Source organism: Polypterus senegalus, chromosome 15 (assembly GCF_016835505.1).
Source record: "Polypterus senegalus isolate Bchr_013 chromosome 15, ASM1683550v1, whole genome shotgun sequence".
NCBI classification, from domain to species: domain Eukaryota; kingdom Metazoa; phylum Chordata; class Cladistia; order Polypteriformes; family Polypteridae; genus Polypterus; species Polypterus senegalus.
This window is the reverse complement of record NC_053168.1, coordinates 94,552,862-94,624,950: the sequence shown is the minus strand read 5'-3', so window position 1 is coordinate 94,624,950 and position 72,089 is coordinate 94,552,862. Positions and strand designations below refer to the sequence as shown.

General features: G+C 40.9%; 1 protein-coding gene across 1 annotated transcript; it reads left to right on the top strand.

Annotated features, from left to right (window-relative positions):
• Window positions 1–28,053: 28,053 nt before the first annotated feature.
• LOC120515509 (G2/M phase-specific E3 ubiquitin-protein ligase-like) lies at window positions 28,054–47,041 on the top strand. Its single transcript, XM_039736570.1, has 6 exons — window positions 28,054–28,085; window positions 29,438–29,547; window positions 30,499–30,583; window positions 30,885–31,201; window positions 31,376–31,554; window positions 46,844–47,041. The coding sequence occupies exons 2-6, from the start codon at window positions 29,499–29,501 to the stop codon at window positions 47,039–47,041; spliced, it is 828 nt and encodes a 275-aa protein (XP_039592504.1). The 5' UTR covers window positions 28,054–28,085; window positions 29,438–29,498.
• The last annotated feature ends 25,048 nt before the right edge of the window (window positions 47,042–72,089 follow it).

Below are 72,089 nucleotides of genomic sequence, written 5' to 3'. Positions count from 1 at the left end.
GCACATCTCACCAGTTTCAGCATCATTACTCTGGCTGCCTGTGTCCTTTAGAATTGACTTTATAATACTACTAATGGAATATAAAGCCTTAAATAATCATTATTCTTCATATATCTTGGAGTGCCTGTCCCCCTACATTCCAAGTTGTAACCTTAGATCTTCTAATAGAGGCCTGCTTAAAATTAAAAGACACAAGCTTAAAAGAAGTGGTGAGGTGGTCTTTTGCTATTATGCTTCACACAATATCTGGACTCCTCCAGAGCCGCCACCTTATCGTGGTGGAGGGGTTTGCGTATCCTAATGATCCTAAGGAGCTCTGTTGTCTGGGGCTTTATGCCCCCGGTAGGGTCACCCAAGGGAAACTGGTCCTAGGTGTAGGACGAGACAAAGAGCAGTTCAGAAAATCTACCATTAAGAATATACTGTAAACTTTGGACAGCGTTTTCCCTCGCCTGGACGTGGGTCACAGGGGCCCCCCTCTGGAGCCAGGCCTGGAGGTGGGGCTCAATGGCGAGCGCCTGGTGGCCAGGCCTGCACCTATGATTCACCACCTGTAAGAGGGTCCAAGGAGGTTGGGTGCAGTGTGAGTTGGGTGGTGACCGAAGGCAGGGACCTTAGTGGTCCAATCCTCGGCTACAGAAGCTGGCTCTTGGGATGTGGAATTGTCACATCTCTAAAGGGGAAGGAGCCTGAGCTAGTGCGTGAGGTCAAGAGGTTCCGGCTAGACATAGTCGGGCTCACCTCGACGCACAGCGTGGACTCTGGAACCAATCTCCTTAAGAGGGGCTGGACTCTCTATCACTCTGGAGTTGCCCCTGGTGAGAGGCGCCGAGCACATATGTGCATACTTATTGCCCCCTGACTTGAAGCCTATTCATTGGGGTTCGTCTCAGTAGACGAGAGGGTAGCCTCCCTTCACCTTCGGGTGAGTGGACAGATCATATCAGTTGTTTGCGTGTATGCAGCGAACAGCAGTTTGGAGTACCCAGCCATTTTGGAGTCCCTGGAGGGGGTGCTCTTTGGCACACCTTCTGGGAACTCCCTCATTCTGCTGGGAGACTTCAATGCTCACGTGGGCAATGACAGTGAGACCTGGAAGGGCGTGATTGAGAGGAATGCCCTCCCCCCCGATCTGAACCTGAACGGTGTTTTGTTATTGGACCTTTGTGCTCGTCACGGATTGTCCATGACGAACACCATGTTCAAGCATAGGGGTTTTCATATGCACACCTGGCACCAGAACACCCTAGGCCTCAGTTCGATGATCGACTTCATGGTCGTGCCGTTGGACTTGCGGCCACATGTCTTGGACACTTGGGTGAAGAGAGGGGCAGAGCTGTAACTGATCACCACCTGGCGGTGAGTTGGCTTCAATGGTGGGGGAGGATGCCGTTCAGGTCTGATAAAACCAAACATATTTTGAGGGTCTGCTGGGAATATCTGGCAGAGTCCCATGTCAGAAGTAGCTTCAACTCCCACCTCCAGCAGAACTTTGACCATGTCCTGAGGGAGGTGGGGGACATTGAGTCCAAATGGGCCATGTTCCGTGCCTCTATTGTTGAGGCGGCTGACCGGAGCTGTGGCCATAAGGTGGTCGGTGCTTGTCTTGGCGGCAATCCCTGAACCCATTGGTGGACTACGACGGTGAGGGATGCTGTCAAGGTGAAGGAGTCCTATAGGACCTTTTTGTACTGTGGGGCTCCAGAGACAGCTAATAGGTACCAGCAGGCCAAGCAGAATGCGGCTTCGGTGGTTGCTGAGGCAAAAACTCGGGAGTGGGAGGAGTTTGGGGATGGCTTCGAGGAAATTCTGGTCCACCATCCAGCATGTCAGGAGAAGAAAGCGGTGCAGTGTCAACACCGTATATGGTGGGGATGGTGCGCTGCTGACCTCGACTTGGGACGTTGTGGGTCAGTGGGGGGAGTACTTCGAAGACCTCCTCAATCCCACTAACATGCCTTCCAATGAGGAAGCAGAGCCTGGAGACTTGTAGGTGGGCTTTCCCATCTCTGGGACTGAGGTCACTGAGGTGGTCAAAAAACTCCTTGGTGGCAGTGCCCCGGGAGTAGATGAGATACGCCCGGAGTTCCTCAAGGCTCTGGATGTTGTAGTACTGTCTTGGTTGACATGCCTCTGCAACATCACAATGGACATCAGAGAAAGTACCTCTACCTCAGGATTGGCAGACTGGGGTGGTGGTCCCCATCTTTAAGAAAGGGGACCAAAGGGTGTGTTCCAACTACAGAGGGATCACACTTCTCAGCTTCCCTAGAAAAGTCTATTCAGGGGTCCTGGAGAGGAGGGTCCATCAGATAGTCAAACCTCGGATTCAGGAGGAACAGTGTGGTTTTTGTCCTGGTCACAGAGCAGTGGACCAGCTCTACACTCTTAGCAGGGTCCTGGAGGGTGCATGGGAGTTTGCCCAACCAGTCTGCATGTGTTTTGTGGACTTGGAAAAGGCGTTCAACCATGTCCCTCAGAGAATCCTGTGGAGGGTGCTTCGAGAATATGGGGTACCGGACCCTTTGATAAGGGCTGTTCGGTCCCTGTACAACCGGTGTCAGAGCTTAGTCCGCATTTCTGGCAGTAAGTCAAACCCGTTTCCAGTGAGCGTTAGACTCTGCCAGGGCTGCCCTTTGTCACTGATTCTGTTCATAACTTTTATGGGCAGAATTTCTAGGCACAGCCTAGAAGGTTTGGTGGACTCAGGATTGGGTCACTGCTTTTTGCAGATGATGTTGTCCTGTTTGCTTCATCAGGCCGTGATCTTCAGCTCTCACTGGATCGGTTCGCAGCCGAGTGTGAAGCAGCTGGGATGGAAATCAGCACCTCCAAATCCGAGACCATGGTCCTCAGCCGGAAAAGGGTGGAGTGCCCTCTCAGGGTTGGGAACGAAATCCTGCCCCAAGTGGAGGAGTTCAAGTATCTTGGGGTCTTGTTCATAAGTGAGGGAAGAATGGAGTGGGAGATTGACAGATGGATCGGTGCGGCGTCCACAGTGATGCAGGCTCTGCATCGGTCTGTCGTGGCAAAAAAGGAGACTGAGCCGTAAGGTAAAGCTCTTAATTTACTGGTCGATCTACGCTTCCTCCAATCTCGCACAGTTTCTCAGACACATCCAATTTTGTTGCAGCAGTGCAGTTACCAATTTCTTTCACCACTGATCAAACGCTCCATAGTAGATAAGGAATGCTCTTACAATAAAGGTAAATGAGATACATAAAAACTCAAAACAGTGCTGATGTCGCTGCGGAATAGTTCAGGTATTACCGTGTGGTCACGTAGGCACGATGCATAGAAAAAAAGGCAGTGTGCTCCGTGGTTACTCTCTCAGGTGAGCGTTAGCATATCATAATCTCTTGGACCAATAGCATGTGTTTTCTGCATTCAACTTATACGACCGACATTATAAAACACTGGAAATTATACCGTAAAATCAATTCCTGACTTAATTGTGAGTATATTTGGTATATATTTGCTATATAGTTTTAGTTACATAAGCTGTGCTATTTTTTATTGTTTTGGGGCCTGGAATTTCCTGTTTTGATTCTGGCACCACAAAATGGCTAAACAGGTGAGGTCATGCAAAAAGACCTACTAAAACAGGCAAGAATCTTCACTGGCCTGCCCCAATATAGGTCTCATCCACATAAGCCTGATCATATTCAAAAGAGGCTTTTGGCCTAACCAGGATCCAAAAATACAAAACAGGCTTTCAAGGTTAAATAATACTTTAAAGTGTCAAAACACCAAAAATGCCACATGGCTTATTAAAGGTAATTCAAATGAACAATCTTTTATTATAAAAATATTTAATATTATTATTTAACTCTTTCCTGTAAATGCAAGAAGAAAAAAGAAAATGCAGGGTTTGCCAAAAGGGAATTTAGAGCAACCAAATTCCAAAATACTGTACATTCACAAGAATGACCAAAAATAATCAAAAGCCAGAATATCAAAATCAGAGGAAAAACAAAACACTCGCAACATACCACCAAGTAGATTCAATGAATTGCAAAAGGCCTTGCTTCTCAGACTGCTGGGGGTGGTTCCTACTCTTGGGGTTTTGCTCACAAAACACAAGAAACACAGGTGTACACACTTTAAGTATATAGATAAAAAGTTTTGATAAATTAAAAAAATGAAAGTAAAAAATACACATACAATACAAAATGAAAAGTAATACATGACAATAAACAAAGGATATGAGCAAGGGAATATCTGTGAGGAAATAACTATTTAAATAAACAAGTTCAGATCACAGTTACACATAGTCCCACCTGCTAAACATCCGTTCTTACGAAAGGCTTGAGGGAGCCAATAAGTTAGCGATATCAATAAGTCAAGTGCACTGCAGCAGTCCATTTATTTTTATTTTTTGTTGAGACTAACTACAAAAATGGAAGATTAAGACTTTTAAAGCTAAAGAAAAATAAGGAGCACTTTTACAAGAAAGTGACGGAGATTTTCGTGGAGAAGGATAGGAGCATAGCCGTCATTTACAAATAAAGGTAAGACCATAAACGGTTTTCAATTTTATAAAAAATAGGATTAGGCTAAGAAAACAATTCAATATTTAAAGACTACATTTTGACCTTAAATAAAATATTTGTTTGTTTTTCTTGTTATCCTTTTGTTGAACAGTCTGCATTAAAATTGATTAAAGCATCAGAATTAAAAGCTTTTAAAAACAACTAAATATTTCAATTAAGGTCAAAATTGAAAAATCGTTTTTTGCACACCACTCTATACTTTCATTTGTATTGAATGAGTATGAATTGTGAAATTGCAACAGCAAATTTAGAACACATGGAGGGTGCAGAGCAAATGTGCACTCTGCACTCTCTCTTGCCGCTATAAATGTAATGTTCTTTCTTAGCCAAATATATACCTTACCTACAGTATGTGTGAGTAAAGAATGCTAATGAGATATGAAACATAACCAACAGTCAATGTGCACGCTGCCAATTGAATAGTGAATAAGCTACTCTATTGGGTTGATATAATTGTATCTTTGACTCTGAAGGAGTCAGTGCCTCACCAGCCATGAACTTCACTGCACGTTACTGCTTCAGTACTGGCAGGACAAATCATCAACCTACAGTCTTGCTGGTGCCCCTCATAGTGCCGAGGACCTTGTCTGTGCACCTGCATTTCAGGTGTTTGTCAAGTGAATATTTTCACTCTGTGGCTATCTGTGCAATGGACATTGTTTCAACATGAACAAATCTCTTGAAATGCTTGCTTATTTAAAGCTTAACAGCAACGTGCTTGTACAGACTGGTTTCTTGGGTTAAAACATTTGATCTTGCTGACTATGCCTATTAGGCCACTTAATCTGTTTCATCATTGATAGTCAGGCTGTGCTTAACGGCATTATGAACTGTGAGTGTATTTTGTTGACTGAAACATAACTTGCATTGAAATATGTGTATGCCAGCATTCGTGGTCTTACAACAGAAAAAAAACTAAAATTGTACTAATATTATATAAAAAGGCCAGAACTAAATAAATTAAAAACAAAAATATTAAACAAAGAACTAAATAAAAATAAAAATAGTTGACTCCACTGAAAACTAGAATGAACTAAAAATTTAAATCAATTTTATAAAATAAAATAAAAACTAAAACTATAATTAATATCAGAACTGAAATATCACTGGACTCCCCCACCACCCTGTGGGCAAACCTAAATAAACATTTTGTCTACTTATTACTGTGTTTGACTATTTTCTGAACTATTTTACTTTGGCCCAAGAAGCCATAACTTTATTTATCTGTTCTGAATTGCCACCAACAGCTGTTATATTAAACTAATCTATATCTATACTCATGGAGTAAGACTCTAATACCAATATTCGATCATTTTCCTCAATAAATAAATGACCAAGTATAATATTTTTGTCTCATTTTTTTAACTGGTTTCTCTTTATCTACTTTTAGGACTTGAGTGAAAATCTGATGATGTTTTAGGTCATATATATGCAGAAATATAGAAAATTCTAAAGGGTTCACAAACTTTCAAGCACCACTGTACATAGGATTTATGTCACAATAAAATGACATCACACTTAAACTATCTGCAGATTATAATTATTTAATTTTCTTACACTATAAGTTACAATCACACTGTCTCAACAACCTTCTATACATCATGATCTCTTGCATCCAATTATTTTAGCTTAACATTTCAACATTTAACCATGTCCTAAGAATTTGAAACTACAGTAGACCATAAACCCTCTGTAACTAACAAGATAAAGATAACCTAGTACATTCACCACAAGCCTGTTTTATGTACTCTGAATAAATGCATTCTATTATTCTGTCATTTTCAATATGACTATTTGTTACAAAAATGTTTAATTAACAAAAGTATGATATCTGTCTGTTCGATGAAGTAAATAAAAATTTAAAAATGCTCCAACTTTCAAAACAGTTACGTTTTTGAATACATGTGAATGTTAATTTCTGTGTACATTTTCTAACTTATTAAAATATACATTTCAGACTAGTCAACTTTTAAATTAATAAATTAAATCACTAGAAATTAATTTATATAAAGTATTTTATGTACATAAATTAGAAAATGAATGTACCATGTGACATTGACCAGAATGGAAATGAATCGGTAAAAATATAAATTCTGCATCCGATTCCCTATTTTTACATCCTGCTAATTACATTTAAATGAAGTTGTAACGCTATCCGATCTGGCTGATTTGGTGGGTCAGGGTCAGTTTCATCATAGCGCATCTGTTCTGGTACATGCTTACACATTGCAACACACTTTTTGTGCACTATAGAGCAGCACGTTAATAAAGTGAAAATGCTTTCTATTTACATAAGTAAATCTGCTCCAATTGCATTTGGAAAACTGGAGGTTGCTGCAAATTGCGCTTTTATGTTTGCCAGTTCAATCACAGTGTGGGGAAACCTTATACATCTGGATGACAAGTGGATAATTCCATCCTATACAGCTGGCATGGTTAGACTCAGTGATGACAGAGAAATACCTGATCAGTCAACAAGTTCAAGTTGAAAAGCTCCTGTGGCTAAAAACCTGAGGGTGGACAGAACTTTCAATGGAGCAGGTAGAGCATGATTCCTGAAAATCTGCCTTTGTAAAGCCGGTGCCAGTTCAGCATAGGTTCAGAATAGGTCAGGTTAGGTCAGGTCAGGTCAGGTTAGGGAGCATGCACTGGTACAGCACATTGCCACACCCACCACATGATGAAACAGCTCAGGATTCTGTTTGGCAACCCCCCAGGCAGACACACAGTCAACAACAACAACAACATTTATTTATATAGCACATTTTCATACAAAAAAAATGTAGCTCAAAGTGCTTGATCCTCAACAATGAGAATCCTGCAAGCCAGGTTACCCTCTGGGAATCACGACACATAGATGTAGTGCTGTAACTGACGCTTCCACACAATGCAGGTAATGTGCTATATTCAGGACTTTATGAGCAACTGTTCATTCAACACAAAGTCAAACCAACAGTAATCAAGTATTCTCCGAAGAGACACAGTACCAAAGAAGTCCAGTCTTCATCTCAGGTCACCGGATAGCGTTCATGTCTCGCAACCATATAGCAAGACAGGAAGCACCAGGGGCCTCATGTATAAACGGTGCGTACGCACAGAAATGTTGCGTAAGAACTTTTCCACGTTCAAATCGCGATGTATAAAACCTACACTTGGCGTAAAGCCACGCACTTTTCCACGGTACCTCATGCCTTGTCGTACGCAAGTTCTCCGCTCGGTTTTGCAAACTGGCGGCACCCAGCGTCAAAGCAATGGTACTGTTCTTGTGTGATTACTCATTATTTTCATGGCGGCTTTATAAATACACAGAAACTAACCGCATATTGTTTATTAGTGTAATGCATCTGATTGTAATTAACTCGTAACAATATAATGGTTCAGGGAACAGCCATAGTATTCCAAATACCATAACTGCTTTAGCGTTGTTACTCTCACTTCTCCTTCTTCTTCTTCTTCTTCTTCTTCTTTCAGCTCCTCCCGTTAAGAGTTGCCACAGCGGATGATCTTTTTCCTTATTACTCTCACTGCACGACTCGGAGTATTGATATCACTGTATCTGAGTGTGAATCACAGCAGCATCTGATCGGAAAGAGAATTATCGGTATACAGCTTTAAGGACACGCTGTCTCAGCCACTGCAAAACGTTTTAAAGCCTTTCCTGTACAGACCTCGCGGTTCAGAAACAGTTTAATCCCAAGAATTTTAAATGCACTCAATCAATTGCTCCTTGTAGAACGGTTTGTACTTATAAGTGCAATCACCCCACTGTAAACTTGCACTACAGTTATAATATCTCACAACCTGGGCCACTTTATAAAGCGTGTATTTACATATGATGACGATATCATTTTAAGGTGAAATGCAGCAAAATATGTTTGTTAAATTATACACATAAAACTTTAACTTCATTTAAATAATCTATATTCTTCACTGGGAGTGTCGTGAAGGATAGAATAATTAAACATGTACTACGAAGATATTTCAATTTTCTTTAAACGTTTTGAAGAATCGGCGCTAAGCTTACAGATGGCTTAACGTCTATTACAGAGCTGATTGTATGGTGATCGGTTACTTGGGGAAAGAAAAGCAAGGACTCTTGGGGCGGCCACTCCAATATATATTGAATATAAAACAGAAAGAGAAAATAACAACACAGCTAAAAACGCAGCAACAAATTTCGACAAAAGATAAATGCTTGTCATCAGCACGAGGCTCATTAAACACATGTTTAATAATGTGCTTTAGCTCCTATCATCATGAAAATGACATCACGTATACATCTCAGTATTTTAGTTATTCAGAGAGCTGTAATATCACAAATGTAATGGACTCTGTGTCCAGTTGGAGGAAGAGAGCCAGTTTAAGAAGCAAGTAGTGATTCACACACATAGATCACGTATGAGTAGAAGATCAAATACAAAACAAAGCATTTAATGTGCTACTTTAATTACGATGTGATTTGAGAAACTGGTTGATTAAACGATTTTAAGATGAAGTTTATAATGTTCTACTAAATGACAAAATAAACTACGTGATTAAAGTGGAAATGTCGAGATTGAAGTTGACATTTCGTGCTTTTCCCCACCGTGTGCCTTTTTCTCTGTACCTAATAAACTTTCATATGACACTCAGACAGTGGGCATACAACTCTTCTTTTCACGGCAACTTTGATATGTGACTTCTTTTTTATTTCCGGCACTGTGCGATTTTGTGAATGTGAGCTTTCAGGTTTCTCCAACACGCTATGTCACTCGATCAACTTCCTTTTGTTGATTATACCACGGTTTATTTGAACAAATAGTATGTTTTTCCTTTGCCTCCACTTGGTATTCGCTGAAATTCTTATATTTCCCCCGTACTTTTCCCATTCTCTTTTCACAGAAGGCTGCGCTTAAGGGCGATTTATATTGATTTGCATATTCAAATAGGCGTAATTCTGGAAGGATTTGGGGCGTTACATAATGCTGGCGTGCCGGCGTTAGTTTTCACGCTGATCGGGATTTATGTAGCGGAAGAGCGTGGAAGTTGGAGATGCGCACAGATTCCTGCATCTGGATTTTTCTGTGCGTAAACACATTTCGGCTTTTGTGCTTACGCCATGTTATAGTGCGAGTTCTACGCATGGCGTTATACATGAGGCCCCAGAACTCTAAATACTTGGACCTTCGTCCTTTTGCATAGATATTGGGAGCACCACACACTCCTTTCCAATAACCTCATGACCCCCCATTGTCTCCCAATCCATCTACTGACTTCATAGGAAGAGTCACCAGAGACATGAATGTCACTGCCGAGGTAAGTAAACCTCTTGACATGGTCGACACTCTCTTCGCAGACAGACATACTGCTAATGGCTGTGCCTAAAAGGTCATTAAAGGCCTGGATCTTGTTTTTTATCCAAGACACTCGTAAGCCCAGACACTCAGACTCGTCACTCAGTCTCTCGGGAGTCCCAATCAGAGCCTCTATTGACTCTGTGCAGATCACAACATCATCAGCAATGACCAAATTAGTGAATCTTTCTTCACAAACAGATGCCTCACAGCTGCTGGACCTTACAACCTTGCCCAACTCCCAGTCCATGCAGACATTGAATAGAGTAGGAGCAAGAACACACCACTAATGGACCCCAGAATCAAATGGGAAAAACGCAGAGGTTCTGTCTCCACTCTGCACAGCAATCACAGTATCAGTGTACAGGCCGGCCATCATATCTAGCAACCTTGAGAGGATCCCACAGGGCAGTTCAATCAACTGAGTTGAAAGCTTTACAAAAATCGACAAAGGCTGCAAAGAAACTCTGCTGATATTCTCGTTTGCCTTTCATGAGAAATCTCAGTGCCAGGATGTGGTTGATGGTAGACTTCTTAGGCGTAAAATCAGACTGTTCCAGTCACTGTTATTTGAACTAGTGATCACGGATCCTAGTGAGGATGACCCTAGCAAGGACTTTACCCGGCACCGAGAGCAGTGTTATCCCCCTGTAGTTGTCACAATCCAGGCGATCACCCTTCCCATTCCAGATAGGGATAACCAGTCCCTATTTTCCAGTCAGTTGGAATGACGTCAGTCTCCCAAATGGAAGCAAAGATTGTTTGAAATGCTAGGAGGACAACCTTACCACCAGCCTGGAGAAGTTCACCCTGGACAGCACAGATTCCTGCAGCCTTCAGCCTACCCTCCACCCTCAACTGGTTCACCAGGGGCCTCATGTATAACGCCGTGCGTAGAACTCGCACTATAACATGGCGTAAGCACAAAAGCCGAAATGTGCTTACGCACAGAAAAATCCAGATGCAGGAATCTGTGCGTACTCCAACTTGCGCCTTCTTCCGTTACATAAATCCCGATCAGCGTGAAAACTAACGCTCGTGCACGCGCATTATGTAACGCCCCAAATCCTCCCAGAATTACGCCTATTTGAATATGCAAATCAATATAAATCGCCCTTAAGCGCAGCCTTCTGTGAAAAGACAATGGGAAAAGCACGGGGAAAATATAAGAATTTCAGCGAATACCAAGTGGAGGCAAAGGAAAAACATACTATTTGTTCAAATAAACCGTGGTATAATCAACAAAATGAAGTTGATCGTGTGACATAGCGTGTTGGAGAAACTTGAAAGCTCACATTCACAAAATCGCAAAATGCCGGAAATAAAAAAGAAGTCACATATCAAAGTTGCCGTGAAAAGAAGAGTTGTAAGCCCACTGTCTGAGTGTCATATGAAAGTTTATTAGGGTACAGAGAAAAAAGGCACACGGTGGGGAAAAAGCACGAAATGTCAACTTCAATCCCGACATTTCTACTTTAATCACATAGTTTATTTTGTCATTTAGTAGAACATTATAAACTTCATCTTAAAATCGTTTAATTAACCAGTTTCTCAAATCACATCGTAATTAAAGTAGCACATTAAATGCTTTGTTTTGTATTTGATCTTCTACTCGTATGTGCTCTATGTGTGTGAATCACTACTTGCTTCTTAAACTGTCTCTCTTCCTCCAACTCGACACAGAGTCCATTACATTTGTGATATTACAGCTCTCTGAATAACTAAAATACTGAGATGTATACGTGATGTCATTTTCATGATGATAGGAGTTAAAGAACGTTATTAAACATGTGTTTCACTTCAATGAAATAATTTATTGTCGAAATTTGTCGCTGCGTTTTTAGCTGTGTTGTTATTTTATCTTTCTGTTTTATATTCAATATATATTGGCGTAGCCGTCACTGCAGTCAGTGCTTTTCTTTCCCCAAGTAACCGATCGCCACACAATCAGCTCTGTAATAGACGTTAAGCCATCTGTAAGCTTAGCGATTCTTCAAAACGTTTAAAGAACATTGAAATATCTTCGTAGTACATGTTTAATTATTCTATCCTTCACGACACTCCCAGTGAAGAATATAGATTATTTAAATGAAGTTAAAGTTTTATGTGTATAATTTAACAAACATATTTTGCTGCATTTCACCTTAAAAATGATATCGTTATCATATGTAAATACGCGCTTTATAAAGTGGCTCAGGTTGTGAGATATTATAACTGTAGTGCAAGTTTACAGTGGGGTGATTGTACTTATAAGTACAAACCGTTCTACAAGGAGCAATTGAGTGCATTTAAAGTTCTTGGGATGAAACTGTTTCTGAGCTGCGAGGTCTGTACAGGAAAGGCTTTAAAACGTTTTGCAGTGGCTGAGACAGCGTGTCCTTAAAGCTGTATACCGATAATTCTCTTTCCGATCAGCTGCTGCTGTGATTCACACTCAGATACAGTGGTATAAATACTCCGAGTCGTGCAGTGAGAGTAATATGGGAAAGATGATCCGCTGTGGCAACTCCTAACAGGAGGAGCTGAAAGAAGAAGAAAAAGAAGAAGAAGAAGGAGAAGTGAGAGTAACAACGCTAAAGCAGTTATGGTATTTGGAATACTATGGCTGTTCCCTGAACCATTATATTGTTACGAGTTAATTACAATCAGATGCATTACACTAATAAACAATATGCGGTTAGTTTCTGTGTATTTATAAAGCCGCGTCATGAAAATAATGAGTAATCACACAAGAACAGTACCATTGCTTTGACGCTGGGTGCCGCCAGTTTGCAAAACCGAGCGGAGAACTTGCGTACGACAAGGCATGAGGTACCGTGGAAAAGTGCGTGGCTTTACGCCAAGTGTAGGTTTTATACATCGCGATTTAAACGTGGAAAAGTTGTTACGCAACATTTCTGTGCGTACGCGCTGTTTATACATGAGGCCCCAGCTGAGCATTCTCAGTGAGATTGGGTGGTTCACAGCTAATTGGAGGATCAGCCCTAAGAACCATGGACTCAGAGATATCCAACGTCCTAGCCAGAGGATCAGCTTTAAACAGTTGCTCAGCGGGTCACAATCAACTTTGAAGCCAGTTATCATCATCTGTAAATACACACTTTCTTCTAATTCTTCCATTTGCAATGTGTTCTAACAACACTAAAGCAGCCATGGTAGTGGGAATAGTTTGGCCATTCCATACACAATTATATTGTTACAGAATAATTGTAATCAAGTGAATTAAATTTGTAAACAATATGCATCACAGATGTGAATGTAAAAAAGAGCAGTAGACCACCACCTGAGGCCACAGGTCTGCTACGCCCTCTACCCTCTGCAGTTCGCATACCAGGAGAAGAAGTTGGGAGTGGAGGATGCCATCATCTACATGCTACACAAATCTCTCTCCCACTTGGACAGAGGCAGTGATGCAGTAAGAATTATGTTTCTGGACTTCTCTAGCACCATCAACACCATCCAACCACTGCTCCTTAGGGACAAGCTGACAGAGATGGGAGTAGATTCATACCTGGTGGCATGGATTGTGAACTATCTTACAGACAGACCTCAGTATGTGCTTCTCGGGAACTGCAGGTCTGACATTGTGGTCAGCATCACAGGAGCGTTGCAGGGAACTGTTCTTTCTCTGGCCCTGTTCAGCCTATATACATCGGACTTCCAATACAACTCGGAGTCCTGCCATGTGCAAAGGTTTGCTGACGACACTGTTATCGTGGGCTGCCTCAGGAGTGGACAGGAGGAGGAGTATAGGAACCTAATCAAGGACTTTGTTAAATGGTGTGACTCAAACCACCTACAACTGAACATCAGCAATACCAAGGAGCCGGTGTTGGATTTTAGGAGGCCCAGGCCAATCACGGACCCTGTGATCATCAGACGTGACTGTGTGCAGAGAGTACATGCCTATAAATACCTAGGAGTGCAGCTGGATGATAAATTGGACTGGGCTGCCAATACTGATACTCTGTGCAAGAGAGGACAGAGCCGACTGGTGAGGAAGGCAGGCTCTATTGTAGGCACGGAAATGGACAGTCTGACATTAATTATGGAGAATCCACTGCATCCACTGAACAATATCATCTCCAGACAGAGGAGCAGCTTCTGCAACAGACTGCTGTCTCTGTCCTGTTCCATTGACAGACTGAGGAGATTGTTCTTCCCCCACACTATGCGACTCTTCAACCCGGTGGGGTAAACGATAACATTATTCAATGTTATTGACTGTTATACCTGCCTTGCACTCTCCACCTTGCATTTTTTAAATTGCACTGCATTTTTATCACTATTTAATTAATATTGTTTTTATTAGTATGCTGCTGCTGGAGTATGTGAATTTCCCCTTGGGGATTAATAAAGTATCTATCTATCTAGAAGCAGTAGCACTGCTTTGATGCTGTGTGTCGCCAGTTTGAAAAAGCCAAAAGTGCATACGCAATGGAAGAATCCTGCCATGAAAATGTGCATGGCTTTACGCCAAGTTTAGTTTTAATACATCTCAAAGTGAGTGTGGAAACGGGCATATGCAACATTCTTTGTGTGTACACACCATTTAAACATGAGGCTCCAGGAGTAGTCAAATTAATAATCTGGTACATTCTTAAAAAACGGAATGCACTGGTGAGTTCAGCAGCACCAGAAGGGCTGGGCAACCATGTAAGATAACGGTACTGCATGACTGCACAATTCTTTCCTTGGTGAATAAACACTAAATCATGACATTTAGCCAAACATTTAGTCTACAATCAAGAAGAAACTTCATGAAAGTAAACAGAGGGTTTACCACACGGTGCAATGCATTGGTAATCCTAAAGCATAGGAAGGAGAGATTAGACTGCCAGAAAATATAAAATATGTAAAAGTTTTCTTTGGACAAACGAAATTAAGATCTATGTTTTAGAAAGATGGATAGTGGAGAGTATGTAGAAGAGAAGGAACAGCTCATGGTCTGTAGTACACCACATCATTTTTGAAACATGACAGAGCCAGTATTATGGCATGTGAATGCGTGACTGCCAATGGAAGTAGTTCAGTTAGGTTTTATTGATGATATGACTGCTGACAAAAGTTGCAGGACAAAATGTATTTTCTGAAGTGTACAGGGTTATATATATATTTCTGCTCAGATTCAGGCAAATGCTGCAAAACTGACAGCACTTCACAATATAGATGAACAATGAGCAAAAACATACTGTGACAGCAAACCAAGTGCATTTCAAGACAAAAGATGGAGTCAATCAACTGACCTCAACCCAAATGGAGAGGCATTTAATTTGCTGAAGACAAAACTGAAGGTAGAAAGTCCAAACAACAAGCAGCAGCTGAAGACAGCAGCAGTAAAGGCCTGGCAAAGCATCAGTAGGGTAGAAACCCAGCATTTTGAAACGCCATGGATTCCAGACTTCAGGCAGTCACTGAGTGCAAAGGATTTTCAACCATGTATTGAAAATGATCATTATATTCATGATTATGTTAGTTTGTCCAAATTTTTTTGAGCCCCTGAATTTGGCGAAACAATATGTAAAAATGGTTATCTTTTCTAAATGGCTAATACAATGTTTTTGTTAAATGCCTTAAAACTGCAAGTCTACACTTCACAATCACATATTGATTGCTTCTATTTAAATCCAATCTGGTGACACACAGAGCCAAAATTATAAAAATTGTATCACTGTCAAAATACCTATAGACCTAACTGTAAGTAATCTATGACAGTAAAAAATTACAAACAAAAAATGACTCTGAAAGGGTCAAGTAAGTAGTACATATACACAAGTAACTTTCAGAGGTATAGCCAGCCTCCCAGTTGAGGTGGGTCTTTTTCCAAAAGAAACTTGATTTTTTCTTTTTAATTTCCTTACCATTTTGTTAATTTTCAATTTATGTTATATATTTTTCTGGTGTAAAAGTTTCTTGTGAAAAATTTAAAACAAATATAGATATTGTGCCAAGAAGAGACCTTAGACATTGCAAAGGTTTGGAGCAGACACCTGTGTAATCTGTTTCCTGGCTGCAAAAAGTAAATGTTGCAAGCAATTAGTAGTTACAAGTCAGAGTCCAAAACAGAACTACCTTCCAGAGGAAGGGAGAGAGGCTTTATAGGAAGTCTCAGGGAAGTGAGGTCGTCCTCAGGGCAGGGACCAGAAGTGGCGTGTCCCGAGTTGAGGCAGTGGCTCCTGGTGGGATTTCCTGGGAATGGTCTGCAGGAAACTTAAAAAGAGCATTAGTGCACCCCGCCACCCCCTGGGCACATGTGTTACCATTATTCTCCAAGCCCTTCAGCTGCCTCTTATTCACACATGTCTGACAATACATATCTTTGCCTGTCATTCAGATTCTTAAAACAATCAAATTAGTGTTAATGTCAAAGTAAAATGTTGTGTTGTTTTTATAACAGAACTCCATAAATGAAAAAATATTGTAAAATAACTGTAAAACAGAACACAATATTTAATTATACAAAATACTAATGCTAATAGTTATTGTATGAAATGCTATATCAGTGTTTTATTCAGTTTCAACAATGTACTTTTTAATTAGACTTTTGTATGTTTTATTTAAAAATCAACATTTTGTAAAAGGCTGTTTATATTTCCAAATGGTACATTTCAAAATAGCTTATTATTATTATTTCAAAAGGTCTCTTTTTTCCTTGTTTTCTTGTCTATCAGTCAGTCAATCAATCATTCTTTAACTGTATATACATTGTTAAAGTTGTTCAAATTTTACTGACTTTTTTATAAACATCATTGCACTTTTCCATTTGATTATTTATTTCATAATTACCTATTCATTTATTTCATTTTGCCACAATTGGCATCTCATACACTCCTGACACTGAAAATTGCCAGCCTAATTTAATACACCTGGCTCTAACACTCTAATGTTCCTTTTGAATCACATGGAACACACAACCAAATTTTATCAAGTGGCAAAGTCACAACAGCAGTGAGCTAATGGTATCTAGCAAAATATTAGCAAGTTGATAGATAATGGTGACTTTCTATACTCTTGCAACCCAATGGAGCTGATTAAATAAATGTCAATTTATCTAATAATGTGTTGAAGAACATGAAAAGTCTAGTTGAAGACTTTAACTTTTGACTTCCAAAATAGTTTTTCTATATTCTGGAATACTAGGGTGTTGTACCATGTTAGCCATTATGGATGTAATAGGAAGTCACACAAAATGACACCTTTTATTGGCTAACTAAAAAGATTACAATATACAAGCTTTCAAGGCACCTCAGGACCCTTCTTCAGGTAAGATTTTTTCAGTATTTTATTACTAAAAGAACAGTCAAGGAGGAGTTGAAGTGCATCAAGAATCGTAAAAAAGAATTAAAAATACAAAAAGTGAAATAGCAGAATCTCTAAACTTAGATTTTTCTAAAATCTTAACATGTGAGGAAGTAGGTAACTTTCCATCAGTAAAAGAGACTACTAAGGAGGTACTGAGTGATTTGGAAATTGTAGAGGGAGAACTACTGATTAGATTAAATAGGCTGAAATCAAACAAATCACCAAGACCAGATAACATTTACTCTCCTGGTCATAAGGATGTTAGTGAGTACAGATATAAACCATTGACACTTATGTTTAGGATGTCACTATGCACTGGGGAAATTTCGAAGTACTGGAAAATGGCAAATATCCCATTATAGTGCATAAAAAAGTTGATAGGACAGATCCAAGCAACTAAAGGCCAGTATGCTTAAGGTGTCAGTGGTAAATTAATGGAAGGAATTACTAATGATAAGATTGAGTAACATATGGCAAGAACAGAAGTTTTACTGAACAGTAAACATGGGTTCAGAGGAGGAAGGTTGTGTTTTACTAACATGCTGGAATTCAATGAGCAAGTAGCAAAAGGAAAAGATCAAAATGGAGCATATGATATTATTTATCTGGATTTTAAGAAAGCATTTTATATGGAGCCACATGAGAGATTGGATATTAAACTAAATGAAGTGGAAGTCCAGCATGATGTTTGTAGATGGATGCAAAATTGACTCAGACACAGGAAGCAGAGTGCTATGATGCAAGTTACCTCATCAGAATTGGCTGATGTTAAGAGTGGTGTTCCACAGAGGGCCACTGCTCTTTTTAATATATATAAATGATTTAGATAGGAATATAAGGAACAAGCTGGCTAAGTTTGTAGATGATATCAAGAAAGGTGAATTGGCATTTAATCTGGATTGCGTTGAATTATTATTGGGGAACTTGGACAGCATATAGGCTTGGGCAGATTTGTGGCAGATGAAATTCAATGTCAGTAAAAGTAAAGTATTACACATAGGAAGAAAAAATGTAAGTTTTGAATACAGAATGGGAAGTCTGAAAATCAAATGTGCACCTTATGAGAAGGATTTTGGAGTCATAGTGGACTCTACACTATCAACTTCCAAGCAGTGTTCAAAAGCCATTAAGAAGCCAAATAGAATGTTGGTTATATAGTACGATGTGTAGAGTACAAATCCAAAGAGTTATGCTCAAGTATTATAATTAGAATCATCTAGAGTATTGTGCACAGTTTTGCTCTAAAGACTACAAAAAGAATATAGCAGTGCTGGAAAAAGTCCAAAATGAGTGACTAGGCTGATTGCACAGCTATGGGGGATGAATTATGAAGAAAGATTAAAAGAGCTGAGCCTTTTCAGTTTAAGCAAAAGGTAAAGTGGATACATGATTGCAGTGTTTAGAATTATGAAGGGAATTAGTACAGTGGACCAAGACTATTATTTTAAAATGAGTTCATCAAGAACATGGGGACACAGTTGGAAATTTCTTAAGAGTAAATTTTGCACATACATTAGGAAGTTTTTCTTTACATAGAGAACCATAGATATTTAGAATAAGCTACGAAGTAGTGTAGACTTGATGTTTTTTAGAATAATTAAGTGGATAGGACTGTAGTACTAAAGTGTTGTACCATGTTAGCCATTATGGATGCAGTGAGAAGTCAAGGAAAATGACACCTTTTATTGGCTAACTAAAAAGATTACAATATGAAAGCTTTCGAGGAAACTCAGGCCCTGGCGGCGTCAGATGGACCAAAACATAATGTCCTAGAGGTGTTCTATTGGATTTAGATCAGGCGAGCATGGGGGCCAGTCAATGGTATCAATTCCTTCATCCTCTACTGCCTGCATACTCTCGCCACATGAGGCCAGGCGTTGTCGTGCACCAGGAGGAACCCAGGACCCACTGCACCAGCATAGGATCTGACAATGGGTCCAAGGATTTTATCCAAATATCTAATGGCAGACAAGGTGCTGTTGTCTAGCCTGTAGAGGTCTGTGCGACCCTCCATGAATATGCTTCCCGAGACCATCACTGACCCACCACCAAACCGGTCATGCTGAATGATGTTACAGGCAGCTTAACATTTTGCACGCCTTCTTCAGATCCTTTCACGTCTGTCACATGTGCTCAGGGTGAACCTACTCTCATTTGCGAAAAACACAGGGAGCATAGGGAGACCCAGACTGTTGTTGCATCCCAGAGTAAGAGGAAGACCTGGAAAAGGAAGACTCGGTCTTCGAACAGTGCAGCGCATGAGTCCAAGAGTTCTCATGTGGTGGAGGGCCACTCTCCACAGGGGCGGAGGGACAACCTGACCTCAGCTGGGCATGAGGCAGAGCAGGACTTCACATGCTGCTTCCATGTTCCACAGGGCAAGAATAGGAGTAGGGAAGTGGCAATGCTATGACTGCCACCGTGTGGGCAACTGCTGGAGGCGCTGTCCTAATAGGGTGCCAAGAGACGCCTGGAGAGGGCTTTGGCACAGCACCTTCCTATCCTTTTCTTGTTTCTTTGTTTCAGGATGAAACCATAGTCTAGACAGCAGTGACTCCCCATCCTGGAGGACAACCGGCCTCATGGGACAGAATGCTTTGCCCCACAATGGTCAGCTGAGGGAGGGGTTCTGTGATTGTCTTTAGGTTACCCAGTACAGATTCCCAGCCCTCTGATGCTCCATGCCCGGTGCCCAGTCATAGCTTCGAAGATGGTGGAACTGGTATCTAGCAGTGCTTCAAAAGAGACTTGGTCTTGCAAAAGAGGAAGGGGCTACTAGGAGGAATCAGATGGTTGTTAATAAAAATGGTTGTTCAAGGAGAGCTGATAAAAGTTTACACGTGACTGTAGTAGCAGCTCAGAATAGACTTTAACTTTCCAGCCATTCTTGTGGTGACACCAACATTTCATTTTGGGTTGGGGTGGTTTTGCTCCTCCCAAGGTGTCATGTCTCTTTCCCTCAGTATCCAACAAGGGTGGTGATTTTGATGGAAGAGCTGAAGATGGCTTCAGTGCTCTCAGCTTCTGACAAGTGCCTCAGTCTAGAGCATAGGAAAGGCACTATATTAATGCATTAATACATGTACAGTAAAATGCATTAAAGGGCTAGCTTTTCTTGAAGGTATGCACTCACAATGTGTCATGTGAGTCTTATCCACAGCTGTAGAAATTTCTACTTTTATTAGAATTTCATTGCATTGACCTTGATATTAAATTTAATTCAGGAATATCAGCACCTCCCAATTTCCCAAGTTGTTTTCCCATTTGAAGGTCATTTCTCTTACTGTTTTAGGCAATTGTGTCTCTTTAATCCTACTTGACTATGACTGTATCATTTGTACCATTTATTGTAAGGCAATAAAAATGTATACTCTTTGTTTTGTTTTAATGTGAATTTCCCCTTGGGATTAATAAAGTATCTATCTATCTATCTATCTATCTATCTATCTATCTATCTATCTATCTATCTATCTATCTATCTATCTATCTATCTATCTAATAAGAATTTGTAGTATGTATTAAAGGTCCTTTCCAGATATTCACACCAAAGACTGAGTGACAAACACTTTTAATTTGTTTGGGAAATTAATATAACATTAGGGTATAGGTGTGTTAAAAATGATAGCATTTATCTGTATGTTGATTGGTTAAAAACCTGATGTTTTGGAACTCCTTTATGCAAATGAAACTAACTTATGTATGACCATTTTTTTATATATTCTCATCTTTTTCGTGGAGAACTGACCAGTTAACATGGCAGACTCCCTCAGGCTTATAGTAATAAAGGGCAAATAACATGTGTAGACATTTGTAACTATAGATAATAATTAATAAAAGGCAAATAACATGTGTAGACATTTGTAACTATAGATAATAATTTCTTTGACAATAATCAAAAGCTAAGTGAGAATTTGATTTTATTTCTAATTTGAGATAAAAAAGAAAACAACTTATTTACTGAGTTGGAAAAGGTGGGTCAGGATTCTAAGAGACAGACTACTTTGTGGCATCAACAATGCCAATTTAAGGAAAGTGCTACTGCGTGACAGTGATTTAGCAAAAGCCATATCTGTCTGCCAGATTCATGAGATGACCGAAGAGCATAATAAAACGCTTGCTTTTCCTCAACAATCTGCGACAGATGTTGATGTGCTCCAGCCCACATTTACAAGAAAGCACAGAGGAGATAAGATGAAAATACAAGGAGACAGGTCTGAAACACAGCACATAACTAACTGTACTAACTATGGGGGCGCTCATGCTGCAAAAAAGAGTAAATGTCCAGCTTTTGGGCAGCAGTGTCATGCATGCAAAAAGTGGAATCATTTTAAAAAACGGTGCAGAGCCATTCAGCCTACTCAAAACGCAAGACACAGAAAGTCAGTTCATCATGTGGAACCAGACCAAGCTGATGACAGCGGAGATGACACATTCTACGTTGAAGGAATAAATCTGCAATATGCAATCCATGCGACAATGTGCATGTGGAACACAAAGAGAAAGTTTTTGTCACCGTGCAGATTAATGGGATTCCTGTTGAGATGAAAGTGGACACTAGTGCTAAATGTAATGTGCTTCCCAAGAAAACAGTTAACATTATAAGAGCAGATAAACAAATAAAAGCGCACCCCAAGTCCGTTAACTTAGTAGCATTTGGAGGCAGCAAGATTCAAACCTCAGGTGTAATTAAGCTGCAGTGTTTTCTGCATGGACAGTCGCATGTGCTATCATTCTTTGTTATTAATGAAGATGTTCAGCCAATACTGGGACTAAGTGCGTGCAGAGAAATGGGACTTGTATCATTCAGCAATGACGTCCACCAATTGAGCACGTCTGCAGATGACCTGTCACAACAGCTTATCACAGAATACAGTGACTTATTTTCTGATGAGCTTGGAAAGTTGCCAGTCACCTATCGCATGACACTGAACCCAGATGTGAAACCAGTTGTTCTCCCAGCACATCGCATTCCTTTGGCCATGAAAGACAGAGTCAAGGCAGAGCTGGACAGGATGGAGAAATTAGGCGTCATTACTCCCGTCTCAGAGCCGACAGACTGGGTGTCTTCTATGGTAGCCACCAACAAGAAAGGCAAAGATGAAATCAGGATATGCATAAATCCTCGAGATTTAAACACAGCTCTGAAAAGACCACACCATCCCATGCACACAGTAGAAGAAGTGGCTGCATTAATGTCACATGCTACTGTGTTCTCTGTTTTGGATGCTAAGAACTCCTTTTGGCAGGTATCATTGGATCAGAAATCATCCATGCTAACCACCTTCAGCACTTGTTTTGGTCGTTACAGGTTCCTCAGAATGCCTTTTGATCTTAACGCTGCCAGTGAGGTGTTTCAGCAAGCCATGGAGCAGATATTCGCTGGGTATCCATGTGCCATCGTTGTTGATGATATACTCATTGGCGGAAGAACCATGAAAGAACACGACGACAACTTGAGAAAAGTCCTTGACCGTGCCAGAGAAGTAAACCTGCGACTAAACCCACTAAAGTGCAAATTCCGGCTGAATCAGGTCATTTATGTCGGACACAGTTTCACAAGCGAGGGACTTAAAGCAGACCATTCCAAAACAGCCGCAATCAAAGAGATGCCAGTTCCAACGGATGTCTAAGCCCTGCAGAGGTTCCTGGGGATGGTCAATTATCTTAGAAAATTCATTCCAAACTTCAGCCATCTGACAGCTCCTCTGCGACAGCTCACACACAAGGACACCAAGTGGATATGGGACACACAGCATCAGACTGTGTTCAAAGCACTTAAAGAGCACATGTCTAATCCACCTGTTCTGTCATATTATAATGTCAGCAAACCTGTGACACTAACATGCGATGCATCACAGTATGGTCTTGGTGCAGCTTGCTTACAGGAAGAGCAACCTGTAGCATATGCTTCACGTATTCTGACAGACACTGAAACCAGATATGCTCAGATAGAAAAAGAGCTACTGGATGTTGTTTTCGCATGTACAAAGTTTCATGACTACATTTATGGCAAGCCTGTGGTCGTAGAAACAGACCATCAGCCACTGGTCACCATACTAAAGAAACCTATTCATGCCGCACCAGCCAGATTACAGAGGATGTTGTTAAGGCTCCAAAAATACAACATCACACTCAAAAATAAATGTGGAAAACAAATGTATCTGGCTGACATGCTGTCTCGTGCTCCCAGCAGATCCACTTTCCAGCAGTCTGAAGAAGAGGACAACTTTGATGTCATGACGGTGAGCTGCATCTCTTCTTCATGCCTGGAGGAACTTAAAGGACACACAGCTGATGATGAGACACTGCAAGCGCTCAGCTCTTTCATCAAATATGGTTGGCCACAATGACTCCACAACCTTCCCACGGCAGTTCATCCATATTTTCCTTTCAGGGATGAGCTGACTGTGGATGATGGCATAATTCTTAAAGGTTCCAAAGCTGTGATCCCAAAATCATTGCAAGGAGATTACATCACCATCATGTACAGAGGACATTCCGGCGTAGAAGCTACCAAGTGGAGAGCACGGGGGATCGTCTTCTGGCCATTCATGTCAACAGATATTGAACAAACAGTTACTTCCTGCTCGGTGTGTAACAGCACTAAACCTCACCAACATAAAGAGCTCCTTCATCTGTATGAAGTTCCAGATCTTCCTTGGTCAACTGTGGCTACAGATATCTTTGAGTGGCACTGTCAGCACTATTTAGTAGTAGTCTACGCATACTCAGGCTGGTCTGAGATTGACCTGCTAAAGGATTTGACATCAGCAACAGTCATCAAGAAGCTGAAAAGACATTTCTCTGTTCTTGGTGCTCCACACACTCTGATCTCAGACAATGGAAGGCAGTTTACGAGCCAGCGTTTCAAAGACTTTGCTTCATAGTGGGACTTTCACCATGTCACCAACAGTCCAGAGTATCCTCAATCCAATGGGCTTGCTGAGAGAGCAGTGCGCAGTGCTAAACAGCTGATTTAGAAGTCACACAGAGATGGCACTGATGTATTTCTCAACCTGCTGAATCTCAGGAATGTTTCATGTGATGTGAACCTGGGTTCCCCTGCAGAACGACTTCTATCCAGACAGACTCGAACTACGCTCCCAATCACAACCAAACTGCTCGAACCACAACACCGTGAATCTGAGAGAGTGAAAGCCCAACTTCTCAACAAGAGACTGACTCAGAAGGTCTGTTATGACAGATCCAGCCGACCACTTCCACCTCTTGAAGAAGGACAAGTAGTGAGGTTACAGACCCCACAGGGTTATGACCGCACAGGTGTGGTGAAGGAACTCTGTAAGGAACCTAGATCCTACCTGGTACAGTCAGATGGGAACACTTACAGGAGAAATCGCAGACATATATTGCCTGTATCTGAGCCTGTTACTGTTCAGAAAGACACTGATCATCATCATTATGATGGACTGTAAGTTCTGAGTCAAAACAATGATGTAAAACAGTTTAAAGACAACACTCATGTTGAGAGCTCTTCTGATGTTTTGCATTCTTCAAAACCTTCCAAGAGTGATGGTGTTTACAGGACATGCTTTGGTCGTGTATGCAAACCAAATCCAAGATACTGTATAGGGATTAATTGGGTACTAGTTAAAACACAGAACTTGTTCAGGTTTGATATTTGATCCAACAGTAACTGATGTCCACGTTTCAAGTTAAATTCTGTTTGAGGTCATTTTCAGTAGTAATCATATTTCACTTTATACAGCAAAAGGATATTTTGTCATGTTTATTTCTTCCATCAGGTTGCAAATTTAAATGTTCCTAAGGACCAGCATATGTCACCTTTATTGCTGTGATTATTATTATTTAGCATGCATTAAACTTTATATCCAGTTAGGGATGTACTAAAGAAGGGGGAATGTAGATAACCTGCTGACAGTTTGGTATTTTGTCCTAATCCGCTTGCCGTACCTCCGGGTAGGTCTGTATACGTTTGAGTGGTGTATGGGCTCTCGATTATTGAATCTGAGCATGTAAGTTCTCTGCTGGTTAATAAAACCACATTAACTGAATCTATTGCTTCATCATTATCATACTGGTGAACATGCAACATTCTGTATATTTGAAACCTATATATTACCAACCAAATGAAAAAACGAAATAAAAAAACACAATGAAATTAATTAATATATGAAAACATGAAGTTAACAATAAAAAGTGAGGGCATAAACTTAGCAAATAGTGAGAGCGTAAAATTAACAATTAAACTACAGAACATGAAATTAACAAAAAGTGAGAGCATGAAATTAACCAAAAGAAAGAGTGTGAAATGAACAAAAACGACAGCATGAAATATACGTTAAGAAGCCGCAGCATGAAATCAACAAAAACTGAAAACGGAAGTGAACTTCACAACGGAAACAGCATTTTGGAAACGGAAATGTCCACACCGGAAATAAGATTTTCAAAACGAAATCTGTGCAACGATATCTTCAACTGATCAAATTTAAAGGTGAAATGCAGAATATTCTGTATATTTTAAACCTATATATTATACTGTATACATGCAGTGTGGCGACTGCAAGGGTCTGTAAACGTTTATCTCCTGAGCATTCAACATGTTAAGTGCGGGAAAGTCCTCTTCAGTGAAGGGTGTTAATAGTTGGCTGTAATAACTGTCCAGATTTCATACGAAACGACGAATATATACTGGTTGTTCTTGTTAAATATGTGACTTCCTGGTAATTAAAAATGAAAACGTTGTCTTGGGAAACTGAGCAAAAAGTTTAACATCTTCACAAACTTTTAAAATAAAAATGTCAAACTTGAACTAGATAACTGCGGCTACATCCTGTCGTGTCGGCTTTTTCTTACTCCTCGCGAAGTGTTATTAATAACATTTTCTTATCAGAAATTTTCGAGTGCGAAAACGCGCATGAATTTCTTTCTCTTTATTTGGTTGTGGTCCCATATGGTGGGTCGACGGTTCAAACACATGTGGTATTGCGGACACGGGCGGCGGGGGGCATGGACGGTGCGGTAGGTGGGTTTGCGTCCCCTACGAGGGTTTACCATTCATTTTACTGTTTTGTTACAAATACTGCACTTCTTCCTGTAACAAATGTTCTCATTCTCCAAAGGCAGACAATGTTTTGTCCCAATTGTGGCAGTCAGCTGGGCACGGGCACTGCGCCAGCTTTTTGTTCCACCTGTGGGCAATCACTTGCCTTTCTGCCGTCAGCTGACCAATCGTCCTCGGCGCTGGGAGGACCACCAACAGGTAATATGTCTCTTGCATTTAAGTATATGTAATTTTTTTCGCTACAGTACTTTGTGCGCGCTAAAGCGAATAACCTATTTGAAAATGTTTAGGACGCCAGCATCCTGAAAATTCTTCAACACTGACGGAGTTTTTTCGTTTCAAAGAAATAAAAAACAAAGAAAGATCCGTTAATTTTACCACTAAAAGAAAGTCTCAGAAGGATACTGTAAGTTGTGTACAGGTGCGTCCGAATATTTTAAATATTACACGCGTGAAATATATTTTATAAAAATCTGTTCAATCACTAATTAAAGGTATCGTTATTTATGGGCGTCTTACTCATTTATTTTTATGAAACATATGAATGAATATACAGTATACAGGTGCTTCTGTATACTTAAAAGTATGTATTGATTTTTTGATTGTTTGCTTTTCTTAGCGAGGGCTCTCTCTGACATTATCTGCTCTTCACGGTGCTCCTTTGAAGATAAGATATGTTTGCATTCTTTTAATTGTGAGAAAGAACTGCCATCTCTGTCTTGTAATGAAGCACAGTTTAAACGTTTGACTAAAGGGTGTTATTTCATGTCTAGAGGGCTCTAATAATGTTAACAGTGTGGGAGAGTTTATAAGGGCTTAAAATATATAAAAATAACCGTACAAACATATGGTTTCTACTTCGCGGAAATTCATTTATCGCGGCAGTCTGGAACGGATTAACCGCGATAAACGAGGGTTGACTGTATAGATGAACATAAATGCGTTTTTTTAATTCTGTAATTTCTCAGTTCTAATCCAGTTTATGCAAAACTACTTTCTTTTTATTTATTTTATCATGTTGTTTCATCATTTCTTTCTTCATTACTTTTTCTGTATGTAGATTAATGTAGGAATTATGAGGGAGTCTGGAGGAATGTTAAAAAAAGAAAGAGGCAGGACATTACCACTTCGAATGCCTTCAAGAAGTTCCAAACATGAACTTTTGCATGCTGCTGAGACAAAACTCTGCACATTCAACAATGATTTACCACCAGGCCCATATGTGCTTTTGTATACTGATGGGAGTCTTGTTAATAAAATACCAGGATCTGCAAATAATTTTATACTACAAGACTACAAAAATGAAATTGGCAAACAATTTAACAGAATAACATTCTTCATCTGCCCAGAGGCTGAATACAATAAATTAGGTAGGTTCAAAATCAATTCATATTTAAGTATTTGTGTATATTTAATTACAAATCACAGAAGCAAAGGGTTAATTGTTCTGTAAATAGTAGTAAAATAACTTCTACAGTTTGGGTTGATCAATTCCTAGTTATGCACAACTTGTGACAACCTGTTTAAAAATGTAAGAATTTTGCATTTTTCGTAGTTTTTTAAGGATGTATCTAAGTATGTTTATTACTTAAATGACTATCAAGAAAGAAAATAAATATTGTGGTTTTTAGTGATTTATTTGAAAATATATGCATGAGGAATTTGAGCATCTTGTACATTATTAGTGAGTATATATACTCAACTGTTTAGGATACAATTCTGCATTTTTAGTTGGTGGTTAACTTTTAATTATTTAACTAATATTTTTTTGCAGAAAATGACAGTAGTGATCCTGAAGAAGTGACTATTCATCCAAAACATAAAATAAAAGAGGACTCTCTCAATAATACTGTGGTAAACAATTAATTAATTAATACGTTTATTCATTCATAATCAGCACAGCTAAACCTTTCATAGTGAAAGGTAGTGTAAGTAGCGCTTAAAGTAAAACAGTCATAATGTTTCACCCAAATGTTCTGTATAAACAGCTAACTAGCAAGTGCATTGTGTAGAAAACCAGTTACTGTTTTAATTTGCAATTATATGTTTTGTTTTTTTTTGGAATTCACTTTTATCTTCCAGCTTTTTGTCCACAGTTTCCCCAGGGAAAAAAATTAAAATCTAACTGCAAGGAGTAAAGATGTGGTAAATCTGAAATGTTTATTCATGCTTATCCTGTGTATACGGTTTAATATTTTTTTCTTATCTTTGATTACTTTATACTAATACTCTGATATACTTTACTAATACATATACTATCTATCTTACTGCTTCGTGGTGACAATAATAATATAATTTTACAGCAATCTTTTTGTATTAAAGAGGAATTTAATAACCTTTTGCACTAAAGATAAAGAAAAAGTTGGAATTTAATTGTCTGTCCACACCAGGATTAGAGGGGATGTATTAGATTGGGATTAGATTGTATTCCATTCAGTGCTGGTTAGAGATCTGGTGTTCAAATAAAAGAAGAGTCTTTGTGATTAATTTGGATGATTTTTGAGAAAGGCCTGGAGTTTTCAAGAGAGATGGTTTTCATCCTGACTAGAGAGGATCTTTTAATTTATCTGAAAATATGACAGCAAAACTACCTGGCTGACTGATCAGAGTTTATCCCAGGACACAGCCTTCTTATCATCACAGGCGCTTGTTTATCCCACTTGTAACTATTCTGGAGCTGTTGCCTATAATTCCTGCTATGGGGCATTTTTAAATTAGCTACTTTAGCAAAATCTAAATAAATTAATACTCATATTATAAAGAGCACAATTAGACCAAAAGTTATAAAGGGATTCTCCACTAGGAGTAACTGCATTAGTAACAATTTCAGTTAAAACAAAAAATATAACAGTAGTTTAAAACCATGTTTGCAGTTTAAAATGCTGGTTGGTACAAGTTCTCACTGACTGAATTGTTGTTTTCATCTCCTCTGTTGTTAACTGGCCAGAGTTCAACAATTAATCAATTAACAGATAGTGCTGAGCTCTGTTTATGTCAATACATTTTATGTACTCATTATATAATTAGAAAAGTTGTAATTGCATTTTACCTGAAAACTTGACACAGGGCTCAGTGTCTGCATTTAGTTAAAAGTGCTGTACAAAAATGAGAATTTAATTGAATTAAAATACAGTATTAGTAAATTACTGTTATTCTGTGCCTGTTGTGTTTGTTACTGTTTTGATTTTCAGTTTCTGTTTTAACAGATGTTTTTTATAAATCCTGTATCAAATGAAAAGCAAAATATGGCAAGCGCATCATCAATAGATGTTTCCACAAGCTACACTAGTGTTAGTACGGGTGCACATTGCTGCAGGTATTATCAACAATGCTACCTATATAATTTCTGTTGAATATGTTGCTGAACAAAGTATTTTATAGTATCTCAATTGTTATCAATATTACATGTATTAATAGACACAAATTAAAACTTTTTTTCTTTTCATTATTTAGCATGAATACCACTTAAAGTACATTTGCAAACCAAGCAATTTAAAATTAGTAATATCTTTAATGCATGCCTTAGGACTCAAATCATCTTCAAATGTAACATTCAAATAAGAGGATACTCTTACAAATGTAATATATATGTAAATAATCACGTTTTCATATTGATTCTAGACAAGAACAGGCCATTCAGTCCCAACAAAGCTCGCCAGTCCTATCCACTTAACTCTTCTTAAAAACACATCAAGTCGAGTTTTGAAAGTCTCGATTCTCTTTGTAAAGAAAAACTTCCTAATGTTTGTGTGAAATTTCCCCTTAACAAGTTTCCAACTGTGTCCCTGTGTTCTTGATAAACCCATTTTAAAATAACAGTCTCGATCCACTGGACTAATTCCTTTCATCATTTTAAACTCTTCAGTCAGGTCTCCTCTTAATAATCTTCTTTCTTTTAAACTATAAAGGCTCAGCTCTTTTAATCTTTCCTCATAACTCATTCCTCTGTAGCCCTGAATCAGCCTAGTCGCTCTTCTCTGGACTTTTTCTAGTGCTGCTATGTCCTTTTTTGAATTTTATTAGTTTATGTAGTAGTATCGTACATTAGCCAGATTGTTACTTATGGGCAAAGTGTAAATAATAATAAATGTAATTTATTTAAAATTTCTTACAATATAAAAATACAATAAGATAAGAAGAACAACGTAGTAAACAGATTTCATGGGGGGGATGGTCCAGCTTGTCTATAGGCAACATTTTGAAATTCATCACTTTTACTGTTGATCCTTCTATCTCAATATGTAATTGCTTTCTTATTTTTTCCAAGAAAATATAGAGGTTTATGCTCCAATTCTAGTTGAAAGTGATACTTGTAGCTCATCAGAAGATGAATTTGCTCACAATGTTGATTGGTAAGTTTCTGTGTTTCTCTTCCAGTCTGAATAAATGTAGTTAATATGGTAATTATTGTTATTTAATAATGATTTAATATCTGTTTCATTTATATTATATGTTCTTTAGAACAACTCATGGTTATCTTTTAAATTAATGTGTGTTTTATTGTCTGTCAGCAATGAGTAAAATCTTGCTATATATCCTACAGATATTGTGGCTGTTGCTTTTTTTTTATATAATTGTTCCTCAGTAGTTGACTTATACTGGTTATTTATAAAAAGTAAATTTTATTTCTCCTATTTTTATTTTTGCATACAGTTTTAATGACAAAATAGTTAGTGTGGAAGACATCCTGGAAAATTTAGCCATGCAGATTAAGCCTGAAAAAGTCTCACGGTTCAATATAAACAGAGCTGACATTTGGGATGGAGCTCTACGTGGTTTTAAGTGTTCGTCCTTTGATCCAGCACACACCAGTTTAGTGAAATTCAGTGGTAATACTGGCTACATGGAGAGTGGCATTGACACAGGAGGACCCAAGCGAGAATTTTTAGAGCTCCTAATGCAACATCTTAAAAACAGAACACTATTTGAAGGAAGGGAAACTGAAAAATACTTGACTTGTGACAGTGCTGGTGAGTGTTATGAGCTGTCACATCCTGTAGTGGACTGACATCTTGTACGTGTATGATTTCTTGTCAGTGTAGCCATTATATAATGTGCATTAACTATGGCTGAAATAAGTTAATTGAAGCAATGGATAGTTGAATGGATGTGGTGACTGGTTTGGCACTTTGTTTTTGTTTTAGCATTTGATAATGATGAATATTTCATCATTGGGCGAATGATCGCTGTGTCCATGGTTTATGGTGGCCCTGGGCCACAGTTCCTTTCGAAAAACTTGTTCAAGTATATTTTATGTGAAGGTAACTTTTCCCCTGATACAAAAGATGTTTGTGATCCAGAAATACAGATGATGCTACAAAAGGTATGACATGACTTTATATGCATTTTAAGTTTTAAAGACTTAAATGCACAGTAAGGCAGTAATATTACACAGTAATGCTTTTTCCACAGAATGTTTTAGTGTTTTTTGAAAATTGTATACTTCATTAATTAGGATCATTTGTGAGAAAACTAAACTGATATTTATTTCACTGTGCTAACATTATTTTGGTCTGTCAGTGTCTATGCATGTTTCATACAAATATATAAGTACATATTATTTGTAATGTATTTTGATTTTAATACAATAAATCAAAATGTTATGTAATACATGAGACCCTTTTTAATTTGAAATTCTCTGTGTATATGTGTTCCATTAGGCTACCATTCTTAGATGTGTGTCTCCTAGACCGCAAGGTAGTCAATGCTGTGGGGTAATCCAGGGAATAAATAGGATCTCCTTTGCATCCCTGTTGTAATCAGTGTATTTGAAGATAGATATTGTAATAGTATTTTTCTGTTTTAAATGTTTTGGAACCCTGGACATATCAAATATTTGATGTCCTTTGGTAGTGGCTATTACTAAATTACTTTTATAATGCCTCCAGTAGAAACTGCAGAAGGCCACAAGGAGCCATGAGAAAATATTAAATCTTTTGGGTAGCTGGGAGGATAGTATACCTAAAAGCAGAACGATACAAACAAGTCACGTCATTTTAAACTATAAACCATTGTTTTATCTGCATGTTTTCCCGATCAGTCAAAACCGGTGAAATACCTGTTGTTGCCCCACCAGCTTTCTACTGCTTTCCACCAGCTTTTACTTTACTTAATAAAGACCCATAGAGAAAAAAGTGAAAATGAAATTCTATAAATATTAGTTTTTATCATGTGTTTATTGTATATTGTAAGTTATATTGTCACCAGTGGTGCATCTACTGTTGAAAGATTAAATAATGCTTGTCACTGTTGCCTTTTTATTGTTATATTTGTAGCTGGGACACACAAATTCATAGCAACTAAATTTCATGGCTGTGAAGGTTAATTCAAATCAATTCAATTTGTGTTTCAATTTGCAAGTCCTGTCTAAAGGTGGTTTCTGGTACATGCTGGATGGTGCCGGAATAACTAATTTAAATTATGCAAAATCTAAAAATGTACTCAGGAAAGAGAATACCTAAAATATATTTATTTAAATATAAAGTGTTACAATATTAACATAATTAATATTAATATATAAGTGATTGAAGTAATAGTACTTTACATCGCGACATACACAAGAAAAACAAACCACATTGATACATACTACAAAATATTCAGGTATTACAAATTTCTTTTAGCCTCAAAAATAATTCTACAGCAGATCTCCATGTGAGTGGAGTTTGTAAATTGTACTGCTGCTTTATGAAATCTAAATATTCCTGTATGGTTTCATCTCCACAATTGCAAATTTCCTTGCATTGTGTTGCCAGTTGACGAAGCTTCTCTTCTGAAACATTGTATCCAAAGTTTCTTGATTGGAATCTAGACAAATAAGCAATATGTTTAAAAGAAGAAAAAAAATGAATATATTCAGAAGTCTTTACAATTAATTGAGTACTGTGTAGTCTAAACTTGAGAACATTCTTAAAATGAATCATACAATTTTAAAATCTGTAACTCTCCCCTTACAAACTTGGCTCTTTACTTTTACTGATGATTAAAACAAAGAAAACTTAGTCTTGGCAAGATATTTCTTTATATTTTCTAATTATTCTAAATGGAATTGAAACTCGCTTTACATATATCAATTTATTTATACCTATGTGGTAGGCTAAAAATCTCATTGGGAATTCCAGACGGACAAGCTGACATCCTCAAGGGTCTAATTCTGTGTTGGTTCCAGAGGTCTTTAGATTCATTCAAATCCTTTTGAATCAATTCAAGAAAAGCAAAGCGCAGCAAACATTTATGCTGGCGGCTACCATTGAAATTGCCAGAATCTTTCAGATCCACCAGGACTTCCATCCAGAACTGTGACCTGAATTAAATGAAATGCAAGAGCTACTTAAATATAGCTTTGGATGCATTTTTTTAATTGCGTTCTTTAAATTGTTTTGTTTACTGGTGTAATAAAGCTTTCAATGAAGGGCAATCAGTAAAATATATCACTGAAAAGGTTATGGACTGGAAAACTGCACGCAGTTACACATTTAAAATAAATCAAGTCTATGATGCAGGGGGCAAGCTGTTTTTTCAACATTATTCATAAACATTTTGCAGTTATTCAGTAAGTTACGACTGCACTTTCTATACCAAAATATATACACAAATATTCTTATTGTTGCTTTCTGAAATGTGCCCACCAGGATTCTATTCTCTGATTCATTACAGAACTACCATAAACATGACTAGCTGCACCAGCGAAGTGGTCGTTTCCTTGAGAGCGCAACGTGCACTGCATTGCTGCTATCAAGGTGTTTTCTGTTCCGCAATCCGTCCTCAGTTTAATTGGTACAATCCCAGTTTTGCTACACAAAGCACATAATTTGTTGCAATTACTGCTGGGTTATTATTCGTTGGTCCGCATGAAAGCCATCGATGCACCCGTTTACCGCTATGCCGTAAGGCTTTAATTTATCATATCCATCTACATGCCAAACCTAGTTTGGACCCAGTGAGTGGTACACTCTTCGGACAAATCTCCTTGTCCTCCTAGCTGAAGTTGCATACGGATTAATTTCAGACAACAAATTCATGACATCACGTCGCCTCATGCGCAGTTTATATTTCTGCAGTAACACCTGATGCATCATTCTATATCCAAGAAGCTGACCCGGCCCTTGTATCTTGATCTCCAAGGCCACACGCACTTGACTTATATTGGAGTAATTCCTACGTTTTGATAATCCCAGTTCTTTCAGGCGCATTTTTAAACTTCTTAAACACATACTTATTCCATGATAAATTTTCAAAAAATCAAGAATGACCTCATATTTGTATCCTGCGTAGAAGTACTGCGTAATCCAATCGGTGACCAAAAGTGTGTGCTCATTCCCACTGACTAAAATAAAAAATAAATTACATTTATGCTTATGCGTCAGTTTGTCACTTACCATATTTTTGTATGATAACGTCATGCTAATTGCAGGGTAAGGGAAAACAGTAAAATGCAAGAGACATATTACCTGTTGGTGGTCCTCCCAGCGCCGAGGACGATTGGTCACCTGACGGCAGAAAGGCAAGTGATTGCCCACAAGTGGAACAAAAAGCTGGCGCAGTGCCCGTGCCCAGCTGACTGCCACAATAGGGACAAAACATTATCTGCCTTTGGAGAATGAGAACGTTTGTTACAAGAAGAAGTGCAGTATTTGTAACAAAACAGTAAAATGAATGGTAAACCCTCGTAGGGGACGCAAACCCACCTACCGCACCGTCCATGTCCCCCGCCCCCCGTGTCTCGCAATACCACATGTGTTTGAACCGTCGACCCACCATATGGGACCACAACCAAATAAAGAGAAAGAAATCCATGCGCGTTTTCGCACTCGAAAATTTCTGATAAGAAAATGTTATTAATAACACTTCGCTAGGAGTAAGAAAAAGCCGACACGACAGGATGTAGCCGCAGTTATCTAGTTCAAGTTTGACATTTTTATTTTAAAAGTTTGTGAAGATGTTAAACTTTTTGCTCAGTTTCCCAAGACAGCGTTTTCGTTTTTAATTACCAGGAAGTCACAAAAACTGTAGTTGTGAAGGGATTATATTTAACTAGAACAACCAGTATATATTCGTCGTTTCATATGAAATCTGGACAGTTATTACAGCCAACTATCAACACCCTTCACTGAAGCGGACTTTCCCGCACTTAACATGTTGAATGCTCAGGAGATAAACGTTTACAGACCACAGTGTGGAATCCAAGCAGGAAATACCAGCGACATGACTCCCTGCGAGACAGCAGTGCTGCTGCTCCGCCACCGTGTCACCCCATGTGTGTAATTATTAACAGTATTCATTATTTAAATGAAATTACCGATTTATCTGTAAAATGTAACATACATACTTTAATGCATTTCATCATGAAAGTGATATCAAGTATAAATCTAAAGATTCTAAATCTGCAGAGAGTTGGAATATCATACATTTAATGTGTTCAGTGTGGGGATCTATTGCTGCTTGCCGTAACGATTAAAATCTAGGTTAACGTTTACGACAGTCTGCTTTAATGATAAAGTAAACTAAGAGGTTAAAGTGGACATTTCGAGATTAAAGCCGAAATTTCGACTTTAATCACAAAATACACGTTTTCACCAAGTCCTTAATTTTTTTCAGTGGCTCAAATACAGCGCTGTACATTATGCTGCTGTTGTGAAGTTACAAAAAAAGACGCCACAGAAGACGGTATGTGAGACTTTTAAAATGTATTGTGTTATAACGATCGGGAATATGCGACGCTTGAATTAAAGCCGAAATTTCCACTTTAATCACAAAATACACGTTTTCATCAAGTCCTTAATTTTTTTTCAGTGGCTCAAATACAGCGTTGTACATTATGTTGCTGTTGTGAAGTTGCAAAAAAAAAAAAGACGGCACAGAAGACAGTATGTGAGACTTTTAAAATTTATCATGTCATTACGATTGGGAATATGTGACGCTTGAATATAAAAGCACCACAAATACATCTGTATGTCGGCATTTTGCTTCACCACATCCAACCATTCATCGAACATCGAAGCACGCACACCAATCTTTTAGGATCCACAAAGCTTTCTGTCACATGTAGGTAGTAAACAGAGACTCGCATTCCAACTTTAAGTACACTGCGCCCCCCGACTTTTTGCTGGTACTGCAACTCGCGCACACTTCGCATTAATTTCTGAGGACCAGCTCAGAGGACGCATGAAATGAATGCTGAGAACACGCGGCAGCACGCGTTCTGAGTGTGAAGTATAAACGAGCCCAAAGAAGGAGCTGTACAGTTGCAAAACAAGCAGCCCATTTAAACATTTAAAAAGCAAACATGCTGGCCAACTGAAAGACAGTTGTAAAACATCAAAGAAATACATATCTGAAGCACAGCGATTTACCTGCAATCAGTGCCAAATAAAGGAACAGTGCAAGAGTTTTCAAACAGGCATAAGACGTTATCCAGGTAGCAGGATGGGGGTTTACTAAAGAATTGAGTTCAACATCTTGCCGCTTACCAGTCATTAATATTTATGAAACGTAAAGCCCGTTGTTAGCGTAATGGATGAAATGTAATAGTGTAAACCAACCATACCTTTCATTGCATTTTGTCACAGGTTTTTGTGTTTGCTTGTAATTAAAATGATGGGTACAATATAAACAATATACATAAATAAGAATGTTCAATAGACTTAACACTATGCAAAATATTTGTATTTGTATGCCTGAAAATAGTTTTTCTTTCTTAAAAATAAGTAAATCTTAATAAAAATATAATTTATTTGGATTTAAAAGTACTTACATAATTGCATTAGCAATAGCATCTACAGAAATAAAATATAATTTTTGTATTTAATTTTGTGTTGTTACAATTGTGTTGCGTTCATGGCTCCTCCCACAACCCAAAGACATGCAGGTTAGGTGCATTGACAATTTTATATTACCCCCTGATATATGTGTGTGTTCACTCTGTAATGGCTCTCTCCCTGTCCAGGGATTGTTCCTGCCTTGCATCCACAGAGGCAAAATAAGATTAAGTGTAAAAACGTCAATGTTGTTTTTTCTAAATACAAATTTAAAACTTAACTAAATGTAAAGCTAATATGACAAAATCTTTCTCAAGAAAATAAAAGGGCAAAATATAATAGAAAATGCAAATGTGAAATATTTTTTGTAAACATTAATATTCTAAGGGGATCAGTTTAAGTTCTTTAATGAAGTGATTGCCTGTTTTACATGTATTAAACAAATAACCAAATCTTTGTGAAAACATGAAAGTTTATATTATTTTTATTATGCTTGTATGTTCATTCTGGTTGGCATTGTGGTACAGTGGTAATGTTGCTGCATCACCGTAAGGAGACAGAGGTTTGTGACCCTGATTCTCCCCATTTGGAGTTTGAATGTTCTTCCAGTGTCTCTGTAAGTTTCCTCCCACAGTCCAAAGACATGCAGGTTAGGTGAGCTGGCAAAGCTAAATTGGCTATAGCATGTGGTTGGTGTGTTTGGCCAACAATGGATAGGTGCTGTCTCCAGGTTTGTCCTTGCCTAGTAAAAAAAAAAACAGCCCTGGTCTAGAGTAAGAGGGCTAGAAAATGACATGACATGTTCAACATATTAATTTATATTTTGTAATAGATTTGTGATGGTGACCTTGATACTGTTTCATGATACTAGATTTAAATATAGACTCATCCATTAACACGGTATTAGCCATTCTACAACACTACCATCATTTGAAAACAAATTCCTATGCTCTTTAAAAAATATTGGTATTGGAAATCTGACACATAAAATACTTGCATCATTATCGATTTCAAAAACAGCAGTATTGCCCATTCCTACTTCCACACAAATAAAGACACACTGAGGTCTGGATACAATTTTAAACATGCCACTTCAGCTGGGTGCGTGTGCAGTGAACAGGAACCCAGAAAAGACAGCACAGACAGAGCACCATTTTATTGCAATGGAGTTCTTTTTTGTTTATTGGTTTTGTTCAAGTTTGCTTTATTGTAACCGTGGATTTATGAACGAAAGGATGGATGGGTGTTATTTATTCATTATTGTTTCTTTAGATGGTATTGTGCATAGGTTTGTTTTGAGTTGCGCAGGTTGTTTTCCCCTTCAGGGCAACAGTTAATTCCATCCAGCTTCAAGGAAGTCCTAGAGGAAAATTACATCTTCTTTTTATGGGTTTAGACATGTCTGATAGGGGTCAGTTAACCTGGCTTGGTGATAGAACAGAAAGGTTTAAAGGGATAGTGTTTGCTGGAGAGAGGGGCTGAGCACTCATTAGCAAGAGAGTTTCTCAGTGGCTGGATGCTTTAGTGGAGTTAAATTAACTCCTGATTTTTTTAAATGTAAGGAGCTGGTTTGGTTCAAGACTGCCTCAGAGCCTTATTTTTTAAATAGTGTCAAGGCAGACTTTTGTACTGACCTGAAAATATTGCCTTTGGGGTAAAGCCATATTTTTGTTTATTTTGCTTTTCTCATATGTTATTTTTGTACATAAAACTATTTGTCAGTTTGGATTATTTGACAAATTATTTTCCCTTTATTTTTCCTTTTTACTTTTTGTGTATATATTTCTCCACCAGAACTTTTTTTTTTGTTTTTACAAATCAGTTTTGTAATAAAACATATATTTTTTAAATAAATAAAACAACTTTTTTTCTGTGTCTGTCTCAGACTCTGGTCCAGGTCAGTCCCAAACTACTAGCAGGGCACCTGCTCCTGTAGGTGGCTTGTGACATTTTTGGTGGCACAGGTGGGATCAACTGGGGTACATGGCAGAGACAGCACCCAAAAGGGCATGTCAACAGTCCCAGGAACAGATGTAGGTGCAGGAGCACTATTACAGTTCCACAATACAGCAGAAGCTACAACATCAGAGAGTAAGACATTGGAGAGAATATTTCAGCAATTCCTGTCACCACAGGAAAGCAAGGAGAAGCAACAGGAACAAATATGAAAATCTTGGTAGCATCAGTTTAACTTACTACAGGAGGAAGTACAGCATTGATGTGAGGAAACACATACAGTTGTACACGGTGCAGTCTGTCTTTCAGCTGGGAGGGGAAGTCTGACCATTACGGGGCTAGTGGATGCCAATCCAACTGGTGCAGCTCCAGTTGGACCAAGGTGGGTAGACTGCCCAAAATCCCTTCTTACTGGGAAGAGGAGTACATAGAACTGTTCCTGGTAACATTTGAAAGGATGGCAGTTGTCTTCTGTTGGCCCGAGACTGATTACCCCTACATTCAGGTAAGGCCAGTGTAGCTTTTTTGCTATGTACCCAGCCAAGTCCATAGTCGTCACGATAGGCTGCAGAACTGGCATCCTAGATCACCTGAGGATGTCCCAGGAGCCTGCAGTGGAAACTAAAAGATATGAAGTCATCACCCTCAACTAATCCTGTCCTTACAGGTGCACCAAAGGTGGGGGCAGGTTGTGGTTCTCTTTTCTCTAAGGTCAGGAGAGGGTGTGGTTTAACAAGCACAGTTTGTTATAGGTTTGACCAGAAAGGACATAAGAGAACACAGTGCCCAACAGCCCAGAACAGTGTTGTGAAGAAAGAAAAGTTTTGTTATGTGCCATGTCGATTGCCAATGAAAACAACAGTTTTGACTAAGGAAAAAGTGGTCAATGTTTGAATTTCTTGTTGGACCAGAAAAGCAATTCTGGGTACAGGAAGTACCATGTCATCGATGAAAAGTTGTTGCTGACAGCTAGGAACATGATTCTGAGGTGTGTTCATGGTGACAAAGTCTCTTACATCCTGGTGAAGTTGAATATTGAGATAGTGGGACAGATGTATGCAATATCTGTTAAGGGAGTTGGAAGAAATGCCTAATTCTGTCTGATTGGGGCTGGACATGCCAGAAGTGGATGGCATGTTGCAACAGAGCCTGGTGAAGTAAACCTGGGGTTAACCAGAGCTCATGCATCTGCTGCAGTTGAAAGTGATCAGCTGGCTTGGAAAACTGCCATTTACCTTGGAAGGAGAAAGCATGGTCCGTAAGACCTGCAGGCAGAGGGAACAGGCAAGAGTGTTAGGAATTTCTATAATGCACCAAAGCATTGCACCTGTCTCTGAAACTCAAATCGGTCCGTCTTTCATTTTAGGGCACATAGGGTCTTTGCAGCATGGTGATCCTAGTCTGCAGGACTGCATTGTGAAGGCAGAAAAGAAACATAAATCTGTAACTGGAGAAGCTATTGTATTAGACCATGGAATACTGTACCGCCAGAACAAACAAGGCAAGCAGTTAATGTTACCAAATTTGTATAGGTAAAAACTCTTATAAATGGGACAAAAATAGCAGACCAGATTGCTAAAATTTGTATTAGCCAAGTTGGTCTAAAGATATAGGCAATCATTGCAAGAACTGTCCAGAATGTCTATTGGTAGGACGTATAAATATGGGAGACAGGCACCTTTGATTGCATTTCCTATGCTAGACGAGCCTTTTAACAGAATGGCCATTAACATTGTGGGTCATCTTCCATGGAGCAGTAATGGGCACGTGTATTCTGGTCGTCTGCAACTATGCTACTAGATATCCTGAGGCATTCTCCCTAAAGAAGGTTAAATCCATCCAGGTAGTGAATGCCCTAGTGTCCAAGGATTGATCCTGCCTTGTATCTGGGGCCTTCTGGAAAAGCCTCCATCTGCCCTTTAACCTTACCCTAGATAATGATGTAGGAATAAAGATTGATAGATGGACACACTGTAATTTATATGTGCACAAAACACCACCTTCGTTAATTGGGAAGACTGCTTTAAAAAACTTTGTATTAAATTAATAAATGTAGTAAAACAACCCAGTCATTACATCGATAGCCTGCTCAGTACAGACCTGTGTTGTTGCATAAACTGGTAATTAATGGTTACCTGCGTTGCTACTTGGCTAGGTTTCATGAACCATATGCTTGAATCTGTCCATGACAGAGCAAATTCAAACACACACCAACATTTAATGAAATCAGGAGATATTAACAGTTTTAAGTCAGTCTCACCAGTTATGTTAAGCATGAGGTCCCAAATTAGGCTATGCGCGCGGCTTGTGAACCAAATCTAAATTAACTTCACTTTAATAATAAGAAGACATTTGATTATTTTAGTTTAACAGTGTATGTACACATCTGTTTAGTTTAGAATAAGTCTTCATTTTGCTTGATTATTTTCAATGTAATGCCATTTGCTGAGATGGAGGTCCACTTGGTAGCTTGTGCAGGACCATAGAATCAGTCACTAGATGCAACACTGGCAGCAAACCACCAATACGTTTTGCAAAATAAGTCACTCGTGCTCATAATGTAAGTTGCGCGCAGACTTTTGGCAGCAACACCCCACAAAATATAACCCACACTTACAAAATGCACTTAAAATGTAAATTGTGCCTACAAAATGTAACTGTCACTTGTAAAATATGTTCAAAATGTTACTTGCATTTACGAGACATCTGGTATGTTTGGTAGTAATCTAACTCCGTATCCTTGGACTATACATTTTTCAAGGACCTGGTAACCCTGATGTGGAAGTATAGTCTTGAGCATCCATGTCATGGTGTGTCAATTGGACCCAACATGATTGTACAGTTCAAGCACATAAACTGACTGAGTTGTTGTTTGACCATGATTTCTAAAAATCACACAGTGTATGCCTGGCATAATTTGGCATCCCAAGTCTCCTGGAAGCTCCATGAATCTCCAGAAAATCAGCGTCTTCTCCCAATCACCCAGAAATACCTCTTTAAACACTTAAAAAATCTTTAAACAGTTTCACTATTTTTTCTCTCATGGAGAGAAACCCTTTGTGGATGATTCTGTCACTGCATGCACATCATGAATCTGAAGTCCTGCATTTTTCAATGTTCATGTATACGTCATGACAAAGTGGCGGAGCATCCTGAAAAGAAAAAATATAGAACAAATGTTTTGTCAGAGTACACAAAAGTTTACCCTTGCCCCATACTTGTTAACAATAACACTGCATTAGCTTGTTGCACTGTTTGTGAAAGCACTGTTTACTTAGCCAGCAGTGGTTTAAACCATTGCAGAAGATGTATTTAGCTAAGTGAGGCGTTACATATTTGAGTTAATATGAGCTGCTAGGTTGTAGTCATTTAGAATAAATTTGTGTGGATATGAAATATTACAGGTGTATTTCTCAGGTGAATGAAACCAAATTAATTAAGCTTTGTTGATAATATAATTGCTAACAGAAATGGAAAAGCAAAAATTGTGGTATGTTATTTATCATTTTTAATTCATTACTGCATTATGAATAAAAAACTGCAGAGCAATTTTGTGAGGTCAGATTGGGGAGCATGCACTGCTCCCTCTGGAAATGACCCTCTATCTGCCAGAGCCAGATGTTACGTGGGCATCTCCTTGGCCTGGTCCAGCAGCTCAGGCCCTCAATAATGAGGATCCTGCGAGCCAGATCACCTTGAGGAATCGCACCACATGGCCGTAACTGACGCTCCCTCACAATGCAGGTAATGTGCCTCATTCAGGGCTCCGTGAGTAACTGCTCATTCAACACAAACTCAGACCAGTAGTCCCAAGGATTTTCCGAAAAGACACACCACCGAAGGAGTCCAGTTTTCTTCTCATGTCACTGGATACCGTCCATGTCTCGCAACCATATAGCAAGATAGGAAGTGCTAGGAATTTAAAGACTTGGACATTCATCCTTTTACACAGATACTGGGAGCACCACACACTTCTTTTCATCGACTTCATTGCCCTCCATGTTATCTAGGAAGAGTCACCAGAGACATGAATGTCGCTGCCAAGGTATGTAAACTTCTCAACAAGGTCAACACTCTCCCCACAGACAGACACACTGCTGATGGCTGTGCCTAAGAGAACATTAAAGGTTTGGATCTTGGTTTTATCCAGGACACTCATAAGCACTCTGACTCTTAACAACAATTCAGCTTCCAACAACATGTACATTTTTACATATGGGCTTACAGAAACATGAGAAAACAAATTTTGTGTGTGGAGAAACATAATGGAGAATAGGAAAAATAATAAACATTAAAGTATCTTTTCGATCTGTGTAAAAGTCAAGATTTTTGTGAACGTTTTTGTTAATTGAATTTTTAAAAAACAAATAACACTCCATACATATAACTCGAGTTTTACAAAAAGAAAACGATTCGTAACAAATCAACCCCCACCCCTAAGAAAGAGAGCTAGTCCAGCAATGTAAACCTTTATTCTAGTAAATACAAATTAATAGATACAATAATAAATGAATAGAGATAAATGGAGTAAAAGAGGGGAGAGAACATGCTTCCTCAATTTAAATGCTTATTCTGAAATGTTATTGATTCGATCCTGCCAGGTTTTGAAAATGTTTTGTACAGATCCTGTAAGTGGAAATTTGATTTTTTTCCAGTTTCAAATAGTATATAACATTAGCTACCCACTGACTTAGAATATGTGAATTAGGATTCTTCCAATTGAGCAAGATGTGCCAATAGTGTAGTAAAGGCAATCACAGTTTGTTTGTCCTTCTCCACTTTAAGCCCATCTGGAAGTACACCAAACACAGCTGCCAGTGGATTAGGAGGGATTGTGACATCCAAGCTGTCTGAAAGGCATTTAAAGATTTTGGCCCAAAATTATGTTAATTTGTTACAGGCTCCAAACATGTGACCCTATGAGGCCAGAGCTTGATTGCAGCATTTGCAGGTTGGATCTTGCCTTGGAAACATTTTGGACAATTTTAAACAAGAGAGATGTGCTCAATAAATACTTTTAAGTTGAATAATTCTATGCTTGCATATACAGAGCTTGAGTAAATTCTGTGCATTGCTACTTTCCACTCCTTTCCTGAAATATTGAGTAAGAGATCCATTTCCCAATTTTCTCTTGGATCTTTGAAAGGGATGGGCTGTAAAATAGTTTTATATATGACAGAAATGCTGTCTGAGTCCTCGAGACTGAGCAATATTTTTTCCGGTATAGAGGTAGCTGGGAGGTAAGGAAAATTGGACAGGTTCTGTTTAACAAAGTTTCAAATTTGAAGGTAGTGAAAGAAATGTGTAGCTGGTAAGTTAAATTTGGAGTGTAATTGTTTGTAGGATGCAAAAATGTTGTCTATGCACAGATCTCCAAGTGATTTAATCCCAGATGTTTTCCAGGTATTAAAAACTGCGTACGTTTGAGAGGCTGGGAAAAGGTGGTTCTCATGCAGAGGTGCCACAGATAAAAGCTTATCTATCTTAAAATACTTCCTACATTGGCTACATATTCTGATTGAGTGAAGCACAGTTGGGTTGTTAGTATATTGGCGATAACTTATGTACAAAGCAAGGAAAAAAAAGACGTACTGCAAGATTTTATTTCTATTCCGTACCAAGCCTGTGTATGTTCGTCTATTTCTGTTCATGTCCATAATTTTATAGTATAGTTTGTATGTTTGCTGCCCAGTAATAAAATTGAAGGTTAGGTAGAGCCATGCCAGCCTTCTGCCTTAGGTCTTTGTAGGGTTGCTCTTTGGATGTCTGGATGTTTTGAATTCCAAACAAATGAGGTTATGGTTGAGTCTAATTTATTAAAAAATGATTTATTGATGTATATTGGAATTTTTTGAAATAAAAAGAGAAGCTTAGGAAGGATACTCATCTTAACAATGTTATTTATTCCAGCTAAAGTGAGGTGAAGGTTTGACCATCTATGCAAGTCTTGCTTAATTTTTCCATACAGACAGCAAAATTTTGTTGATAAAGAGGTTTATATTTACTTGTTATGTTTACCCCTAGGTATTTAAACTGATCTGCAATGATAAAAGGGCAGGTGTCCAATCTAATATTGTATGCTTGTGAGTTCACTGGGAAGAGCACACTTTTATTCAAATTGATTCTGAGACCAGAAATCTTTTGAAATTCTGTTAGTGCTGTTAGGATTGCAGGCACAGTATTTGTGTATATATACACTGTGGAGCCGACCCGGACACAGACAGGCGGGCATGTTGTTTTTGAACCACCACACATTTATTTACAACTATTTACAATAATATTAAATGGTCACTCAGACCCAGTTCGTGCACAATACCCCAAACACACAGTCCTGGCCACAAATGCCAGTTCTTCAGGCCGCCTCCACACCTCTCTCGTGCCGTGTCCTGCTTCCACCCGACTCCAGCCTTGAATGAAGGGAGACGGCCCCTTTTATCCATTCCCCGGATGAGCTCCAGGTGTTTCCGACACTCCCCCGTTGGCCACGCCCCAGCGTGGCGGAAGTGCCGGCTGTTCTCCCGGCAGCTCTCCGGGTGTCCTTTTAAGTCTTCCCCCCAGCACTTCCTGGTGTGGCGGAAGTGCTGAGGTGCCTCCTGGCGGTAACCACAGGCCCCTACAGGGTGGGGCTTCCATGTGACCCCCAAAGCAACCAGGAAGGCGGCCCCCACGTGATCCAGGGTGGGCGCAGACCCACATCCGGTCCCTCACGGCGACCCGGCCGGGTCGTTGCCCCTGGCAACCCTGACAACACATACATATACAGTATATACTGTACATAAATACACACACACATATACATATATACATACATACATACAGATAAATATACATATATATACACACATACACATATATACATATATATACAGATCTACATATACTGTATATACATATCTACATATATACACACTGTGGAGGATTGCCGGCTTTCCATGCCGGTCCGCACCCCCAGGCCACCAGGAGGATCTCTACCGACAGCAGGATCGTGCCCCGAGGTCCAGCAGGGCCTTATGGACCTTGTAGTGTTTATACACAGCCCTGCTGGATACCTTGGGGGCCACCAGAAGTCGCTGTGGGGGGGCTTATGGGCTCTTTTGTACCCTATGACCCGGGAGTACGTCATGGTCACGTGATAGGAAGGACCGACGTGCTCCTGGGTTGAAGAAAAGGACTGTTTGCCCTGACCCGGAAGGAATAAGGAACTGTGGACTGTTGGGACAGGAACACCTCCGGGTCAGGGGCTATAAAAGGACGGTGCCTCAGTCCAGACACTGAGCTGAGCGGTAGAGGAGCAAGTGTCTGGGCGAGGAGGAGTGTTTATTATAATATTGAGTATTGGATGAGTAGTGTGGAAGGTGCTTGGTGCACTGTGAGTCACAATAAAAAGTATTGGACTTTTACTCTTTGTTTGGAGTCATCTCTGAGGTTTCAAGGGTGCACGACTGCCCTACTGCCACACTGGCGTAGTCGGCAGGATTCTCTGGCCGTCTGTTGGCAGAGGACCTGCATCAAAAACAAATTTTGTGTGGGCAGACAACCCTCGGTCGATTCCCCATCTTTTCACGGAGGTGCAAACACCACCCGCTACCGAGAAAGCTGCAACAGAGCGTGCCATCCTGTTCTGCAGGGCCATGGGAAAGAAGACCGGGAAAAAGAAGGTCAGTCCCAGCGGGCTGCAGGGCCTGACGGACGGCGAGAGGACCTGGACCTACCTGACGGGGAGCGAGGAGGACCGTGTGCTGCTTCGGGCCGAGTTAACCCGGGGAGCGCATCAATTGGGACATGGACCGCTGTCGAGCACGTCGGCCTCCCTAGACAGTCCGGGGGTTTTGCCATCCGCTACGGAGGGAGCTGCAGGTAAAACGCCCGACATTTCGGGCATATTTCTTTCATGTTTTGCAGACGCCCGCTGAGAGACTTGCAACGGTGCCGCGACTGACTACCTCATGCTTCGGCAAAATGGCCGCGGCTCCCAGAAGGCAGGCCAGGACGCGAGACGGCTACCGACAGCTCCAGTCGACAACAGATTGGTCACCCGCGGTGAATGCCGGGATAGTGGAGGTAACCTGGAGTCCTCCGACGAGGCCGGTCGTCCCCTAACGGGTCCGAGCCTCCTGGAAGAGGAGGGGGAGGCGTGCAAAGCATACAAGCCGCCACCGAGGGACGGGTTGTGGCTGAAGGGTCTGCCGCGGAAAAGAAAAAGGCAGATCTCAGCCGGCTTGTAGTAGCCAGCAGTCCCTCTGAGGACTCCGTCCCAGGAGCCTTTGCGCGACCTAGCTGAACACGTGCCAGGAGGCGACGTGCTCATTGGTTCTCGGCCGGTGGGTAAGCAAAACGCGGAAGCGAAATTACAGCCGGCCGTAAACATTAACTCTGTGGACTTATGGGGGCTCGAGGAATACCTCGCGCCCCTTCGCTGTTTCTTACAGGACTTACAACAGCTAAAGGAACGTGTGGAGGACTTGGGAGCGACGGCCGCAGCCCCGTTAAAGGCTCTGCAGGACTACGTGCAGCGGCTGGGCCAGGAAGCTCCGGAGATGATCGATGCGGGAGTACAGGTGAGTCCGTCCCGCGTCGTAGAGTGTAAGGGGACACAGTGCGATCGGGCACAGCAGATGATGAGTAGCGGTTGTCAAAGCACCGTGTGCCCAACAAGAGACGGGAGCACGATGACCGAATGGTTGGGGAACGGAGCAAACAGCCCGGGGCATGCCTTTGACGTGGCTTTCCGGGGCTGTGCAACTCTCCAGGACCCGACCGGTCTGGCATGCGGGGTAGCGCCGGTGATAGGAGCGCCGGCTGAAGCGCCGCTCGTGCCGGTGCAGCTGAATGGTGCTGTACATCGGAGCAAGTCGGTACTAACGACGCCGGCACCTAATAAGCGTAGGACAACGGGTGTGCAGACAGCAAAGAGGCTCTGTTCTTTCCATAGAGAGCCTCAAGCTGAGCACAAGCCCCAAATGAAACAGGAGGTCCCCAAACCAAAGCGTGGGTCTCCTGACATATCTGAGAGAGGGCTAAAGGGCAGAAAAGCGGCCATAAACCCTTCCTTGGCGGAGAAAGGGGCGGAGGTGACGCTGACGGAATTCCCAAGGTGTTTCTGGTCTCGCAGAGGGAGACACCCAGGAGGACATCGTCGGTGTTACAACTGCCGTCGGCTGGGCCACGAATGGCGAGACTGTTCCCGGAGGACAGGGGAGCGGGCGCATAAAGGATACACCGTTCCCCCAAGGTTCGCTGGGAGACATGGACACCACAGCCAGGGTCCGGCTGACGCGTCCTCTTGGAGGAGGACATCCCTCGCGGGGCCGGACGCTCCGCCCCAGTTGTCGTCGCTGAGGGGGGAGAAGTGTGGAGGATTGCCGGCTTTCCATGCCGGTCCGCACCCCCAGGCCACCAGGAGGAGCTCTCCCGACAGCAGGATCGTGCCCCGAGGTCCAGCAGGGCCTTATGGACCTTGTAGTGTTTATACACAGCCCTGCTGGATACCTTGGGGGCCACCAGGAGTTGCTGTGGGGGGGCTTATGGGCTCTTTTGTACCCTATGACCCGGGAGTACGTCATGGTCACGTGATAGGAAGGACCGACGTGCTCACGGGTTAAGGAAAAGGACTTTTTGCCCACACCCGGAAGGAATAAGGAACTGTGGACTGTTGGGACAGGAACACCTCCGGGTCAGGGGCTATAAAAGGACGGTGCCTCAGTCCAGACACTGAGATGAGCTGGGAGGTAGAGGAGCAAGTGTCTGGGCGAGGAGGAGTGTTTATTATAGTATCGAGTATTGGATAAGTAATGTGGAAGGTGCTTGGTGCACTGTGAGTCACAATAAAAAGTATTGGACTTTTACCCGTTGTTTGGAGTCATCCCTGAGGGTTCAAGGGTGCACGACTGCCCTACTGCCACAACACATACATACACACACACACACACACACACACACACACACACATATACACATATATATATATATGTATGTGTGTATATATACATACTGTATATAGCAAAATCCCCGCGCTTCGCAGCAAAGAAGAACTGCTTTTAAATTTTTATTAAGATGAAAAGAAAACCTTTTTAAACTGAGGGAAAATATACAAACCGGATTCCAAAAAAGTTGGGACACTAAACAAAATGTGAATAAAAACTGAATGCAATGATGTGGAGATGGCAAATGTTAATATTTTATTTGTAATAGAACGTAGATGACAGATCAAACGTTTAATCCGAGTAAATGTATCATTTTAAAGGAAAAATATGTTGATTCAAAATTTCACGGTGTCAACAAATCCCAAAAAAGTTGGGACAAGTAGCAATAAGAGGCTGGAAAAAGTAAATTTGAGCATAACGAAGAGCTGGAAGAGCAATAAACACTAATTAGGTCAATTGGCAACATGATTGGGTATAAAAAGAGCTTCTCAGAGTGGCAGTGTCTCTCAGAAGCCAAGATGGGTAGAGGATCACCAATTCCCACAATGTTGCGCAGAAAGATAGTGGAGCAATATCAGAAAGGTGTTACCCAGCGAAAAATTGCAAAGACTTTGCATCTATCATCATCAACTGTGCATAACATCATCCGAAGATTTAGAGAATCTGGAACAATCTCTGTGCTTAAGGGTCAAGGCCGTAAAACCATACTGGATGCCCGTGATCTCCGGGCCCTTAAATGACACTGCACCACAAACAGGAATGCTACTGTAAAGGAAATCACAGAATGGGCTCAGGAATACTTCCAGAAACCATTGTCAGTGAACACAATCCACCGTGCCATCCGCTGTTGCCAGCTGAAACTCTACAGTGCAAAGAAGAAGCCATTTCTAAGCAAGATCCACAAGCTCAGGCGTTTTCACTGGGCCAGGGATCATTTAAAATGGAGTGTGGCAAAATGGAAGACTGTTCTGTGGTCAGACGAGTCACGATTCGAAGTTCTTTTTGGAAATCTGGGACGCCATGTCATCCGGACCAAAGAGGACAAAGACAACCCAAGTTGTTATCAACGCTCAGTTCAGAAGCCTGCATCTCTGATGGTATGGGGTTGCATGAGTGCGTGTGGCATGGGCAGCTTGCATGTCTGGAAAGGCACCATCAATGCAGAAAAATATATTCAGGTTCTAGAACAACATATGCTCCCATCCAGACGTCATCTCTTTCAGGGAAGACCCTGCATTTTTCAACAAGATAATGCCAGACCACATTCTGCATCAATCACATCATGGCTGCGTAGGAGAAGGATCCGGGTACTGAAATGGGCAGTCTGCAGTTCAGATCTTTCACCTATAGAGAACATTTGGCGCATCATAAAGAGGAAGGTGCGACAAAGAAGGCCCAAGACGATTGAACAGTTAGAGGCCTGTAGTAGACAAGAATGGGAGAGCATTCCTATTTCTAAACTTGAGAAACTGGTCTCCTCGGTCCCCAGACGTCTGTTGAGTGTTGTAAGATGAAGGGGAGATGCCACACAGTGGTGAAAATGGCCTTGTCCCAACTTTTTTGGGGATTTGTTGACACCATGAAATTCTGAATCAACATATTTTTCCCTTAAAATGATGCATTTTCTCAGTTTAAACTTTTGTTCCGTAATTTATGCTCTATTCTGAATAAAATATTAGAAGTTGGCACCTCCACATCATTGCATTCAGTTTTTATTCACGATTTGTATAGTGTCCCAACTTTTTTGGAATCCGGTTTGTACCAATAACTATCTGTTAAGGACCTCTTTGTATACCACGTTGTCAGTTCAGCATTCTGCTTGTAATATGACCAAGCTGTGCAACCTTTTGTAGAGTCTGTCCCTGAGACTTATTAATTGTCATCGCGAAGCAGAGTCTTACTGGGAATTTGAGGCATTTGAATTGAAATGGGAGGTCAGAGGGTATACCAGTGATGCGAGGAATACATTCAGAGTGTGGCGCTCTGCTGTTTTTTTGTGTAGCTACCTTCACACAGCTTCTCCGCTGCTTTATAAACGAACACCATATAAGGCCGTCGTTTCTCCTTGCTTCGCGGTTCTGTACTGTTTTATTGTTCGTTTATTATGATTGTTATAGTTATTGTGTAGCTATTCGAGACTTACTTTACTGTTCAGGTACCCATTTCCTTTATTTAATCCGCGGCTTGTACTCTATTTTTTGTTCGTTTATTACGATATTAGATGTTTATTGATTCCCTTCTTTAGCTGACTGCCTGCTCATATAAGGCACTCGACTGTTTTTTGTGAAGCAGCCTTTACACAGCTTTTCCACTGTTTTATAAACGAACGACATATAAAGCCATCCTTTTTCCTTGCTTTGCCAAGGAATCTGCCTTTCTATTTAATCTACAGGTTCCCCGCTGTTTTATTGTTTGTTTTATTACAATTATTATAGTTCTCTTTATATACCATGTTGTCAGTTCAGCACTCTGGTTGTAATATGACGAAGCTGCGCGAGCTCACTCTTGAGAATACAACGTATAGTTGTCCAGGAGAAAAGCAATCTTTCCTGAAATCAATGGCAACCTTTTGTAGGGTCTGTCCCTGAAACTTATTACTTCTCATCACGAAGCAGAGCCTTACTGGAAATTGGAGGCATCTGAATTGAAATGGGAGATCAGAGGGTGTAACGGGGATGTGAGGAATACATTGAGTGTGGAGAAACTCTAGAGACAGCGTGTGTATTAACTTGTGGATTTTTCTGTGAGTATTTGGTGGCAGAGTGACGAAGTTGCTTCCGCAAGACTGCGTTAGCTGTGGAGCTCAGCTCAGAGCATATTCTTTTCCCACCTTGTCAATTGTGTAATGCATTTTTTGAACAGGTTTGATGCATGGAAGTGATCACTCGTACTGCGTTCAGTTAGTTCACGTGAGCTGCTCTCTTGTGTGATGTTGCGATGTCCACGGCTTTATTTAATGTTAGCTAAGACCCGGCACTTAAAAGTTTCTCGCTACAGCAATTTTAACTCCGCTACAAAGTGATCCAAAGTCTCGTTTATACCTTGTGTCTTCCCATTAAACTTGTATCTCGCGAATAAAGTATTCGGCGTTTTTCCTCACCGCTCTTTGGGAGCTCTTCCTTCTTTTCTACGTACTGCGTTCACAGTCAGTTCACGTGATTACGTGGGAGGCGTGATGATGTGACATGCAGCTCTGCCCCCCACGGCCATCGAGCTAAAGTCCATTACAGTACAGTATATGGAGAAAAATAGGTTCCAGTTATGACCATTACGCGTAGAATTTCGAAATGAAACCTGCCCAACTTTTGTAAGTAAGCTGTAAGGAATAAGCCTGCCAAATTTCAGCCTTCTACCTACACGGGAAGTTGGAGAATGAGTGAGTGAGGGCTTTGCCTTTTATTAGTATAGATATAGATTATTTAAATGAAGTTAACGTTTTATCTGTATAATATAATAAACATATTTTGCTGCATTTCATCTTAAAAATGATATCGTCATCATATGTAAATACACGCTTTATAAAGTGGCTCAGGTTGTACTATATTATAACTGTATCGCAAGTTTGCAGTGAGGTGATTGTACTCCTAAGTACAATCTACAAGGAGCAGTTGATGGACTGATTGAGTGTATTTAGAGCTCTTGGGATGAAACTGTTTCTGATCTGCGAGATCCGTACAGGAAAGGTTTGAAGCGTTTGTCATATGAGAGCATTTCAAATAAGACGCATGGCTGAGGCAGCGTGTGCTTGATGCTGTATACCAATAATTCTCTTTCCGATCAGCTTCTCTGAGTGGTGCAGTGAGAGTAATATGGAAAAAGATGATCTTCTGTGGCAACTCCTAACGGGAGCAGCTGAAAGAAGAAGATGCAGTGAGAGTAACAATGCTAAAGCAGCCATTGTATTTAGAATAGTCTGACCATTCCGTGGACCATTATATTGTTACTGGTTATTTACAATCGGATGCATTAAACTAATAAACAATATGAGGTTAATTTCAGTGTATTTATAAAGCCGCGTCAGGAAAAGAAAAGATAACCACACAGGAACAGTAGCACTGCTTTGACGCTGGGTGCCGCCAGTCTGCAAAACCGAGCACAGACCTTGCGTACAACAGGGTATGAGGTACCATGGAAATGTGTGTGGCTTTATGCCAAGTTTAGGTTTTATACATTGCGATTTGAATGTGGAAACGTTCTTACACCACATTTCTGTGCGTATGCACCGTTTATACATGAGGTCCTAGGCCTTTCTGGGGGTCGTAATACAAAATTTTATTAAATTAAGAAAACAAATATGAGACATTCATAATTTCACTGAGTAATCTTTGCATTGAACAACATGTAAACATGAGGTGTTTTTTGAGAACAGAAAGATGGACATGTAATTTTTAATAACAAATAAAAAGTGTCCATATTGTCTCATAGACATAAGCAAAACTGCACTGTGTAGTGGGAATAATGTTTCATTAATACAGATTTATTACATATTTTATTATCCTTCTTGCAGGAATATCCAATTATATGAAGCCTTAAAGCAGCCTGTCAGTGGTTAATAGATAAAAGTGAAGAACTGAAAAGCACTGTGCAGGAGTCATTGTTTGTGAATATGGATTCAGTGAGAGCCCAGGAAGTCATTGAATTGTGGGAGAATGGTGAATACACAAGATACTCTTTTCATATTTTATCTTGAACATCAGCAGCAGATGAACGAGTTCCTATCTGAACAGCATAATGAGAAGAGACTGTGTCTTCATGTCTAAGTGATATACAGTGGTGACAATAAATATTCTGAAAAGGAGTTTGAGTAAAGGCACGTTACATGCACTGCAGTGGTTCAGTGATTGGACCCACTCACTCATCCTGTTTTCATGTGTTTCTTTGTTTTCTCTTTTTTCTTCTTTTCTGAAAATATGCATATACTGCTTGAGTTACTTGTCCGGATGTTTTAGGACACCTAATTTTACTTGCAGATAGTTTGGTGGTGTTGTTAAATGTTCTCATGTTGTTGAATATTACATAATTTTGTTCAGAATGTTGTTTCTTTATTTTGTCTATTTATATTGTACAAATACTGTAAATGCTGGTAAAATAGTTTTACTGTAAGCTGTTGTCTGATTATGAGCTTTACACTGAAAATAAATGATATAGGAGTATGTTTTTACCTCTAAACGTTACCCCAAAGAATTTTTTTTTATGTTTCAATAGCATTACTGATATATTGGACCTTTTTAGAGAAATTTATTCTAATTAATTTTAGACTTGAATAAAAATAGCTTAATTTGTACATACCACTGTTGTTATCATCAAATATTTGTAAAAGTAAGCTTGAAAAACATTCATGCAATATGGACAGGTTTTAGTAAATGGCAATAATTACAATAAAAAGAAACTGAAGTGTGCCACATTTCCTGACATTGCATTGTATTCCTGGCAATACTCTAAGTTTTATATTAGATTAATGCTTAAACATGGCACAACTCCAAGCTTTCAGCCAATGTCATTAGACAGAGTTGTCCAATTTCCTCATGTCTATTTGTACTTGCTGTAGAGCTTCTCACTGCATTTGACACTAATACAAGTTACAGACCTGCATTTTTGATTCCAGCATTAAAGGTTTAGGTTACAGTTTTACAGCCAGATGCCCTTCCTGATGCTAACCCTTTCTATTTACTCAGGATTGGGACGAATGCCAGCTGGGCTGGTTTGCCCCTTGGTGGCTTGGTTTTGATGGAAAATTATCAAACTGGTGAGGAGGTGCTGGACTGAGATGGATGACAAGGGATTATCAAGTACATAGACCTCACGTTGAAGTGTACAAGATGAACAGGAAGATTGTTGATAAACAGACAGCCATCAGCCAGTGACACCATATTTTTTTCCAAAATGGCTAACAAGTTATAGTATTAAGCTTCATAAAACATTACTGCAGAGTATCTTGTATGCACAAGAATATAAATTAATTATAAATGCTTACCCATTAAAGATTGAGTTTTCTCATTTTCAATAATATAATTCTCCTATGGATATAATATAGATATTTTCAAACATGCTCAGTCCAATTCAAGGTCAGAAAATCCAGAGTCTGTCCATTCAGCACTGAGCATAAGACAGGAAACAACCCTGGACAGGGGACCAGCCCACCAGAAGATCCACTCTGGCACACACCAACACTCATACAGGGGTCAATGTGGAACAGCTGATATACTTCACCTGCACATCTTTAGGGAATATGAGAGAAAAATCAAAGTACAAAGTACATCAACACAGGGGGAATATGAAAACTTTACACAGATAACAACTGGACACAGAAATCAAATCTAGATTATTGTGTCTCTGAAGTGGTAGATTATCTTCTGGTCATATTACATTTAAAAAGGAGGAAAATTATTTGAGAATTACTATTTCACATGGCAGTAACACTTAATATTCTTTGAATTTTCATTCTTTTATAGTCAATACTCAATATATTCCCCTCATGGATTAATATAGTGTACCAAGTACCAAAACAAAGACAGATGACCTTGTGGTCTCAACTGGTTTGACATTAGGAAGCTGAATTCTGCTCACCAAAGGGCATGTCAGGTCTTGCTATGTATGTTGATAATTTAGATAGGAAAAATGTCAAAATGCTGTAAAACTTTAAATGAAAGAATAAAATTCAATACATTAGAAAATCTGTCTGAATACAAAATTTATCGGATTAGGCAATTTCCATCTAGTCCAATTTCTCAGTGGAATTTTGTTCCCAATCTTATCACTAAAATTGGTACACTTAGATTTTTATTACTTAGCAAGTATACTAATAACAAGACTCTCTAATTTCCCTAAATGCATACCTCCTTGGTCACAAATGTTTAAATAGGTTTAAATATGTTTATAATTTTTTTCTTCTGGAATAACCAAGATACCCTATACAAAATTAAACTTGATCCATGCTATTTAATGCATAAGTAATACTTTATTATATTTTATTTTATTATGTATATTTTATATATTATATTTTATTATGTAGCTGTGGATCTCTGTTGCACAGTAGCCCCTTTGAGGCCTTTATGCTCATGTCAGTAGAGAGGGTGATTCTTGTTGGACTTGACAGTGACAGTATAATTGACAAGGTTGTAGAAGGCAGCAATCTCTAGTGCTAACAGATGATTTTCTAGACTAAGGTAAAACCATTTTTATATGGAATATTTTTTTTTCTTTTTGTATATTTATGGTGTCACCCAGGTCGTTACAAGATTTCCAGCCTGAACTTTAATCCCAGTCTAGCCCCAGCTATAATTCAAGTATCTTTGGAACTTATAGTTTTATCTACTGTCCAAGTTAGCATACCCTTTGCTACTCACCAATTTAGAGAATAAGTACTTTTATTTCTCTGTTCAACTATATTATAACAACTGCATATTTTTGTATACTGTTTTATATTGTATCACATTTAATATGCTTCCTAAAAACAATTATTTTATCACCATGCCAACTTCAATTTAAACAATGTCTTAGAAACAAATTAATCTGTTTAGATGATTATCTTATCTTGTACAGAGGAAACAGTCTAGTACTCACACCAGCATGTTTGTTTTTTAACATATACATCACTGCCAGTTTTAAAGCACGCTGTAATACTTGTTAGTGGAGTGGCATTTTTACATTTACATTTTACAGTGCTTTGACTACAGACTCATTTCTGATTTGTGACTGGTTCTTTCTACCTTTATGATATGAAAAAAGGAAACATTAAATATCTAAGCATCCTTTTAATATAAAGTCATATACAGCGTCTTCAGAAAATATTCAGATCCTTTCTTTTTACACATTTTGCTATGTTGCAGCCTTGTGCTAAAATTGTTTACATTATTTTTTATTCATCAAACAACACACCATGCAAATAGAATCAAAGCAAAAGCAGGATTTTTAGGATTTTTTGCAAATTTAATAAAAAAGAAATTTGGACATGAGTGTCATAAGGCTTTATAGGAACCAAGTTACCCAAAATGTTCTATAACAGGGGTGCCCAATGAGACGATCGCAATCGACCGATAGATCGGAAAGGTAGTGCAGGTAGATCGCGTTGCATTCTAAATGTTTTATTTTAAATGTTAGTCTATCATATATCTGCCCTATGGCATTTGCCACTTGATTGACATACAGGGTGGCCAGTCGGAGATCTCTTTTCTTCTAACACACTAGTCATCCTGCACGCACGATCAAACGCACGAGCTACTGCAAAACTCTGGCTATCTAAGTGATCCAGTTAGCCTTCCAATTTATATAGACTAAAGAAGGAAGGATTTGCGCGCGCAGGCGTATTGAAAGCCTAACATGCCGTAAAGTGTTCACGCATGCGTTAAACAGATTGGGCAGCACCGTAAAGTGTGTGATGACGTAGCATTTCAATACGGACGCGCATGCAGATCGGGCCGGCAACGGGAACCAGGAATTGACACACATCGCATGCGCTTAATGAAAAAAACATTAAAGACAAAAAAAAATCACTTTACGGCACGACCCGATCTGAACTGTGCATGCAGCACAATTTGACATTACGGTTAATTCATTTTAGTTCTACATTAGTTGACCATAATGAAAATATATGTTATATAAAATATGTAGTGTTTTTATTTTCCCACTCACGTAATAAATCATATAAAGTTTCCTTTCCTTTTGATCTATTGTTGCAATTTCCCTCTTATGTGCAAATTGTGTTTGCTTAAAAATATCTTTAGACATCAATTATTATTAATAAAATTGCAATTTGTCTTAAAACATCAGATTTATAAAGCCTAATGTATCCAACCAGTTTTATAGAAATATATGGTCCTTTTTCAAAAAAGAAAAGAATTAACACTGTGTTGCATTGCATTGTGCTGACTGTCCCCCTTAGTATTACCTGTGACTGTCCACTTGTTAAAATTCTTTAATTCGTTCTCAGTTGTGCAGTCAGGTCAGATGCTGAAGAACTGAAGAGCATAAAGTCACCAGTTCAAATCCTCATTTATTCCAATGGCTATTAATCTTACAGAGAACCACAGACTAAAATTAAGGAAGTGCGCTGTTATCACTTGAATCAATCTATTTGATCTATTATTTTTTTACATTAAGTGCTTGTTGCTATAGTTCATATTTGTTATTCATTTGTTCTTAGTGATGTGTTTTTAACGTTATTTCAAGGCGTCTCTGTAAAACCCGCTGAGAAACCAACTTACCTATTAATATAATAAAACTGAACTGAATTTAACAGCTGTAAAATAAAATATTCTCCACTAACTGAGCAGAATTTAAACAGCATGAAGTAGTTCAGTTTATGATGAACACCATGTGGACAGCGATATTCTTTTTTAACAAGTTTAATCAACATAACACAGCGCTGTTTGTGTGCAGACTCCTCATCTCGTGTGAATTGTTTTATTCACCCATATTGACACAGGGCCAGTTAATTATTATAACTTTAAAAAAGGAAATACAATACACTTATCGTACATTTTTAATGAAGGAATAAATGGTATGTTTAAAAATAAAAGTGAAAGATCTGTGAACAATGTTTCTCAAAAACAAATTATACACACACCCATATTTATATGTATATACAGTATATGAGTAGAAAATTCAGTAATCATAAAGATGTATAAATGATAAATGCATTTAACTAGAACACAACTACAATGAAAATGGCCAACAAGGAGAGGTGTTAATTATTAGGGAAGGAGAACACAAATATATTTACAGATTTTTTACCTTAGTATTTAAAAAAAAAATGTTAGCCAAGGTTTTGGACACAATAAAAGTGAATCATTAAATTTGTCAAAAAAGGAAAAATGCTATTTCAGCTTTATGAACAAGATGCTACTGAGTTAGAGTTCTTATCCAGCAATATTCCATAAAAATTCTGTTCTATTTAAACTGATATTTTTCCTGATCTGTCCTTTAATATTTGTTCACAAATAACATTTCTATATCACCTTTGCTTACAAGTGCAGCTCAAATTGCTCTACAAAAATATACAGTTAGAAAGAAAACTGAAGGTATTATAAAAGTAAATGAGAAGCAAATGGAGGGGTCCTTGTCCTTTGTGACAAATACACTGCCTGGTCAAATGGCTGAGGACAAAGACAAACTTGCAGCCTTCAAGGACACTGGAGATAAGAAACCTCTGGGGGTCCCAAGCCAAAGCCCGCAAGGCTCCCTTTGCACATCCCAGCACACATGATTGTGGCCGTCTCAGTCCAATCACGATTCCATTTCAGGACGTCTTGTGAACTTTTCTTCTGTCACAGGCAGTTTCAGTTGATGTAACAGACAGTGGAGACGAAGGGGAGCACCACTGCAATAAACTGGGAAAAAACAAAAGAGAAAAACAGCAGAGGTTAGTGCCCAGTGCAGAGCTTATAAAGTGTACACAGTACCATTTCTAAACTATTATAACCAATGCAAGTAAGTTTTTCAAAATGCTTGACATTTGTAGCCTGGCACTTCTCTATTGGCAAAGCACTCCAGATTTTGTTGCACGAGTATAGAAAGCTGCCAGTTTTTATGGTTGATCTTGGAATAAAAAGCAAAGCAACGTTTCAGAAAAGAGATGTTGGGAGCAGACACTTTAAAATACAGGCAGGGTCCAAAATACTCAAAACCTTCTAATTATTTAATAGAACCTTGAAACCAATTCTAAGTGAGACAGACAGCCAGTGTAATGAGACCGAGACAAAAAGGCTAAGACCTCGTGATCACTTGGCAAAGGCACAGCAGATCAGACCAGAGATTGAGATGGAGGACTCTAGAAGTGTCAGGAGGGCCAGCCGCTACTTCAACATGGCACACATCTCTCCTCCCTTCTTCTTTGACTGCTGCCCCATAACACGAGCGGACTCTTCTACTTTACCATAACTGTTAAAAACATAAACACAGTAGATATTCACTCACGGTGTTCAAACATTAATAAAGTGTACCCTTACTTCTTATTCTGCCTTCTTTCTTGGTTCACCTGTAGATCAATTATTACCAAAGTAAACCATCACAATAGATAAAGGTCTGCTTAGAGTAACGTCTAACTAATAATATTATTCTTAATTGTGTTTTTTTTGTTGGATTTTGAAAGAACCCCAACTTAACTGTCATTATATGTAACATCATTTTTTTCCTTTTACATTATACATACAGTAGACATTGTGTTATAATCTCTGTATATCTGAACTTCTAATGTGTTGTGCTCAGGTGTCAGTACTTACATGAAAACATCTTTGTTTTTCACTCCTACCTTAGTTTTGTATTAATTTAAAATTAAGTCTCGGTTCTTTCAAAATCCAACAACAAAGCACAGTAACTTAGGAACATAAATGTTATTTTGCAAAACAGAACAATATCCCTGTTTAGTGACTGCTGGTACTGATGCACCTCAGTCTCTGTGTTTGTGAGGATTCACACTCTGAGGCTTTCTGTCTAAAATTAAAAAGCCATGTTAGTTACTGGACAGACTGAGCAGACTTACAGTACAGTATTCAAGGCAGCAAAATATGACCAATCAAGTAATAAATATGGGGAGGCTTTGTAGGAATTGTGCACAAATTACTTCTGAAACTGGAAGTCTCAGTAGTCTTAACCTGTAGAAATAGCAAATCTAACATGAACTGCACATCATCTCGAACTGGAAATCTTAAAAACAGAAGAAAAGAACATCCAGTTGTGTCTCAGAATTCGGGTACACTGGCATCTGTTCAGCCACATGGAAGGCTGGTTACCACCGGGCATCCTGTAGGGTCAAGACAAAAAAATACAATAAAGGGGCATTGTTTTTCTAACTGCAGCAATAAGAAATAAGTTATCTCTAAGGAGAAAGGCTCCTCCATTATATTCAGTTGATGTATGTATGTGAACTTCTTGTGGCAGGTGGCTGGGTGTGGTCACCAATCAGCCACCTACTTAAGGAGCCGCCGCCCTGCAATCACTGCTGGAGTCGGGTGAGGAGGAGGACAAGGTCGAGGCAGAGGAGGCGAAGAGAGGCCTGAGTATTTGTGTGAAGAGGACTGTGTTTGTGGACTTTGGGGAGCTGGGGGTTTGGTGGCGGTGCACTTGACTTTTGTATAGCATTGTGTAAATAAATGTGGGTGATGATTAAAACAGTGTCCGTCTGTGTGTGTCCGGGCCGCTATACTTCACAGTGGCGTAGTCGGCAGGATGCTCCACCTGGGTCAAGATGGGGACCTGCAGTGATAAATATTTCTGTGAAGGGCCCGGCACAACAGGGGAGCCCACCCACGTGCCGCAGGGGCAGCGTGCACCCAACCCCGCAGCAACAAAGTGCTGTATGGACCATTGGGGGTCCATTGAAGGACTTTGTTTTTGGGGGCGGCTCGCCGACGCGGAGTCCAGGAAAGGGGCTGCCGAGACGGAGAGGCTGGGGCTGCGAAGCCGCAGCAGCAACAGAGCTGCCTGGAAAGACGCTCTCGAGTGAGAGAGGAGAGCGAGAAGGCCAGCCAAAAGTCCCCCCTCGATACAGGCACGGGATTGGACAGCGTATCCTGTTCTCTTGCCAGCGGTTGGTCGAAGGTGAGAGCAGGGAATGTCCGTCCCGTGCACCCAGGAAACCCGAGTGGGCCGCAGGGAAAGGCCCATAGAGAGCAGTCCGTCGGTGGAACCCCGCACAAGGTAAGCCCAACGCCGGCTGCTTCTCTCTCCTTGGCGTCTGTGTTTCAGGAGCTGCAAGACGAACTGCGCTTTGTGCTGTCGCCGCCGGCCGAGCGATGTGCCCTCCGGGCAGAGACGCTGAACTCAGAAGGGATGGCAGTGACGTCGAGTCGAGCGCCACAGGCGGAAAAGGATCGTCGCACTGCAGGAGCTCCTGGACGGAGAGGTACAGCGGGGAAGGTAGGTGAGACCGACCCCGTAAAGCTCCAGATGCCAGCGGGACCGGGTCTGTGCTCTTACAATGAGCAGATCCAAGCCGCTGCGGCGTTCCAAAGTAAGCGGAGGAAACGGCTTGGGGAAGCCAGTTGCTCCAACATGGGAGGACGTGTCGCTGGGTGCACACGTCACGTGAAGGGCCGTCCTCTGCGGAGGCCGAGGAAAACCCCACAGCGTGGGAGTTGGACACAACGCCTGAGCCCACGGGTGGTTCCATGGCAGGGACCGCCGACTTACCGCACAAGGAAGCTGAACGGGGGAGCAACAGAGGGCCGATTGGAGCGGAGAACATTGGCCCAGCTGAAAGGACGAGCCGAGGGGCTGCGTCAGGGCAATGTCCCCACCCCTTGTTTTTCTGTTTTCTTTACAGGCTTGGGCCCTACCCTGCAATGTGTCGGCTTGGCGCCGAGGCGTCTTCGTCCTCGCGGAATGGTCCGCTGGTACCGGGAGGTCCCAGCTAGCAGGGGAGTACTGTGGTAGGTGGCTGGGTGTGGTCACCAATCGGCTACCTACTTAAGGAGCCGCCGCCCTGTAATCAAGGCTGGAGTCAGGTGAGGAGGAGGACAAGGTCGAGGCAGAGGAGGCGAAGAGAGGCCTGAGTATTTGTGTGAAGAGGACTGTGTTTGTGGACTTTGGGGAGCTGGGAGTTTGGTGGCGGTGCACTTGACTTTTGTATAGCATTGTGTAAATAAACGTGGGTGATGATTATAACGGTGTCCGTCTGTGTGTGTCCGGGCCGCTATACTTCACATTCTAAAAGCTTATATATAACACGTGACAACAGCAGGTGCCCAGCCTATCATTGTGCCACATCAGACGCACACCACACTTCTCTGATGGCTTTGGATATAAATTTTAAAATTGCCTGTTTTCAACCATGGAATTTTTTTCTACTAAATAAGGTTAAAGAAATCCATTAACAATTTGTAATGCTATTATCTGCATCCTGCATTCTTGTAATAACTTAGTTGTTGCTACTCTTGTATGTAATATAGCCTTCATCGTTATATTTTGTTAACTTTATTATGGGAAAACTATTGCATTGATGTAATCTGATATCAACATAATAAAAAAGATGGCTTTGGAGGGCACACTTTACACCGATCAAGTGTTAGACGTGCACTCCTAATTCTATTCCGAATTCGACACCTCGATTACATTGTTTTTTTTAATTATTAGCACGCCGTTCGCTCTTTAATATAAAGAATGTGGACAAATGTTAAAAGAAACACATCACCAAATGCTAATAGGGTGTTACGAAATAAATGACCTACATCTATTAACCCAAACACGGAAAATGCTGTGATTTTTACGATTAAACCACAAGATTACGAAGTAGTTTAACTAAAAGTGATGTACTTACAAAAAGCTGTAGATGGCCATTATAAAGTTCACAGACACACGCCGCATTTCATTTCGCTCCCTCTTCATTCGACCGGAGTTAAATTTTTCAGGCGACACATCTTCCATGATGTTATAAAATTCAAAAGTTGCCATCTTTTCCAGTAACAACTCCACTTACAGACGGAGTTAAACGACAGCACAAAAATGACTCGCAAGTACAAGTCAAACCTGACGAGTGACGTGTGTCGTAAAACATTCGACATGCGCAGAACAAATCGGGCAGCGTCGTAAAATTAATTTTAATTAAGCAGAGAGTGCGTGCGCGAGACAAATCGGATGGGGACTCATGTCGCAAAGTAAAAAAACGCAGATCGGACAGGGTCGTAATAGTAAAGCTCTGCGCATGCGTGTGCATGCGCGCGCAAATCGGGTAGGCACCGCAGATCGGGTAGCGACATACCCGATCTGCGTGCCTACCCGATTTGGGCGCAGGCGTATTGAAAGCCTAACATGCTGTAAAGTGTTCACGCAGGCATTAAACAGATTGGGCAGCACCGTAAAGTGTGGGATGACGTACCATTTCAATACGCAAGCGCATGCAGATCGGGCCGGCAACGGGAACCAGGAAGTGACACACACCGCCGCGCTTAATGAAAAACATTAAAACAAAAAAAAATCACTTTACGGCACGACCCGATCTGAACTGTGCATGGAGCACAATTTGACATTACGGTTTATTCGTTTTAGTTCTACATTAGTTGACCATAATGAAAATATTCATCCTGCAAAATAAACGAAGCAGCCTTTGTGGCGTAAAGTTGATGTCCAATGTTTAATCGCCGTAAGAGGAAGCATAGGTGTGCACACCTGATGAGCCCCAATTAGGGCGAACTATACAGTGTACTCTTTGTATTATTTGGCAGGTACTAATATATATATATATATATATATATATATATATATATATATATATATATATATATATATATATATATATATATATATAGTAACAACTGGTAGTTGAGTATTGAAGTTCTCGGAGCTGAACTTTGCTGCGCACTTCCCCCAAGCTATCAGCTAGTGGAATGCCAGCGCCATACACGCAGCTGTACCTAGCTCATTAAGTAGGCGAATACTTGTGTCCCATACACCGCACGACCCGAGTGTCTCCGTAACTAATTGCATAGATGGAATATCTAGCAAGACACAGCTCTGTCCTTTATTACCTCTTTAATAGAGCTGAGAGTCAAAAACAAAGCTTAATACAAGCAAGGCCATAGCCAAAGTCATTCATCAACACATCTTTCTCCATAATGGTAACTGTAACACTTTTATATACCTGGGCTGCAAATGACCCAAGCTCACCCAACTAACTGAAACATAAACACATATAACATTTATAGTGCAAAAGAAATCGATTGCCTTGCTTAATTAACACAAAAAGTAAACTCTAACGAAATACCCATAATGCACCATGCTGTTAACGCTGACTGCCGGGTCATTACATAGCCAAACCCCCAGAGGGTTAGTGTCCCCACAACCCTAATCTCCCACAACAAAATCCAACAAATGTCCTGGCCGGCGATGGACACGCTTCGGCCTTCCTGACGTTCTATCACCCGTGCCAGGCTCAGTCCTGAGTCCATCATTGTCCGTCTTGGCACTGAGGGTGGATGATGGAGATCTACTCTGGTTCTCTGGTCCTTCTTGTACTGGGGTCAATGGGTGATATGGTGCTAACCGGTCCTTATGAAGCACAACCCGTCTGCCCCATCAAGGCATTCGGACCCGGAAGACCACCTCCGAAATTTGGTCCAAAATCTCCCCAGGTCCCTGCCAATGATGGGTCAATTTGGGAGACAATCCCCGCTTCCTTTGGGGGCAAAACACCCACACTTTGTCCCCTTGCCCCAGGGTCGGACCATGGGCCCGGGTGTCATATGCCCGTTTCTGGCGGGCTCCAGCTTCCTCTAGGGCCTCCCTTGCCAGTTGATGGACGGTGTCCAGACGCTCATTCAACCGCCTAAAGTAGTCCAGTTCAGGCCCACCAACAATCTCAGGCTCGGGGGGGCGAGCCAAACACCAAATCCACTGGCGTGCGAAGCTCTCTCCTGAACATCAGCCCCGCCGGTGTGCCCTGACTTGACTCCTGCACTGCTGTTCTATACGCCCACAGGACCAGAGGCAAATGCTGGTCCCAGTCTCTCTGGTGCTGACTGGTCAGGATTGCAAGTTGGGTGGCCAGGGTGCGGTTGAAACGCTCGACCAGTCCATCGCTTTGAGGGTGAAGGGGAGTGGTTCTGGTCTTCTTCACCCCCAGCCGCTGGCACACCTCCCTGAACAACCGACTCTCAAAATTCCGCCCTTGGTCACTATGAAGTTCGTCCGGCACTCCGAATCAGGTGAAAATCTCATCCACTAGCCACTGGGCTGCTGTGGAGGCACTCTGGTCAGGAACTGCATATGCCTCTGGCCATTTCATAAAATAATCCATAGCGACCAAGACAAAGCGGTTTCCGGCTTCGGTGACAGGAAAAGGACCCAGGACATCCACCCCAATCCTCTCCATGGGTGCCCCGACTAGGTACTGCTGCAATGGCGCGTGAGAGCGTTGGTCGGGTCCTTTCTGTGCGGTACAGATATCACAACAGTGAACATGCAGCTCTGCATCTTGCCGACAACCTGGCCAATAGAACCGCTGCTGCAGCCGTCGCACTGTCTTAGCATTCCCAAAGTGGCCGGATCCAGCTGCTCCATGAACCCAACGGAGGACCTCTGACCGCAGAGCATGGGGAACCAGAAGTTGCAGACGGTCAATTCCCCCCCTTGGTGCTTGCCACTGTCTGTAGACCACGCCATCGTGCAACTCCAGGTTGCCCCACTGGGAGTGAAGTGACTTGATCTCAGGCCCCTGGGAGGACACGGTTTGCCAGTCTGGACGTGCTTGGGTCTCCAGCCAGCCCTTTACCTTTACCAACACTTGGTCGTTTGCCTGCAGTTGCCTCAGCTGGTCAGTGGGGAACGGCTCCCCTCCCCCATCAGTGTCACCTAGCCCTGCTGATGCTGATGATGGCCCCAGACCTCTTTCTTCCTGACGACTGCAATACAGACACTCGTCGGTGAGGCATGGACGCCTGGAGAGGGCATCAGCATTGGCATGCTGCCGCCCTGGTCAGTGCTGTACCTCAAAATCGTATTCTTGGAGGATCTCCATCCACCTTGCCACCTGGCTAGCATGGTCAGTCCGAAGTGTGAACCTAGTACCCAAGAGGTAGGACCTAAAGTGCCGTACTGCCAGGATCACTGCTAACAACTCCCGCCGGGTGACGCAGTAGTTTCTTTCTGGTCGACTGAGGCTGCAGCTATAGTAGGCCACCACCCTCTCTCCGGTCTCCCCCCTCTGGGAGAGTACGGCCCCAACATCCACATTGCTAGCGTCAGTGTCCACAAGGAAAGGTTGGTTGGGGTCAGGGTAAGCCAGGACAGGTGCGCCGATGAGGGCGGCTTTTAGTTGCTGGAAGGCTGCTGCGCAGTCCTCAGACCACCCAAACCGCTGGCCCTTATTTGTCAGCTGGTGCAAGGGGCTGGCAATGGTTGCAAAGTCTCTGACAAACCTTCTGTAGTACGAGGCTAAGCCCAGAAAGCTCCGCAGCTCAGTGATGTTGGCTGGTGGGGGCCAGTTGCTCAAGGCAGCCACCTTCGCTGGGTCGGTAACCACCCTACTCTCGCTAAACACGTGTCTCAGAAACTGGGTCTGTCGGGTGAGTAGGTTACACTTGGCGGGGTTCAGCCGCAACCCGGCGCTACGGATGGCTGTCAGGACCTCCCATAAATTGTGAACAGCCTGGTCAAAGTCTCTGGCATGGACCAACAGATCATCCGAGTAGACTACACAGCGGGTTCGGGGAATGTCTTTAAGGACCCGCTCCATCAGTCTTTCGAAGGTGGCCGGAGCGTTACAAAGTCCAAAAGGCATCACCTTAAACTGCCACAGCCCTTGTCCGATGGTGAATGCAGTTTTGGGCCGGTCCTCTGATGCCAGTTCTACTTGCCAATACCCACTGCGCAAGTCCAAGGTGCTGAACCAACAGGATTCAGCCACATAATCCAATGCATCATCGATGCGTGGCAGTGGGTATGAATCCTTGCGAGTGACTGCATTTAGTCTGCGGAAATCCACACAGGGGCGCCACCCCCCGTGTTCTTCCGCACCATGACCATAGGTGCAGCCCAGGGGCTGTCCGAAGGCTCAATAATGCCGTTAGCTGCCATATCACGAATCACGAATCATTTCTTCAGCAGCTTATCGCTTCGCAAGAGGCAATCTGTGGGGGTGCAAACGAATGGGGGCGGCGTGACCAGTGTCAATGTGATGTTTCACTAGAGCTGCCCTGGTACAGTCCTCCTCTCGGGCCACAAAAATGTCCACAAAGTCTTTCAATAGGCGTTGTAGTTGCTCCTGCTGTGGCGCGCTCAGATGCTCACCACTTCGACGGCCCAATTCCTCCACAGCGGCAACTGTCTCAGATGATGGGGTGTCATGTGGGGAAAGCAGTTGGGATGCACTGGTCTGAGCTGCAATACTCTCCTGAGGGTCCTCTTGAGTCCCTGTAGCTCCCAAGCAGCGGCCGGGAGCCGGTGAGCAGGGGTGTCCAGGTGAATTCAGGTTAGCAGCCCTTCCAGGATGGTTCCAGCCCGACCGGAGCGGCACAGTCTCATTTCCGAGGCAGAGGACGGCCCTTGACACATCAACACGTGCTCCCCAGTGGGCCAACAAGTCCAACCCAATAATGCACTCATCTCTTATGTCAGCGAGCCAGAACTCGTGGCTGATCTGGCTCATCCCCACCACCACAGACAACAGTTTCTTTCCAGGCATTACTGTCCTTTCACCTGTAACAGTGCGCAGTTCGGTATTGGTGGGGGTCCAGTCCTCTGGACTTCTGTTTCGGGCAACACTCCTCTTTGTAGCAAACAAATAGTGGACCCCGTATCCACTAGGGCACTGCATGGCCGCCCGTCAATGATGCAGTCTAAGTACAGTCCACTGGAAAACCCACAGCGCCCCACTGTAGGGCAGTCACTGTGGAGGGGTGCTGAAAAACGGAGCGAGGGTCCCCTCACGGCCTCACTCCGAGGTCGTTTCCCGGGGATAATGTTTGTACGAGGCAGGGGACTTGGAGCAGGGCAGTCCCTGGCAAAGTGCCCTGGTTCTCCGCATCGGAAACAGCGGTCTAGTCTTGGCCTCCGTCGGGGGGGTTGATGTTGGTTGGGCGCGACTGACCTCCACTTCCTCAGGTTGGTCCCCTTCCACCCCTCGTTCAACTGCTCTCGTCAGCCGGTGCGGGCGTGGCAATCGACCCGTCGCTGACCCAGCCTGTAGCACCTCCTCAGCCCGCTCAGCCTCCCGCAGTGCCTCACTCAGATCTCGGGGTGACAACAGACGGACATGCTGGCGGAGACGGCTCTGGTGTAAGGCCCGGCAGGAAAGCATGGAGGCTGAGCTCCTCCCTCGCTGCTGCCGGGAAAGTAGGGTAGCCTTTCCGTGCATAGACCCTGATGACAGCTGCGAATGCTCCCACACTCTCACCTTCACGCCGGCGTCGGTTAGTCAGCTCCTCTCTGCTGTGCTCCGCTGAGGTTCTCTGTCCAAAGCGACGGTTGAGAGCAGCAGTGAGGGCCTGGAGATCACGACGCTCCTCAGGTGAGAGATCAATGAGTACCTGAAGTGTGGGACCCTCCAAGGCAAGGGCCAAGTGTGTCGCGGCTTCCTCGCAGCTCCATCCATCGTGGAGGGCAGCTAGATCTACCTGTGCAATATATGGCGCCAGAGGCGTCAACCCGCTGTATCGCAGTAGCTTAGCAGGTGACCGTGTGAGGAGGCCCGGTCGACTGGTGACTTGGGGTGTCGTTGCGGCAGCTGAAGGTTCATTCTGGCCGCGTCTAGAAGAGCGTAACACTGTCCGAGTAAAACTGGCACCATCAGGCCAGTGTGACACCTCTCTCCACATTGTTCCACTTGTCAGGCGCTCTAGCATAACGCTGTTCTCTCGGATGGCACGCTCTAATTCGACAATACTCTGCTCCATAACGGCGTCTTCTAAACAGCCTGAAGTCTGACACCACTGTAACAACTGGTAGTTAAGTATTGAAGTTCTCGGAGCTGAACTTTGCTGCGCACTTCCCCCAAGCTATCAGCTAGTGGAATGCCAGCGCCATACACGCAGCTGTACCTAGCTCATTAAGTAGGCGAACACTCGTGTCCCATACACCGCACGACCGAGTGTCTCCGTTACTAATTGCATAGATGGAATATCTAGCAAGACACAGCTCTGTCCTTTATTACCTTTTTAATAGAGCAGAGAGTCAAAAACAAAGCTTAATACATGCAAGGCCATAGCCAAAGTCATTCATCAACACATCTTTCTCCATAATGGTAACTGTAACACTTTTATATACCTGGGCTGCAAATGACCCAAGCTCACCCAACTAACTGAAACATAAACACATATAACATTTATAGAGCAAAAGAAATCGATTGCCTTGCTTAATTAACACAAAAAGTAAACTCTAACGAAATACCCATAATGCACCATGCTGTTAACGCTGACTGCCGGGTCATTACAATATGTTATATAAAATATGTAGTGTTTTTATTTTCCCACTCACGTAATAAATCTATAATATAAAGTTTCCTTTCCTTTTGATCTATTGTTGCAATTTTGTGCAAATTGTGTTTAAAAATATCTTTAGACATCAATTATTATTAATAAAATTGCAATTTGTCTTGAAACATCAGATTTATAAAGCCTAATGTATCCAACCAGTTTTATAGAAATATATGGTCCTTTTTCAAAAAAGAAAAGAATTAACACTGTGTTGCATTGCATTGTGCTGACTGTTCCCCTTAGTATTACCTGTGACTGTCCACTTGTTAAAATTCTTTAATTCGTTCTCAGTTCTGCAATCAGGTCAGATGCTGAAGAAATGAAGAGCATAAAGCCACCGGTTCAAATCCTCATTTATTCCAATGGTTATTAATCTTACAGAGAAGTTTAACTTTATATCCACAGACTAAAATTAAGGAAGTGCACTGTTATCACTTGAATCAACCTATTTGATCTATTATTTTTTTACATTAAGTGCTTGTTGCTGTAGTTCATATTTGTAATACATTTGTTCTTAATGATGTGTTTTTAACGTTATTTCAAGGCGTCTCTGTAAAACCCTGTATTAATATAATAAAACTGAACTGAATATAACAGCTGTAAAATAAAATATTCTCCACTAACTGCGCAGAATTTAAACAGCATGAAGTAGTTCAGTTTATGATGAACACCATGTGGATGGAGTGCAGTGATATTCATTCTTACAAGTTTAATCAACATAACACAGCGCTGTTTGTGTGCAGACTCCTCATCTCATGTCAGTGATTTTATTCACCCCTATTGATACAGAGCCAGTTCATTATTATAACTTTAAAAAAGGAAATACAATACACTTATAGTACATTTTTATTGAAGGAATAAATGGTATGTTTAAAAATAAAAGTGAAAGATCTGTGAACAATGTTTCTCAAAAACAAATTATACACACACCCATATTTATATGTATATACAGTATATGAGTAGAAAATTCAGTAATCATAAAGATGTATAAATGATAAATGTATTTAACTAGAACAACTACAATGAAAATGGCCAACAAGGGGTGGTGTTAAAAACTATTAGGGAAGGAGAACACAAATATATTTACAGATTTTTTACCTTAGTATTTAAAAAAAAAATGTTAGCCAAGGTTTAATAAAAGTGAATCATTTAAATTGTCAAAAAATGCTATTTTAGCTTTATGAACAAGATGCTACTCAGAGTCAGAGTTCTTATCCAGCAATATTCCATAAAAATTCTGTTCTATTTAAACTGATATTTTTCCTGATCTGTTCCTTAACATTTGTTCACTAATAACATTTCTATATCACCTTTGCTTACAAGTGCAGCTCAAATTGCTCCACAAAAATATACAGTTACAAAAAAAAAACTGAAGGTATTATAAAAGTAAATGAGAAGCAAATGGAGGGGTCCTTGTCCTTTGTAACAAATACACTGCCTGGTCAAATGGCTGGGGACAAAGACAAACTTGCAGCCTTCAAGGACACTGGAGATAAGAAACCTCTGGGGGTCCCAAGCCAAAGCCCGCACGGCTCCCCTTGCACATCCCAGCATACATGATTGTGGCCGTCTCAGTCCAATCACGATTCCATTTCAGGACGTCTTGTGAACTTTTCTTCTGTCACAGGCAGTTTCAGTTGATGTAACAGACGGTGGAGACGCAGGGGGACACCACTGCAATAAACTGGGAAAAACAAAAGAGAAAAACAGCAAAGGTTAGTGCCCAGTGCAGAGCTTAAAATGTGTACACAGTACCATTTCTAAACTATTATAACCAATGCAAGTAAGTTTTTCAAAATGCTTGACATTTGTAGCCTGGCATTTCTCTATTGGCAAAGCACTCCAGTTTTTGTTGCACAAGTATAGAAAGCTGCCAGTTTTTATGGTTGATCTTGGGATAAAAAGCAAAGCAACATTTCAGAAAAGAGATGTTGGGAGCAGACACTCCAAAATACAGGCAGGGTCCAAAATACTCAAAACCTTCTAATTATTTAATAGAACCTTGAAACCAATTCTAAGTGAGACAGACAGCCAGTGTAATGAGACCGAGACAAAAAGGCCAATACCTCGTGATCACTTGGCAAAGGCACAGCAGATCAGACCAGAGATTGAGATGGAGGACTCTAGAAGTGTCAGGAGGGCCAGCCGCTACCTCAACATGGCACACATCTCTCCTCCCTTCTTCTTTGACTGCTGCCCCATAACACGAGCGGACTCTTCTACTTCACCGTAACTGTTAAAAACATAAACACAGTAGATATTCACTCACGGTGTTCAAACATTAATAAAGTGTACCCTTACTTCTTATTCTGCCTTCTTTCT

What these genes read in the sequence shown, in the direction of transcription:
- LOC120515509 (XM_039736570.1), top strand. Translation starts at nt 29,499, where the DNA reads ATGTTTCCACAAGCTACACTAGTGTTAGTACGGGTGCACATTGCTGCA. An exon ending in ACGGGTGCACATTGCTGCAG is followed by an intron (nt 29,548 to 30,498) that starts GTATTATCAACA and finishes ATTTTTTCCAAG; the next exon opens with AAAATATAGAGGTTTATGCT. An exon ending in CTTGACTTGTGACAGTGCTG is followed by an intron (nt 31,202 to 31,375) that starts GTGAGTGTTATG and finishes TTTTTGTTTTAG; the next exon opens with CATTTGATAATGATGAATAT.